We start from the raw sequence: 72,089 nt of genomic DNA, 5'->3' as shown, positions 1-72,089 counted from the left end.
TGAAGAAACTTTGCCATCAACTATTATCCTCTGTCTTCTTCCATCCAGCCAATTCCTAATCCAAACCTCCAACTCACCCTCAATGCCATATCTCCGTATTTTCTGTAGTAGCCTACCATGGGGAACCTTATCAAACGCCTTACTAAAATCCATATATACCACATCTACCGCTTTCCTCTCATCAACCTCCTTCGTCACCTTTTCAAAGAATTCAATAAGGTTTGTGAGACACGACTTGCCCTTCACAAAACCATGCTGACTATCCTTGATCACATTATTCCTATCCAGATGTGCATAAATCCTATCCCTTACAATTCTCTCTAAGACTTTGCCCACAACAGAAGTGAGACTCACCGGCCTATAGTTACTAGGGTTATCCCTACTCCCCTTTTTGAACAAGGGAACCACATTTGCTATCCTCCAGTCTTCTGGCACTACTCCTGTAGACAAAGAGGACATAAAAATCAAGGCCAATGGCTCTGCAATCTCCTCCCTTGCTTCCCAGAGAATCCTAGGATAAATGCCATCAGGCCCAGGGGGACTTATCTATTTTCACCTTTTCCAGGATTTCCAACACCTCTTCTCTACATACCTCAAAGCCATCCATTCTACTTATTTGTGACTCAGTATTCTCATCGACAACAATGCCCTGTTCCTGAGTAAATACTGAAGAAAAGTATTCATTCAGTGTCTCCCCAATCTCTTCCGCCTCCACACGCAACTTCCCACTACTATCCTTGACTGGACCTATTCCTACCCTAGTCATTCTTTTATTCCTAACATACCTATAGAAAGCCTTAGGGTTTTCCCTAATCCTATCGACTAAGGACCTTTCATGTCCCCTCCTTGCTGCTCTTAGCAATCTCTTCAGGTCCTTCCTGGCTACCCTATAACTCTCAATCGCCCCAATTGAACCTTCACGTCTCATCTTGAGATAGGCCGCCCTCTTCCATTTAACAAGGGATTCCAATTCCTTATTAAACCACGGCTCCCTCGCACGACCGTTTCCTTCCTGCCTGACAGGTACATAATTATCAAGGACACTCAATAGTTGCCCCTTGAACAAGTTCCACATATCATTTACACTCTTGCCTTGGAGTCTACTTTTCCAAGCCACACATCCTAAGTCATGCCTCACCGCATCATAATTTCCCTTACCCCAGCTATAACTCTTGCCCTGTAGTACACACTTTTCCCTCTCCATCACGAGTGTAAAAATCACCGAATTATGGTCACTATCCCCAAAGTGCTCACCTACCTCTAATTCTAACACCTGGCCTGGTTCGTTACCCAGAACCAAATCCAGTATGGCCTCACCTCTTGTTGGCCTGTCTACATATTGTGTCAGGAAACTCTCCTGCACACATTGAACAAACACTGACCCATCTAACGAACTTGAGCTATAGCTTTCCCAATCAATATCAGGAAAGTTAAAGTCCCCCATAACAACCACCCTATTACTGTCACTCATCTCCTGAATCACCTTCCCAATCCTTTCTTCAATGATTCTAGGACTATTAGGAGGCCTGTAAAAGACTCCTAACAGGGTGACCTCACCTTTCCTATTCCTAACCTCAGCCCAAACTACCTCAGATGGCAAGTCCTCATCCATCGTCCTTTCCACCGCTGTAATACTATCTTTGACAAGCAATGCCACACCTCCCCCTCTTTTACCCCCACCTCTGACCCTACTAAAACATTTAAATCCCGGAACCTGCAACAGCCAATCCTGTCCCTGTTCTAGCCATGTCTCCGTAATAGCCACAACATCGAAGTCCCAGGTACCAACCCACGCTGCAAGTTCACCTACCTTATTTCGTATACTTCTTGCATTGAAGTATACACACTTCAAGCCACTTCCCTGTTTACAGGCACCCTCCTTGGAAATTGATGCCATGTTCCTAACCTCCCTACACTCCAGACCCTGCACCCTGAAGCTACAATCTGGGTTCCCATGCCCCTGCAGAGTTAGTTTAACCCCCCCCCCAAGAGCACTAGCAAACCTCCCCCCAAGGATACTGGTTCCCCTCAGGTTCCAGTTACCCTTACACGAATTCTCTCATTTTTTGATGCCCTATACCAAATTTCCCATTTTGGGGTTCCCTAATTTAATTCTCTCAACACGAATTCTCTAATTTAGATGCACGCTACACCAATTCTTCTATGACTTATGTCTCTACAATCATTCCCCCATATAGTGGTCCACTGCTGGATTTCTCCAATTTTGGTGTTTTCTGCAGCAAATCTGCAAACCTGGACAAATGCTCCTTCTCGTCATGAACGAAACAAACTTGCACATTGGGTGTTGTCGTTCCCCAGCTCTCCCATTTGGTTGTTTCCTGGTATATATCTTCCACATAACGGTAGCCTGCCAAAATTATTTTCATATAGTGGTGCCCTGTAACGAATCTCCACTTTCCGGCTCTTTCCAACATTCTCCTACATACTGATTCTCTGCCCGAGTTCTCTCGTTCACATATGGTCTGTTGTAGTTCTCTATGTTATTTGCACCCCACACTAATTCTCTCTCCGTAAACCAATTCTCATATTCACTAATGCCCCAATCCAATTCTCATCGTGAGGGGTGCACTGCTCAAACACGGTGTGTCATAATACATCAGAACAGATTGATTAAAATTAAACCTGGACGGTCAGTTGTTCCCTTTATTGAATCTCCATCATTACTCCTTTGTAACATTTGTCCTATGCCCAGATTCACATACCATGTACTCCAATGTCCTCTAATTCACGAAGATAAAGTCCCAATTCTTTCATTTTATGATGCCCTGTGCCTGTTCTCCAGTTCAGGGTACTGCAATACAAATTCTCCCATTTACTGACTTCTGTAAGAGGTTCTCCAATCAGTGACTCCCAGTACCAATTCTCAGATTTACTGGTGCACAAGCTAAATCTCCAATTCAGTGTTGTCCTTCCCCAATTCTCCCACTCAGATTTGTACTTCCCTTGTTTTCCCATTTGGAGCGACACTGGCCCAACTCTCCCATTTTCTGCTACACTGCCCCAGTTCTCCCGTTTAGTGCTACACTGCCTTTTTGACATTGTCAAATGTCGTCTGACGGTGTGGCACTGCCTCAGGGTTACACTGTGACGATGAGACACGGTCTCAGTCTGACTCTCTGACAAAGAGGCACTGCCTCTGGCTGACACTTTAACGGTGAGGCCTGTAGTCAGCCTTAAGCTGACTCTCTGACGGTGAGGCAGTGCATCAGAATGAGGTTCTGGTGGTGAGTCATTGACTCAGGACTGAAATTGCCGTCCTTCAACAGGAGAATCCTTATCCTCGAGCTGCAATACCCACAGTGCTGAACTCTCATCGTGAGGATCTCCTTTAATTCTCTAGCGGCAATCATATAACAAGGAATGGGGCACTTCTTTGGTTTTGGCCATCTGGCAGGAGTGTGCTTAACATTCGTTGCTGGCCATCTAATAAGGTTTTGGAAGACCTCCTTTCTCACCCTGCTGTAGTGTGGCAGCCCTCCGTTTTTGCCTCACTGCACTGAGGCACTAGGGGACTGTATTACGAACACAGCGCCAATATTCAGCCTGTGACACTTTGTACTGAAGGTTGGGGGGACCAGTGCTGTGGTATTACAACACTGTTGCAGTGTTGGTACGGGGAAGGGCTCCCTTTTTGGGACGGTCAGAGTTGGGGAAATGTCTTATTGCCTGAGATTCAGTCCTGAGGGATTGACTTTTCACGGAGACATTGATGTTGCATTGTCTGAGAACTGATGGAGTGCGCTCGCTCCATTCTCGCATTTCGAATGCCCTGTTCTAATTCTCCCATCCAGTATTTTCCTACCTAGTTTACTGCTAAACTTCACCAAATCTCCCATTTTCTGCTACAGGACACCAATCCCCTCATTATCTGATGTCCTGTTCCAAATTCTCTCAGTGAGATAAACCCTTGCACAATTCTTCCATTTAGTAATCCCTTGCAGTGATTCTCCTGTTGCTTGGTGCGCTGTTAAATTCTTAAATTTTAAGCATTGACAAGTTTGATTTGTAATTTGGGGCACGTCTCTATGATTCTATTTCGTGTTTCACTGCTCTGCACCAATTCTCCCAATTATCAATCATGCATAAATCATGGAACTGCACCAACTCTCCTATTAAAGATCGTCCTGATCCAGTTCTTCCATTTAGCATTTAATAGCACCTGCCTGAATTCCCTAACTATTGATATCGTGCATCAATTCATTCTATTTAGTTGTACCCTGATACAACTCTTCCACATGCCCTTCTCATTTATTTTTTATTTCGTGGTGCATTGATCCGATTGTCTATTTTACTGATGCTTGCAGGGTTTCTATTTTTCACTGATTCCCTGTCCCGAGTTTGCATTTTGATGTGCTCTGTTCCATTTCTCTCATGTATTGGCACTCCCACCAATTTTCTAATCTCCCTATTTACTGATGCCCACCAATTCATCCATTTATCATATCCCTACACTCATCATCCCACTTCCTCACACCCCGATTCTATGTCTCTCACGTCCTCAAACTGCCAATAATAATTCTCCCATTTTCTCATATCCCGATACAAATAATCTAATTTCCTGTTGCCCTCGTCCAGATATCCCACTAAAGGGTTTCCTACGCTCATGTTTGCATTTAAATGTGCCTATCACGAATTTTCTGCTTTAGTTCCACTCTGCACCATTTCTTCCATTAACTATTTCTCTGCAATGATTTTCTCATGTGGTGGTCCACTGCCAGAGTTCTCCAATTTTGTTTTTTTTCTGCATAAAATCGCGAAATTGGCAAACTCGAACAAATCTTGACTTTAATAATGAACTGCACAAACTCTCCCATTGAGTATTATCTTGTTCGAAGTCTCCCGTTTGGTTACTTCCTTATATACATCTTCCACATAATCGTGCCATGCTCAAATTCTATTCATTTAGTGTTGCCAGAATCGAATCTCCACTTTCCTGCTCTTTATAACATATCTCTGACCTACTCATTCCCTGCCCGTGTTCTCCCATTACACATGCTCTGTTCCCATTCTCTATGCTGTGAGTACCCCACACCAATTCTCCCATTCAATGTTATCCGAAACAATTATCATATGTATTGATAATCAAACGAAATTCTCCTAGCGAGGGGTGCCGTACTGTGACTCGCTGAGTTAGTGGTGCCATACTCCAATTCGCTGTAATCCTTCCACTGCACAGTTTTTTCCATTCTCGTGGTTTGTACAACAATTTTCCCAAATACAGCTTCACTTCCGTGCACCATTGTACCAATCCTGCAGAAATCTTCTTTCAGTCAGCAACTGCACTCCAGCTGCATTGAGTATGATCCAGCACCATTTCTCCCACTTCCTGCAAAAATTCTGTAATATTGTCTAGCTATCACCATTGTTAACAGCTAACCCGAGAATGCAAATTAAAAAAAGGGTTTTGTGATTTACACATGAAAGAATTGAAATTATCACTGTATTCCAACAGATGAAAGGCTTAACAGACAATCAATTCTTCAATATATAATTTCAGTTACATCACACTGCAAATTATTGCTTTAAATTCTGTGTTACGATCGAGCCCTCCACAATCACCTGATGAAGGAGCGTCGCTCCGAAAACTAGTGTGCTTCCAAGTAAACCTGTTGGACTATAACCTGGTGTTGTGTGATTTTAAACTTATTAAAATTGAATCCAGACGTTCCGTTTTTTCCTTTAGTTAATCTCCATCATAACCCTTAGCATTTATCCGATTTCTTGATTCGGTGCCTCTGTTCATCAATTTGCTGCAAGTCTTGAAGATATTACTGTCTTGCACCAATTCGGTCATTTACTGATGCCCTGCATTAATTCTCCAGTTCAGTGTTGTACAATACCATTTCTCCCATTTCCTGATATCTGGAAGAGGTTGTCCACTCAATATTGCCCTATACAATTTTCACATTTACTGGTGCCCCAGTCCAATTCTCTTATTCAACATTCTCTGTCCCATTTCTCCCTATTTGGTTTCGTGCTCGCCGTGTTTTCCCATTTCGAGTGACAGTTCCCCAATTCTCCCGTTCAGAGCTACACTGCCCACATTCTCCCATTTAGTGCTGCACTGCCCAAGTCTCCCATTCAGTGCTGCACTGCACCAATGTTCCTGTTTAATGCTACACTGCCCCTTTGACATTGAGGCACTTCATCTGACGTTGAGGCCCTCTCAGACCCACCCTCTGACAAAGAGGCACTGCCTCATGCTGACCATCTGACCGTGTGGCACTGCCTTACGCTGACCCTCTGGCGGTGCTGCGTTGTCTCAGGCCGATCTTTGATCGTGAGACACTGCCACAGGCTGACATTCTGATGATGAGGCATTCTCCCAGGCTGCAACTCTAACGGCGAGACACCGCCTCAGGAGTGAAATTGCAGTCCTCCTTCAGGAGTGCCCTCATTATCGATCTGCAGTAACCGCAGTGCTGATCCTCTCATTTGACTGACTCCTTTCACAGTAAAGTGTCAGACAGAATCTCCAGGAATAGTGCACTTCCTCAGTTCTGGCCATCTGAAAGTGCGGGCTTACTCACACGATACTGGCCGTTTGACGGCGCTTTTGTACTGCCTCTGATCTCACACTCTAATAGTATGAAATCCCTAGTTTCTGGTCTTGTTGCACTTTGCAACTGCGGAACTGAACTATTAACAAAGAGTTAAGACACAGCCAGTGGCTCTTTTCACTGCAGTTCGTGGGGAGCAGTACTGAAGTATTCTGAGATGCTTGGAGGTTTGGAGCGGGGTAATGCTTCGTTTTAGGAGGGTCAGTGATGAGACGTGCCTTATTGTCTGTGATTGAGTCCTGAGCGAGTGACTTGTCAAACATTCAGAGCTATGTTAAAAATCGCGACGCTCCGAAAGCTACTGTGCTTCCAATTAAACCTATTGGACTATAACCTGGTGTTGTGTGATTTTTAACTTTGTTCACCCCAGTCCAACAGTGGCATCTCCAAATCATTGAGAGCGGTGATATTGTCTGAGAACCGGTGGAGTGCCCTAGTTGCATTCTCCCATTTATGGGTTCCCTCCTTTAATCCTCCAATACAGTATGTCCTGCTCCATTTACTGCTGCACTGCACCAAATCTCCGATTTACTCCTGCCCTGAAACAAATCTCCCATTCGCTGCTGTACCTAACCGTTTTCCCCATTATCTGACCCCCAGTTCCAAATGTTCTTACTGAGATAAACGCTTGTCTACGGTTCCATTTCGTCATTCCTTGCAATTATTGTCCCATTCGTTGGTGCACTGTTAAATTCATAAATATTAGGGATGCACAAGTTGAACAGAGTGTCTGTTTCTCTGCAGCGATTCTCCATCTTTATATTCAGTGTTTCACTACGCTGCACACGTTTTCCCATTTATCAATCCTGCACAAATTCTGGAAAAGCATCAATTCTTCCATTTAATATTATCCAGCCCCAGTTCTCCCAGTTCGAATTTAATAGCACTTGCGTGAATTCTACAAATTTTGATGCCCTGTATCAATTCATTCCCTTCGGTTATTCCCTGTACACCTCTTGCACGTATGGGTGCCCTGCTCAGTTTTTATTTTCATTTCGTGGTGCTCTGACCCGAATACCTATTTTGCTGCTGCTTCCAACATTTCTCCTTTACACTGATTCCCTTCCCCGATTCACGTATTTAGACGTGGTCTGCTCTAATTCTCTGATATTTTTAGCACTCCCACCAATTTTGTCATCTCGCACTTACGGATTATCCCATTTACCATACCCCTATACTTATTCTCCCATTTCTTCATACTCCGACAGTAAATTCACCTGCTTTTTCTTATAATGATACTAATTCTGCCATTTCATCATATCCCAGTAAGATTCTCTCATTTTCTGATGCCCAAGTTCAAATCTCGCTTTTAAGAGAGCCCTAATCTAATTCTACGTTTTCATGGTGACTTGCATCAAATATCTAATTTAGGTCCACTCCGCACCACTTCTTCCATTAACTATGTAGCTGCAATGATTCTCCCATGTCGTGGTCCCCTACTGTAATTCTCCAATTTTGGCGTTTACTGCATCAAATTCTCAAATTGCCAATCCTGCACTAATCCACCCTTTCGTCATGATCTGAAGAAACTCTCCCACTGAGTATTGCCTTGCCCCAACTCTCCTGCTTTGCTGTTTCCTGACATACATCTTCCACATAATGGTTTACTGCTCAAAGCTTTTTCATTATTGTCGCCCTGCATCGAATGGCCACTTTCCTGCACTTTACAACGTTTCTCCGACTTACTGATTCCTGCCCGTGTTCTCCCATTTAAATATGCTCTGTTCCAAGTCTGCATGCTTTAAGCACCCCACACCAATTCTCGAATTCAATATTGCCCTGAAACAATTCTCATGTCCATTGATACCCAAACCAACTTCTCCCAGTGTGGGGAACGCAACTCTGTCTCTCTGAGATAGTGCTGTCCTACCCTAATTCGCTGTTAAAGTTCCACTGTCCAATTTTTCTATTTTATGGTTCATGCAACAATTGTCCCAAATACAGCTTCACTTCCGTGCGCCATTCTACCATTTTCGAATCCTGCGCGAATCTTATTTTCATCAGCTTCTGCACCTCCACCACATTTAATATTATTCAGCACCAGTTCTCCCACGTCTTCGACCAATTCTCTACTTTCGTGACATCAGCACCAACTCTCCTATTGATGCCCTGCGTCAATTGTCCCATTGTGTTGTTTCCTGATACACTTCCTCCACGTATTGATTCCCTGCTCCAAAGTTTTTTTTTCATTTCTTGGAGGGCGGACTCGATACTCGACTTTACTGCTGCTTGCAAAATTTTCCTTCTCAATGATTCCCTGCCCCTATTCTTCCAATCAGAGGTGTTCTGCTCAAATTCTTTAATGAATAGAGAATTTGTACTAATTTTCCAATGTAATGGCACAGTGCAACAATTCTCCCATTTAGTGATACCCAACAATTCTCCCACTGCCTGACACCCTGACACCCTGACGCCTGTCATGGAAATTTAATCGACTCGAATCAACTGCTAGGAAGAGCAAAGGAAAGGCTTTATTTTTCAACCTCTGCATGCAGGGCGGCTAATATACTTGGCAAAAGTGTCTTATGTAATGGCTGTGAACAAAATTCACATATTCTTTTTATACTATTCTTATCACATGCTGAAGGACAAGTGTTGGGAAACATACGAGCTCATATTTTCTCATTCCCATGCCTTGGACATAATTGTCTTTATGTTTTCCGAAGCTTTTTTATGAACTCGGCTGCTCGCAAGGCCAGGTGAAATGTTTGCAAAGTTCCACAAGGACAAGCTGACTCCTCGACGCAGAATTCAGCAAAGTATTTGCATATTGCAGCAAAGTATTAAATTTTGCAAAACATTCTCTGACAGATTTCACAGTAATGGTTAATTTTGTCAATTTTGCATTACATTTTCCAAATTCTTGTCATTTTACAAGGACAACAACCAAAAAAAAGCCAGATAGCTATGCATCAAAAATAATTTATGAACTCGTATTTCCTCATACACCCCCACCTAACTCTAACAAAGCTTTGTGGTGTTTTTTCCACTTCCCTGGTTTGTCCGATACACAGCCCATCTTCACACGTCACATTCGTCAACGTCGCTGTAGGGTGCGGACAAGCAATCGGTTCTTCCTTCTTTGGGGCCACGGATAGTTTAACATTTCGTATCCTACTGCATTCATAAGCAAGTGTGTAGGCAGGTACACAACTAGGGGCTTAGTGAAAGCAGTATGAGTAAGACCAGTCCTACAACTAGTAGAACGATAGAGGCCAATACCCCCATCCTCCATCAGGGACGTGAGCCTTCGGGAGCAGGATTCATCTGCTTTGGAGGCCGGCAGATAGCTGCCTTCATATCATTCATTAAACCAGTAATATTTTGGGAGTCGTCAGGAATATTAATACAGTATGAGGTACCTAACGTTTTGCAGACACCCCCTCTCTCGGCCGTCAGGATGTCTAGTACTAATCGATTTTGTGTCACTGCTTCCTAACCGCCATTAACTCAGTGTTAATAAGTGCTAGGCCTTCCTCCGTCTCATGTGCGAATACACCATATGCAAGGATGTTCTGCGAGCGTGTACCCAGTTCAATGCAGAGGGATGCCCCTTCGAGTTCGGCAATTGCTACCTTTTAGGGCGAATGCTGTTGTGTTGGTGGACAGTATCGCGGTGTAGCAGCACCCCTTTCTCCCCGGGGCAGTGGTGGGATCCTTTTCCGCCATCTGCCCATATTATATCTGCCATCCTGATTAGATTAGATTAGATTACTTACAGTGTGGAAACAGGTTTTTAGGCCCAACGAGTCCACACACACCAGCCGAAGCGCAACCCACCCATACATTTACCTAACACCTAACACTAAGGGCAATTTAGCATGGCCCATTCACCCGGCCTGCTCATCTTGGTGACTGTGGGAGGAAACTCACGCAGACACAGGGAGACTGTGCAAACTGCACACTGTCAGTCGCCTGAAACGGGAATTTAACCGGGTTGTCCGGCGCTGTTAGGCAGTAATGCCAACTACTGTGCCACCGTGCCGCTCATGGTCTGACCATTGATAAAGGAACAAGCAATATTTATGGTCGTATCATTTGCGCATGTTGCTGTACAAGAGTCATTGTTCAAGTACACTGGGAGATACCCAAAATTAGTCTCCCCCGATTGGTGCAAATACACGTTTCTCCCCTGCAATCCACTATCTGGAATGCTGTGGTTGGTAGCGTGTCAGGCTTGGGGCTGTAGTTAGCCTGGAGTTCGGGTGGTGACACGAGATTTGCCCAAACTGCACCCCACTATCAGGGTCAGGCTAGTCGCCTCCCGTGGAAGCAGACAGCTGGCATTTCTCGCCAGGCTCTCAGTAATTTGCTGGGCAGTCTACCTTTGGGCTGTGTGCAAACATATCCAACAAGTGTAGCCAACGTCTAATCTCTCGTTTTGTCTTATGACCAAAGCACATGCTCTGTTCCCTTCACATCTAGCAATGGCCCTTCGCAGCTCCCAACCTACTGGCGTCGCATTTACGCCATTTAGTTCCAGCAGGCAAATTTCCATCCTGCTTCGCGTTCGTGTGTGTCATTAATGACCTTTGCCCGGCTTGGGATTAGGTCCATGATCTGGTTTGATTGATTGCCATGCTCCAGTGCTCCTATCGTCTGTAGTGCATTCTGCACTGCATCTCGCAGGGCGGAGGTGGGGCGACTGCACCACTATATTCACCTGTCTGCAGTAGTCGGAGAAGGATATATCTATTCCACACCACGAGACTCCCTCATTGGTCTTCTGAGTCTTACTTGGATCATAGAATATCTATTTCCCATGTCAGGTGCTCCTTTTGCCGTGGTGGCTACTACTAAGTGCCAGTCACCTCCGCGGCATGGATCCCTGCATAAATCTTAATGATCGAATTTATAGTCGTCCTTGTTACTGAACGGCTATGGGTCGCATGTAAAGATCCACTTCGTCGTTTCAGTTAAGATTACCGTCAGCTGCTGCATCCCAGACGCCCCTGCCTTTATGAATAGTCCTACCAGGGCGCTTGCCAACAGTGTGAACTGGGGCAGCCCCACATTTGCTTAAGTCTTCCAATAAATACTTGCTCTAAATTGGTTTTGGTGTTGTGCGATGTTTCCTCAGTCCCAGCTGCAAGTTTGTAATGGCTGGCGTGTATCCACGTGGCTATTCCGGCGATCGTAACAGCGATCTGTGCTGTAAGGTGTACTTGAACCGGTCCCAGCCAGCTCTTCGCCTTCCTGTTTTCCCTCCTGAAGTCTTTTGCCACTATTCAGGCTCCAGGTTATAGATCGTACATGTTCCCTTCTGCTGATTGGGGAGGTGCTGTCTTCACTTGATTCTGTATTTGGGACAGAAGTGTCGAGAGTTTCATGCAGTAACACATAATCTCATCCTCACAGTGGCCTGTTTTCTGGCTTCCCTTACGTCTCGGGACAATTACTGTGTTTGGCGGCGTACCAAACAAAATCTCAAACGGGCTAAGATTAGCTCTCCCTATCCTCCTAGATCTCATTCACATTAGCACAATTGGAAGTGCCTTTGTCCATGTCATCCCCAGTTCCTCACAGCATTTTGTCAATTTATTTTTTAATGTAGAAGTTTCTATTTCCGCTGCCCTACCGCTCGTTTGGTAGTAGGCACAGTGTTATCTTATGTTTATTCCCGAATACTCACTAATTGAATGTAGGGCATTATGGACAAATGGTGTCCTACTGTCACGACGAAGCCGAGATTGTAGGTTTGCTCGCTGAGCTGTAGGTTTGATATCCAGACGTTTCATTACCTGGCATATGGAAAATAGTATGCTAGTGTAGGTTAGGTGGGGTTGGATCGGCGCAACATCGAGGGCCAAAGGTCCTGTGCTGCGCTGTATTTTTTCTGTGTTCTTTGTTCTTGGTAACATCATCAGTGACGAACTCCAAGTGAAGAGAAGCTGTTGTCTCCTGCTTTCTAGTTATATGTTTGTCCAGGATGGGGTTTCTGGGGTTTGTGGTGATGCCATTTCCTGTTCGTTTTCTGAGGGGTTGATAGATGCTATCGCGATAAATGTCTTTTTATGGCATTGTGGTTGGAGAGCTAGGTCTCAAAGAATTCTCTGGCATGTCTTTGCTTAGCCTGTCCCAGGATAGATGTGTTGTCCCAGACGAAATGGTGCTTTTCTTTCATCCGTGTGAAGAGCTACGAGGGAGAGAGGGTCGTGTCTTTTTGTGGCTCGCTGGTGTTCTGTATCCTAGTGGCTAACTTTCTTCCTGTTTGTCCTATGTAGTGTTTGTGGCAGTCCTTGCATGAAATTTGTATATGATGTTGGTTTTGTCCATGGGTTGCACTGGGTCTTTTAAATTTGTTAGTTTTGTTTGAGAGTGTTGGTGGGATTCCGAGGAGTCTTCGTAGTCTGACTGCCACTTCTGAGACTTCATTGATGTACGGAAAGGTCGATAGGGTTTCAGGCTGTGTTAGGTCTACTTGTCGTGGTTTGTTCCTGAGGAATCTGTGGACTGGATTTTTTAAGTATCCGTTCTTCTTGAATACGTTGTATAGGTGGTTCTCCTCTGTTTTCCGAAGTTCGTCTGTGCTGAAATGTGTGATGGTTCATTGGAATTGTGTTCTGATACAGCTTCCTTTTTGCGTGTTGGGATGGTTGCTGGTGTAGTTAAGTATTTGGTCAGTATTTGTCGGTTTGCTGTATATGCAGACACACCAGAGAATTCCGAAAGGCCTCGCACTCCAAACACAACGCCATAAACAAACACATAGATCTATTTACCATCTGTCAACCCCTCTGAAAACGAATAGGAAATGACATCACCACGAACCCCAGGAACCCCATCCAGGACAAACAAATAATAGAAAGCAGGAGACAACAGCTTTGCTTCACTTGGAGGTCGCCACTGATGATGTTACCTAGCCAGGGAATGAAACGTCTGGATAAAAAACGTACAGCTCAGTGATCAAACCTAAACCCTAAACCTCAACCGGAGCTATAAACCTTCACAAACCTTGGAACTACTAAGCCTCTCAGGGATGCTCCATCTCGGAATTATTTCAGTTAGGAAAGCTTTGGTTACGGCACTGGCATTCTGTTTTGCCGTGGGGTATGCTTGCACCCATTTGGAAATCATATCAACTGTTACCAGACAATACATTTTTCCTTCTCAGTGTGTTAGTTTCGTAAAATCCAGCTGTAAATGTTCAAATTGTTTTTGGGGTTTCGGAAGTGCTACATGACTCATCTGTATTCCCCTCCCCACATTATTGTGGCACAGATAACACATCGTTCACAATATTTCTGGAAGTAATGAGTAAATCCCTCAGTGTACCACTGTGCTGAAATGCTGTCATATCTCCCCACTTTTGACGCATGTTCCTTACCGTGTGGCAGTTTGGCATAGACTGGAAATAGTGATCGTGGTAGAAAAGGTTTAACATTGGGGCCACACCATACCCCTTACCTCAAACTGCACTCTGCTTTTTCCCACTCAAACGTGTCTTCAAGCCTGGACTTCGACTGTGACTCCCGCACGTCTGCTGTTTGGGTAAGGATTTTCGTCATTCCCATGTCAAACTGATTATTTACCGGCTGCTGGGCTGCCGTCCTTGCCGCTGAGTCTGCCCTTGCATTTCCTTGAGAAACGGAATCGTTATTTTTCGTGTGGGCATCATATTTACACACAGCGATTGATTAAGGCAATACGGCTGCTTCCAAGAGGTCAGAAATCTGATCACGGTGTGTGATGGGCTTTCCGGTGAAGGTCAAGAAGTTCCTGTACTTCCACAGGGTTCCAACATCATGTGGAACTCCGAATGCGTATCTGCTATCGGTTAAATATTCGCTGTGTTTCCCTTAGCCAATTTACATGTCTCAGTCAAGGCAATCAGCTCCGCTGCTTGCGCTGACAGTTGAGAAGCGAGTGATCCCGCTTTGAATACCTCATGGGTAGTTACTACAGCATGCCCAATAAAATTCTGGCCTATCTCCTTGCTCCTGAATGCTGACCCATCCATAAAAGAAAAACGCCATATTTGGATTCTGAATTGGTGAATTCTGCAAGTCTTGTCTAGGCAGCATTTTTCATTAATTACAGCGATACAATCGTGTGGGTTTCCGTCTCCTTCTCTAGTGAGAGGAATAACACCATTAAGGACGTTACATCGTTTTATTGCAATGTTAGACTTCTCCAATAACACAGTTTTGTATCTGAGTCAACGCGCTGCCGACGTATGTGCTGTCTTTTGCTCGGAAAGCAGAAAGGATACTGCATGTGCGATCAGTTTGGTTAAGTCGCCATAGCCGATTATATCCCTGGACACGGCAACCACAGCTCACAGGCATTTACACAATCTTGCCGCGACGAGGTCTAGCTTAGCCGAAAAATAAGCTGCCAGCCTGAATTTTCCCCCATGATCCTGCAATAACACAGATGTCATGCAGCCATGTTTCTCATCTACCATTTAACAGAAGGCTTGTTTGGATTCGGAATCCCCAGTGTAGGTGTACTTTGAAACGTCTTTTTCAATTCAACTCGGCTGCTGGGATCCATTGCAACGGACCTTGGTTCTGCAACCCTTTTCCATGGGCCATGTCACTTCAGGGCGCCTCAAGATTTGTGTAAAGTGGGATAAACGTTCTTCAGTAGGAGCGTATGCCCAAAAAGGATAGCAATTGCTGAATTACTTGCACTCTGTCTTGACCAATGGCCTTCCCTTGTTCAGATATTAAGTGACTGAAGAACTGCACCTGTTGTTGCATAAATCGAAGCTTTGCGAGACTGGCTTTGTGCCCTTCCCTCGTGCAATGCAAGGGAATCCTTCTCACATTGTTCCTCTGTCGGTGCTGCTATTAAGCAATCGTCTACAGATTGCAGGAGCTCAGACACAGGGGTTAAAACCAGAATCTCCACACTCCTGCGTAGAGCCTCATTATATATGTTGGGTGACTCGCAGTAATATTGACAAAGTCGTGTGAACTCATAAGATTTCCCTTTGAATGAAAAGGCGAACCTGAATTGACTCTCTGGATGCATCGTTACACTGAAAAATGTATTTGCTAAACCCCCAGCAGGGAACCATTTACTGTCCGGTCTAAGTTGAACTAATACAGTATAGGGTTTGGGAACATTTGATGCGCGCGGGACAACACTGTTATGACTGCCTGTAGGTCTTGAACAAACCTGCATTCCTCCGGTTCACTTGGAATGTTTGCCTTTTTGATCAGAAAAATAGGAGTTCTCACCGGTGAGTTTACATAGGGGATTATCTCTCTAGCCTTTGGGAAGGATTAAAAGACTGGAGTAACTCCGTGCATGGCCTCGGGTTTTAACGGGTATTGTGCCCTGCAAAGACGATATTCCGATTGTGTAGTTACTCGTATTGGTTCACAACCTCGTATAAGCCCCACATCATGTTTGCCTTTTACCCACAATTCAGTAGGGACAGTTATTAATCTTGGGTCTGAGAAGTTTATCTTCGGGAAACGCTAGGCCAGCCTTCTGGGCTCTTTGGGGCTAGTGCGGGTTACCTCGACTGTTCTATTGCCTGAGTTGGACAAATTAATTTCTTCCTATTTGTCTGCACATCTGCATTAAACCACATACCCACATCGTCCCAGAACACCCAAAATTTCGTTCTTTTTGCCTTTAGTACCCATGGCCCCAAATCCTGCCACCAGTCACTGGACACCTTCGCCAGTGACACGCGAGGAACGTAGCCTTCAAAAATATAGAGTTTACTTGCCTTCACAGGAACTTGACATAAGTTCACACTGACTGCATATCTGCCATCACTTCAATAAAACTGGCCTGGTTTAACCAATCTCCTGAATCAATACTTCTCTTAGGGGCCATCGTGGTGTATGAGTGCTGTGCAGTGCAGCATATTCCCGCAAAGAAAAATCTGTGTTAATAGGATTAACATGGTTACCTGCTTCCAGGGCTAGTGAATTGCTCAATGAACTCATTGTTCTCTGGCTTAATCGCCACTCATAGACATACACCAGGGGTCGTGGGTCTTACTTTGCAGTTTTCACTTGTGAATCTTCCCTTTGAATTACCTGCAAGCCCATCGGAGTACTGAGCAAATACAACCCCAGTCTCACTATGAGATCCCGAGCCATCAAATGTAAAGGACAGAATTCCACTAACAAAATTGAGAATTAGAATGTATACACATTACTGATTTCACACAATATGTTTGCGGTAAAACTCTCTCATATCACGACGTCTGATGCCTCCATTGAGTTCAAGAACATTCCACTCGTCTTTATTTGCGTCAAATCTCTGAACTGTCTTGATTTGAGGAGTGAATGTGCTGACCATGTATCTACCAAAAAGGTAACTGTTGTACCTTCCACATATAACATAGAGGTAGGCATCGACATATACACATCATTGTTATATTGAACATATTGTCCACACTTCGCAATCTCAATGTTCAATATAGAGTTGGGACACATCTCAGTGCCCGTTAGGTTAGTAGAAGAGATTAGCATCAGGGATTCTTCGGTGCCAAGTATAAAGGAAAGAGGTTTACCTGTACCTTGTGGCTTGCCCACCTCAACCTCAGTCGTCCACTGTCAGTCACCAAGCTGTCAAACCTCCAGGATCGATTGAGACTGTCTGTGCGGGCACTGTCTCGACCAGTGGTCCATTGCTCGCAAACAAAGCACCAGCCAGATCTATCTCTGCAAGTGCACTTCCGCGATCCCTTCTTCTTTTGCGAACTCCACCTGTGCCTCTCTCTTTTCCCGCCGTTCCTCCCTCCAACGGCTGAACGACCATTTGCATCATAATAAGCTAATGTTTATGTGATTGCTGTTCCATCTTTAATTTCCGGTTATGGTTCTCTTGAGCCAGCAATTTTTCAGCATGTACCACGTATTGTTCTATCTAATTCAGCTTTCCCGTGTCCCAGGTAATACACGTATATTGTTACCTATTTTGTTGTTTCGTACTTCATTCCATTCATGAAGCTGCTCCTTAGGTGTGCCTCATACGGTGTGATTTCTGCCGTTGTTTTGTCCTTGGGTGGTATCAGTCCACAATAGACGTTATCGACTTTCGTGAGGTGCTTAAGGTACTGGGACATTGCCTCGACTTCTTTAGGGATTCTTGCTTCAATTGATTGTGGGTACGATATGCTATTGGTGATTCAGCAGAACCTGAGGCGGCGACCGTTGACTCTGAATCTACGCGAAGTGGATCTCATAGGGGGGCTGTAGCTCTTCGAGGGCACCCATTAAGGTCAGGATTTATTCAGTCTTAACACACTATACAGCTTCATTAGGTTGTTTTCCGTGTGTGTGTGCATGTGCGCTGGTGTTCATACGTGTACTTGATCTATCTTTTATTCGAGATTTTATTTCCCTGATATCAGGCTCAGCCTTCAACATGTTATAATCTCTCCAATTCACAGGTTCTATTTTACCCTTCCGTTTCTCCTTCTCTCTCTCCTCCAACGGTGACCTCAGCATTTGCAACTGCATGTTACTAAAACTTCCTTCCTCCAGAAAAACACGTTCCTTGATTTCCATTTTTAACTGCTTTACAGAAACTGGGCCATAATTATTTAGCATATATTGTATTTTTTTTTGCCAATTCCGAGTTCTCTGTCGACCCTCTTTTTGTTCGCTCTTGCTGGAGCCGATTTTCATGGATATTGGAAAAGTGTTCATCTGTCTCTGTCTGTCTCTCTGCCTGTATCTCTCTCTCTCTCTGTATCTCTCTCTCTCTCTCTTTGCCAATATAATTTGCTTTTACCTCCGGAGGTCCCCTCTCATTGGGCGTGACCGCCTCATTGCCTTGGTTTTCACAAACTAAGAACCCATGTAACCGGTACAGCTTTGGCGACTCCAACGCTGCCCATGGTGGCTCCAAGTCTCAAACCACCGTTAATCTTGCTGTCTCTGAAACTCTCGAGAGACGGCAAACCTTTCCCTTGAGTTTTACTCGAATACCGCGTGAGAGTTCATTGGTCCCTCTTCCTGGTTCATTTATTCTTTTCGAACGAGTCTCTATAGAACATAGAACATAGAACAATACAGCACAGAACAGGCCCTTCGGCCCACGATGTTGTGCCGAACATTTTTCCTAGCTTAAGCTCCCATCCATGTACCTATCCAAATGTCGCTTAAAGGTCACCAAAGATTCTGACCACTCCCACAGGCAGCGCATTCCATGCCCCCACCACTCTCTGGGTAAAGAACCCACCCCTGACATCTCCCCTATACCTTCCACACTTCACCTTACATTTATGTCCCCTTGTAACACTCTATGGCGGATTACTTTAGCCACAACGCTTACCCCGACCCTATTCGATTCGGAACGTGACTCTGGGGCGATCCACTTATCCCCAGTCCTCTCACACCAATTCAGCGCTCGAGATGAAGTGAACGACCTTAAAGGCAGTGGCGGGTACACTTCCTGGGAATCTTCAAAATCTTACCAAGTCGCAGGGTCCCAGGCGAGCCCCCTAGTTTCCTGCCGTGGAATTTCAATCGACTCAACGCAAATGCTACCAAGAGCAAAGAAAAAGTTTATTTTTGAAATTTGCAGAGTTTACCCGACAAATTTACAAGACGCCTCATAAAATGGACGCCTGACGGTTTTCACATATTCCCTTTATATTATATAACGCCTTGCCTTATCACATCTCAAGCCAGAAACCTGGATCAGTCGAGTTCCTTTCCACACATGGAGTTTCTTTTTCTAATTCATTGACTGCTGATATAATACATTATTGGCCTTGAGAGTCAGCTGTAAAATAGGTCGAACTTTACATTTTTTCTGTCTTTTTGCAAAGTTAGGTCCATACTTCTTTGTTTCAAACATGCTTTCACAGATTTCATAATAAACGATCGTTTTCCATTACAGGGGATCAGGCTGACAGTGAGGATGATAGTCACACAATGAGGGTGAGGTGTCAGCGTGGTAGTAACGCAAATGTGTGAGTGGATCAGGCCGATAGTTGCGCAGTGAGGGGGTCAGAGTGATAGTGATGCAGTAAGTCTGTGGGAACAGACCGATAGTGATGCAGTAAGTGTGAGGTGGTCAGGGTGATAGTGAAGCACTTTGTGTGAGGGGTCAGTGTGACAGTGACGCAGTAAGAGTGAGTTGTCAGGCTGATAGTGACGCAGTAATTGGAAGGAGATCAGGCTGATAGTCATGCAGTAAGTATTACTGTGTCAGCCTAATACCGAAACATAAAGTGGGAGGGGACAGGATGATAGTGACGCAGTAAGTATGATGGGGTCAGGCGGAGACTGACGCAGTGTGTGAGACAGTCGGGGTGGTAGTGAGGGAGTAAGTGTGTGCGTTCAGGCTGGTAGTGACACAATAAGTTGAGAGCGTCAGGCTGATAGTGGCCAATTAAAGTGAGGTGTTAGGGGAATAGTGACGCAGTAAGTGTGAGGTGTCAGGCTGTTAGGGATGCGGTAAGTGTGAGCGGTCAGTCTGATAGTGAAGTCGTAGGTGTGAGGGGGTCATGCAGATAGAGACGCAGCAAGTGTGGTGGGGTCAGGCTGATAGTGTCACAGTATGTGTCCGTGAGTCAGAGTGATCCTAATGCAGGAAGTGAGAGGGGACAGGGTGATAGTGACGCAGTGAGTGTGAGGGGGTCAGCGTGATGGTGACGGAGTAAGTGTGAGTATTTAGGCTGATATTGATGCAGTAAGTTGAGGGCGTCAGGCTTATAATGGCCAGTAAGTGTTAAGTAACAGGATGATAGTGATGCAGGAAATGTGAGGAGTCAGACTGATAGACACGGTGAAATTGTGAGGGGTCAGGCTGATAGTGATGCGGGAAGTGTGCGAGTGTCAGGCTGATAGTGACGCAGTAAGTGTGTTGGGAGCAGAGTGATAGGAAAGCAATAAGTGTGAGCGGCTCTGGATGATAGTGACAGGTCAGTATAAGGGGGAGGATGGTAGTGATCCAGTGAGTGTGAGGTGTCAGGATGACAGTGAAGCAGACTGTGTGAATGTGTCATTGCGATGGTGACATGGCAAGTGTGATGGGGTCAGGGTGACAGTGACGCAGATGCTTTCAGGGGGTCAGGTTGTAGTGATGCAGTAATTGTGAGGGGTCAGGGTGATAGTGACGCAGTGAGTGTGAGATGTTCGTGTGATAGTGACGCAGAACATTTCAGGGGCAGGCTTATAGTGACGCAGTATGGGCAAGGGGTCTGGGTGACAGTGATGTCGATGCACTCACAGTGCCACGTTGTAGGAAAGCTGTAAGTATGAGTGTCTCAGGCTGATAGTGGTGAAGTAAATGCGAGGGGCAAAGGCAGATAGGGATGTAGTAAGTGTGCAGGAGTAGTGCTAGAAGTGACGCACTAAATGTGAGTGTTGAAGCTGATAGTGACGCATTAAGTTTGAGGGGATCATGCTGATCTTGACGCAGTAAGTGTGACGTTGTCAGGATGATAGTTACGCTGTAAGTGTATGGGAGCACAATGATCTTGACGCAGTAAGAGTTGGGAGTCAGGGTGATAGTGACGCAGTAAGCATGAGTGGGTAAGTCTGATAGTGACGCAGTATATGTGAGGGAGTCAGCCGGGTAGTGGCGCAGTATGTGTGAGATGGTCAGGCTGCTATTGATGCAGTTAGTGTGTTGGTGTCAAAGTGATAGTGACGCAATAGGTGTAAGCGGCTCAGGATGACAGTGACACAGTGGGTGTGAGATACCAGTGTGATAGTGACGCAGTAAGTGTAAGGGGTCAGGATGACAGTGAAACTAAGTGTAAGGCCCTCAGTGTGATAGTGCTGCAGCAAGTGTGGGATATTAGGGTGTAAATGACGTCGTAAGTGAAAGAGGAGCATTGCGATAGTGAAGCAGTAAGTGTGAGGGGGTCAGACTGATAGTGACACAGTCAATTTGACGGGGCATTGTTTTAGTGACAAGATAAGTGTGTGGCATCAGTCTGATACTGGCACAATAAATGTGATGGAGTCAGGCTGATAGAGACACAGTAAGTGTGAGGGGTCAGGCTGATAGTGATGCGGGAAGTGTGCGAGTGTCAGGCTGATAGTGACGCAGTAATTGTGTTGGGAGCAGGGTGATAGGAACGCAATACGTGTGAGCGGCTCTGGATGATAGTGACAGGTCAGTATAAGGGGGAGGATGGTAGTGATCCAGTGAGTGTGAGGTGTCAGGATGACAGTGAAGCAGACTGTGTGAATGTGCCATTGTGATGGTGACATGGCAAGTGTGATGGGGTCAGGGTGACAGTGACGCAGATGCTTTCAGGGGGTCAGGTTGTAGTGATGCAGTAATTGTGAGGGGTCAGGGTGATAGTGACGCAGTGAGTGTGAGATATTCGTGTGATAGTGACGCAGAACATTTCAGGGGCAGGCTTATAGTGACGCAGTATGGGTAAGGGGTCTGGGTGACAGTGATGTCTATGCGCTCACAGTGCCACGTTGTAGGAAAGCTGTAAGTATGAGTATCTCTGGCTGATAGTGATGAAGTAAATGCGAGGGGCTAAGGCAGATAGGGATGTAGTAAGTGTGCAGGAGTAGTGCTAGAAGTGACGCACTAAATGTGAGTGTTGAAGCTGATATTGACGCATTAAGTTTGAGGGGATCATGCTGATCTCGACGCAGTAAGTGTAACGTTGTCAGGATGATAGTTACGCTGTAAGTGTATGGGAGCACAATGATCTTGACGCAGTAAGAGTTGGGAGTCATGGTGATAGTGACGCAGTAAGCATGAGTGGGTAAGTCTGATAGTGACGTAGTATATGTGAGGGAGTCAGCCGGGTAGTGGCGCAGTATGTGTGAGATGGTCAGGCTGCTATTGATGCAGTTAGTGTGTTGGTGTCAAAGTGATAGTGACGCAATAGGTGTAAGCGGCTCAGGATGACAGTGACACAGTGGGTGTGAGATACCAGTGTGATAGTGACGCAGTAAGTGTAAGGGGTCAGGATGACAGTGACACTAAGTGTAAGGCCCTCAGTGTGATAGTGCCGCAGCAAGTGTGGGATGTTAGGGTGTAAATGACGTCGTAAGTGAAAGAGGAGCATTGCGATAGTGAAGCAGTAAGTGTGAGGGGGTCAGACTGACAGTGACACAGTCAATTTGACGGGGCATTGTTTTAGTGACAAGATAAGTGTGTGGCATCAGTCTGATACTGGCACAATAAATGTGATGGAGTCAGGCTGATAGAGACACAGTAAGTGTGAGGGGTCAGACTGATAGTGACACAATAAGTGTAAGGATTCAGGGTGATAGTATCTTGGGAAGTGAGAGGCCGTGACTGAAAGTGACGCAATAAGTGTGTGGCAGTTAGGCTGATGGTGAGGCAGTAAAAATAAAGCCGGCAAGGTTAAAATGGCAAAGACTGTGTGAGTGGGTCAGGGTGATAGTGATGCAGTAAATGTGAGGAGGTCAGGGTGATAGTGATGCAGTAAATGAAAGAGGATCAGAGTGAGAGTGAAGCAGTAAGTCTGAGGGGTCAGACTGATATTGGCGCAGTAAGTATGAAGGGGTCAGACAGATAGTGACACAGTCAGTGTGACGGGGGAGAGTTTTAGTTACACACTAAGTGCGAGACGTCAGACTGAAACTGATACAAAAAGTGTGAGTGGCTCAGGGTGATAGTGACGCAGTACGTCTGAGGGGTCAGGCTGATAGTGACGCAGTCAGTGTGATGGGGCAGAGTTTTAATAACATGGCAAGCGTGAGGCGTCAGTCTGATACTGACACAAAATGTGTGATGGAGCCAGGCTGATAGTGACGCAGTAGGTTTCAGGAGTGAGGGTAATATTAACATAGGAAGTGCGAGGCCGTCACTGATAGTGATGCAATATGTATGTGGCTGTCAGGCTGATGGCGACGCAGTAAAAATGAGGATATCGAGGTGAAACTGGTGCAGGAAGTATGAGGATGGCAGATGGACAGTAATGCAGTAAGTGTGAGGGGTTCCCGCTGATACTGAGGCATGCAAGTGTGAGGGGCCAGGTTGTTAGTGACGCTGTGTGCCGGCGGGCCGGCTGATAACGACGCAGAAAATGTGAGTGTCTCAGTGTGACAGTGATGCATTACGTGTGAGAGGGTCAGGGTGATAATGACAGAGAAAGTGTGAGGGAGTCAGGTTGATAGTGATGCTGTAATTGTGAGCTTGGTCAGCGTGATAGTGAAGGGATCAGGCTGATAGCGACATAGCAATTGTGAGGGGGTCAGGGTAGTAATGACGCAATACGTGTGAGCGGGTCAGGGTAATAGTGATGTAGTACGTGTGAGCTGTCAGGCCGATAGTGACGCAGTAAAGGTGAGAGTGTTGGTGTGCTAGTGACGCAGTAAGTGTGAGCCGCTCAGGATGATAGTGACGCAATATGTATGTGGCTGTCAGGCTGATGGCGACGCAGTAAAAATGAGGATTTCGAGGTGAAACTGTTGCAGTAAGTATGAGGATGGCAGATGGACAGTAATGTAGTAAGTGTGAGGGGTTCCCGCTGATACTGAGGCATGCAAGTGTGAGGGGCCAGGTTGTTAGTGACGCTGTGTGCCGGCGGGCCGGCTGATAACGACGCAGAAAATGTGAGTGTCTCAGTGTGACAGTGACGCATTACGTGTGAGAGGGTCAGGGTGATAATGACAGAGAAAGTGTGAGGGAGTCAGGTTGATAGTGATGCTGTAATTGTGAGCTTGGTCAGCGTGATAGTGAGGGGATCAGGCTGATAGCGACATAGCAATTGTGAGGGGGTCAGGGTAGTAGTGACGCAATACGTGTGAGCGGGTCAGGCTAATAGTGATGCAGTACGTGTGAGGTGTCAGGCCGATAGTGACGCAGTAAAGGTGAGAGTGTTGGTGTGCTAGTGACGCAGTAAGTGTGAGCCGCTCAGGATGATAGTGACACAGTACATTTGAAGCGATCAGGCTGGTCGTGATGCAGTAAGCGTCAGGGGGTTAGGCTGATATTGATGCACGAAGTGAGAGAGTGTCAAGGTGTGAGCAGGTTAGAGAGAGAGTGACGCCGTTAGTGAGTGGGGTTTCGCTGATAGGGATGCAGTAGGTGCGCATGTGTCAGGTGTGAGTGATGCTGGAAGTATGAGGGTGCCAGAGGGATAGTGACGCATTAAGTATGATGGCATCAGAGTGGTTGTGACATAGTAATTATGAGGGAATCAGAGAGATACCAACGCAGTAAGCATGAGGGTGTCAGTTTGTTAGTGACACTGTCAGTGTGAGTGCCTCAGCCTAATAATGATGAAATAAATTTGAGAGTAATGCTGATTGACAAGTGATAAGTGTGAGTGAGTCAGGCAGGTAGTGACGCTGTAAGTGTGAGCGTTGAAGCTAATAGTGAAGCAGTAGGTGTGAGGTGGTCAGTGTGATTGTGGCGCAGTAAATGTGAGAGGGTCAAGGAGATAGTGACATAGTAAGTTTGAGGAGGCAGTGTTATAGTGACACAGTAAGTGTGAGGCGTCAGTCTGATACTTACATAATAAATGTGATGGAGTCAGGCTGATAGTGACACAGGAAGTGTAAGGAGTCAGGGTGATAGTAACATAGGAAGTGTAAGAGCGTGACTGATCGTGACAAAGTAAGTGTTTGGCAGTCAGGCAGATAGTGACGCAGTCAAAATGAAGGTCTCGAAGTGAAAGAGGCGCAACAAATGTGAGGGCGGCAGTTGGATAGTGATGCAGTAAGTTTGAAGGGTGCACGCTGATATTAAGGCAGGAAGTGTGAAGGGTCAGGTCTATAGTGATGCAGTAAGTGTCGGCGGGTCAGGCTGATAGTGATGCATTCAAAGACCAAATATCCAAGGCTCACTGTAGTGCTGAACAGCGAGAAATCTCAAGGCGAAGACAAAAATCAATAGTTCTCATACTGGTCATAAATCACAATGCTTCATTTTAAAATTGTCCTCTCCTGCTTCTAGATTTACCAATGAGGGAACAAAATTTAATTGCACCACCCTGTTTATCTCTTCAAATATTTTGCAACTCTCAATGAGATTCCCTCTCTTGTTTTGAAACTGTAAAGAAAAGGCGGGATTTGCCCAATTTCAATTCAGAGGACTAACGTTCATCCATGATATCAAGGCTAATCACCATTTGTAGTCTTCCTCATATGGCATTAGTATCTTTCCTAAATTGAGGATTATAATTCCTCATACTGTAGTCCAAGTGCGGTCGAACTGAGTCACCATACATTGGAAATAATGCTTCGTTCTCGTGCCCTGAAATCCTTCTGCAGCTTTCACAACAGACTTTTACAACTGCTACTAGACTTCAATGACTTATTAAAAACTTCTCCAAGATGCATTTCTAAAAATCTGTACATCAGACTTTCTACTTCAAAACTTCGACAAATAATCTCTACCCATGTCCCTCCTGACAAGTATGATAAAGTCAAATCGTTACTATTTATTAGATCATGAGGGACATGAATAGGTTGACTCGTCAAGGTATTTTCCGGCTGGTGAGGAAGTCAAAATTTAGAAAACGTCGGTTTAAAATTAGTGGGTAAGGATGTAAAAAGGACCTCAGGGGCAACTTTTTCAGACGTTTCCAAAATGAGCTGCCAGAGAAATTGGTGGAGACTGGTACAACTGTAACATTGAATGGCATCTGGATGGATATATGAGTAATAAGGTTTAGAGGGATGTGGCCAAATGTTGGCAAATGACACCTATTAATTTAGGATATCTGTCCACCGTGGTCAAGTTGGAAAGAAGGGACACTTTCCGTGTTGTATTGTTCAACAACTTGATAACTCTAGAACCACCGCAAAAACTTTGCAAATAATTCCGTCAAGATGATTTCAAGTTCCAAATCTTCAGTTAATCTTCTTCTCTTGTGCTCACAAGTTCATTACCTGATGTCAGAACTTACGGATTACTAGCTGGATCCATTCCTGTAAATTGGTTCTGCATTCTTTCTAATTCCGATTTTTTTTTTACGAATGTAGCTAGTGTTTATGGACTTAGCATCAATTTTTCTAATACCATATTTCGATGAATATTAAAACACAACAGCATATCTAATTTGGCACCAGATGATGAGCAATTGAGTCAAAGTCGATCGGATGCTGTGAGACAATGATCCTCGCTTCGTGTGGTGTACATCCGTGACTCTATAATTCGACGAAGAATCATTCCCACAACTTCAGCTGTGTCAGAATCTAGTTTGCGGTGAAAGCCTGTCAATCTGCTGAGGTAACGTTCGTCTGGGTCTCTGCAAAGGATTTGGCGATACCTTTGGGTCTTGACAATTTGTTCTTCCAACAAATGAATTCAATTATTTTACTATGAAAATTGACAACCATGGCGCAGCTGTGATGGCCGCGAGGTTAAGGCATTGGGGTTGAAATCCAATGGGGTCTCTGCTATGCAGGTTCGAATCCTGTTCAAAGCGTTGAATCTTTTAAAAGTCATTAATTCCTTTGCAGAATTTGTATTTCGTGGAGCTTGAGCTTTGCATTCAATCGAAAGTAAATTTTCAACTGTGAAGAATCCGAAGTAATTTCAAGACTGACCCAGTCATCTAATTGAATAAATTATATGACGAGAGATAAAAAGCCACCAACTTCCAACACGAATCAGTTTCAACACATTTGTCGAACTATCGTGAAATTTGGATGTACGGGGGGTGGAATTCAGCAAAACAAGAAGCAATGCAATACATTTACCTGCAGGTGATGATTTTTTTTAGGATCAGTTGAAAGTCAAGCTGAGAAAGTTCAACCTAATTTACAGCTGACTCTCAAGGCCAATAATCTATTATATCAGCAGTCAATGAATTAGTAAAAAGCAACTCCATGTGTGGAAAGGAACTCGACTGTAACAGGTTCCTGGCTTGCGATGTGAAAAGGCAAGACGATATCAGCGGAGTAGAATTTTCTTGAAATATTAGAATTGGAATGTTAACGGTTTTCTGCTGTCCACATTCGCAAGAAACTGTGCATTAAGAACTGAAATTGAAAATTAACGATGAAAATCAGACATAGCCCTCTGCTTGTGGTGTAGCAGTGTTCAGAACAATTGGTTGTTGTTGAGGCTAAAATTGACCAAAATAATCGATGGGGAACTTAACCACGGCCTTCGTTGGAGCAGTTGGTGTGGAGAGCTCAGCTTGAAGAAACAAATGCCAATTATTCATCCTGGCTGTCTGAATTGCTTAGTTAAACATACTCCCAGTTTAATGAAAAAACCTTTGCTATCAGAGTTAGATGTTTTCATGTCAGCATGTTCCGATATGAGAAGACACTCCATGGAGTAGATGTGACTTAAATTTTGACTCTAACGTCAGAGATTTTGACACATTTCTGCACCAAAACAGCACTACCATTGGTATCAAATCAAACTGAACAAACAACGAGTCACGTAGACATTTCCTGTCTGCAGACTCTGCCAATGGACCGTTCAGGCCCGATATAGGAATAGGGCGTGGTGACATCTGTTCGCAAGTGGATCACTTCATTTTTGCTCACAATCCATAAACCGTAATTCATTTTGAACTTCTTAGCCATCAGCATGATAAGTGGTACATAATGTACAGGTTTCCTTTTCGAAAGACAGAGCGAAATCTTATTCAATGCAGACGCAAATTCAAGATGCCCCTGGTCGATCAGAAGACAGATGTCGCGAAACAAAGTGAATCAATGTTTTCTGGGAGTCAAAAAGATGTACTGGAAGAACGGAAACATATACTTGGAACTAAAGTCACATACCACTTCCACAGACTAAACGTTCTTGAACCATTACCTTAATTTGACCTTCATGTCCACCATTGCTGCAAACATTATCTTAACAATTCAGAACATTGTGTTATTTGATATTCCTTCCTTCATGTTTCTCTTGTTTTTGAAACTAAAACCGAGCAATAGTTATGCCCCTGTTTCACTTGCAAAGATCAGAAGAAGATCAATTTATAAGAGAACAGAAATAAAGCTACGTCTGTCTTTCGAAAGAAAACACAGTTACCATTTCGACTTCAAAAGTCTTCTTCAGAAGTCTGCACTATGAACTCGAAATAGTAGACCGAACATGAAAAAAGAAGCCAAAATGCCGCGAATACACCACCCGCAAGTGCATCAGGTCCTACTCGAATATGCCGTATTACTACCATCAACATCAGTGGAGAACGGAACAAAGCTCATTCTGCAGTTCTCAACCTATTATGACGGAGTTTGTAAAGTCAGAAATATGATGAGTTAAAAGTGCGATGAAAGCGGGATATCAGAAGTCTGAAAAAAGCTAGTGCGTGCTTTGCTTTGAAGAAGGTTGGCAGTGATGAAAATGGAAATTTACTACAGTAAGGGGGGCTTAATTAATACTCAGAATCGTTGCAACACACTGGGACGCAATTCTTTTTGCTAGGTTTCTGTTTTGCCATTTTATAATCACGACTGCTGCCGGGTTTGGTTTCCATTCCAGGCTTAGATGACTGCCTGATGGAAGTTTGCACATTTGCCCAATTTCTATGTGGTTGCTCTGGTTTGCTGCCGCATTCGAAACATTTGCAGGTTATTTGGAATCGTCATTGAACGCACACGGTTACAGAGACAGTGATGTGGAGAGTGTCTGGATAGGACGTAAGTCAGATGATTTTTGTGAACTTAAATCGACAGAGTGGGGTGAGTCTGTTGTTTCCTGGGTGAGCTACATGGACAGAGAGGGGTCAGGGTCTTCTTCCCTGAGGGAGATACATTGACAGAGTTTGGTTAGTTGTTCTTACCCGTGTCAGTCACGCAGATACGGTAGGGTCAGTCTGCCCTTCCCTGGGCGAATTTCTTTCACAGAGTGTTGACAGTCTGCTCTTCCCTGCCTGAGTGAAACAGAAAGAGCGGGTTCAGTATTCTCTTCCCTAGATAATTTATGTTGACAGTCTGGCTTCCGTCTGCTCTTCCCTGGCGAGTTACATTGGTAGAGTGGAGTTAGTATTCATTCATTGGGTGAGTGCCATAGACAGAATGGGATCAGTCTGCTCTTCCCTGAGTGAATTACATTTATAGAGTGGGGTCAGACTGCTCTTCAATGAATGACTTATATTGACCGTGTGGGATCAGTCTGCTGAGTTACACTGAGAGTGTGGGGTCAATCTGCCTTTCCCTGCGTGAGTAACATTGACTGAGTTGCGTCAGTTTTCTCTTCCCTCAGTGAGTTACATTGACAGAGTGGCGTCAGTCTACTCTTTCCTGTGCGAGTTACATTGGCAGAGTGGCATCAGTCTGCTTTTCACGGAGTGAGTTATTTGGACAGTGTGGGATCAGTCTGCTCTTCCCTGAGTGAGTTGCATTGACAGATTGGCGTCAGTATGCTCTTTCCTGGGTGAGTTGCATTGACAGAATGCGGTCAGTCTGCAATTTCCAAGTTGTGTTAAAGTGATGGCGTGACGTCAGAGTGCTCTTCCCTGATTGAGTCACATTGACAGATTGGGCTTCATCTGCTCTTCCCTGGGATAGTCATATTAACAGAATGGGGTCAGTCTGCTCCTTTCTGAGTGAGTAATCTCACAGAGTGCACTCAGTCTGTTCTTCCCTGGGTGAGCTACGTTAAGAAAGTGGTGTCAGTCTGCTCTTCCACGGGCGTGTTACTTCCTCAGAGTCGTGACAGTCTGCTCTTCTCTGTCTGAGTTTAAAAGCAAGTGTGGTTTCATTACTGTCTCCGCTGAATGATTCACATAGACAGAATGGAATAAGTCTCCTTTTCTCTGAGTGAGCTACTTTGACAGAGTGGGGTCAGGCTCGTCTCCCTGCTTGTGTTTCATTGACAGAATCAGATCAGCCTGCTCTTTCCTGGATGAGTGACAGAGACAGAATGGGTACAGCCTGCACTTCTCTGAGTGATTTACGTTGACAGAGTGGCATCAGTCTGCTCTTTCTTGGGTAAATTATACTGACTGAGTGGTGTCAGTCTGCCATTTGCTGGGTGAGTTACATATAAAGTGTTGGGTCAGTCTGCTATTCGCTGGATGACTAACATTGACAGAGTGGCGTGAGTCTACTCTTCCCTGGGTGAGTTACTTTAACAGAGTGCGGTCAGGCCATAATTTCCTCGTTGAGTTACATTGACCGTGTGATGTCAGACTTCTGTCCCCTGGTTGAGTTACATTGACAGAGTGGGGTCCATCTGCTCTTCCCTGTGTGAGTTATGTAAGCAGTTTGGGGTCGGTCTGCTTTCCGCAATCCAGGTACTCCATCTCTAGCGGTTTCTTGTCACTACCTCCATACTAAGGATTTGAGGAGTTAACAAAAGTAACTCACCCCTCTCTCTTTGATAATTAGGGATGGGCAGCGAATCTTATCTCATTGAAAGACAATTGTGTCCCAGAAATGCATTTCTAATAATTGCATGTTTTAATTCGACACTGCAAGCGGTTGGGAATAACTTGAGGAGAGGTACAGGTAGAATAATTAAAGTCAAATGCACTGATGCCTAGGAAACATGACACAAGATGTGAGTGTGGAGCTGATGGTGCAAGGCTCAGTGTCAGTGCTATTTATTTCTTACTGTTCGCAATGACTCACACACCACTACTGTCAATTCACAACAATGAGCCTGTTCATCTTGGTTTGAAAATCCCTACGTCTGTATTAACGTGGTTAATGGGACGCGAGAGGAGGTGAGCACATCCTCTTTATTCTGTCAGTTTAAACAGATGAAAATATCTGTTGGTTGCCAATGCAAGAGGATACTTCCTTTTTCTGTGCGTTTTCAGTGGGGCATGCTCAGCATTGAAATGTCTGTTTTTGCATAAGCAGAGTTTGATTGCCATTCATAATGAGCAACGCTAATACAGAAAACGCGTTTTCGAATTCCTGTGATCAAGTGGTTCAGGCATTGCACACATGGACGACAAATCTGGCTTTTAACGTGGCGCCGTGGCTTAGCTGGTGAAAGCACCTCCCATCACACTGGTGCCTGCTCATTGTATTGAAAGCTCGTTATTTCTCGCAAGTATTGTGTTGCTGATCGAAAAACTCAGTGTCCTGTTTGAATTGCTGTATATTCTGATTTCACGTTCCGGCTTCATTTTCCTGGTTTAAATCCAATAGTGTATGTTGCTCTATTTAACTACTATTTTAACCTGGAGATTCTTCCCGCAGTTCCACAAGCACTTCTGCTTCTCATCCTCTTATTCTCATTCCTTCATTCCCAGTTTTGTGGAAATTATGTGGTGAGGCAGGAGACACTGCAGCATTCCCGGGGAATGTTGTGGTAATGGCACTGACACCACGGCATGATCACCCTCATTCTCTGCAGTCACCATTCATTTGTTGTACACCAAAAGTAAATGCATCCTTGTTCTTCTTCAGCTGTCATGTAATTATTTTCTTTTTCTGTTGGATGAGGAATTCAACTTTAACTTCAAAAGGGTCTTTAGATTTTGAGGAAGAAATGTCTCCTTGCCTCAGGTCGAAGTGACAGACGCATTACCAGAGAATGTGAGACTACTTCGACCGACTGCAGCCAGGCGTCAGAAAACCTCTCAGCCGTTCGAATCTCAAACTGTCTCGGAATGTCAGGCTTTTGAAGAGCAGAAATGGGAAATGAGGGATATGGACAGCTAGAGTGTCGGAGAATGTGAAAAATGCCTAGGAGGATACAGAGAGAAATTTGGAAAAACAGAGACACATATTGAGGTAGACACTGAAGGAAACAATTCTCCATTCGAAGTGACAGCTCGATAACAGAAAGCAAAAGGAAATGTAGCCATTAAAGCATAGCCTTCCACCAGCTCATGAAAATGAAAGTAGCATGACAACTGATTACGTTCTTTTAAGATTGTAAATTCGACGTTTGTAAGCTCAAGTTTGATTTTGATAAATGTCCTGGTACGACAGGTAAGATTATCATTTTCCCAACAGTATAATTTGGAAACCAATAACTAACCTGCTTCTGTCTCTCTAAAATGATCTGTTTCTCTCTGCAGCTGTTGCCAGGTGCAGCGGGTTTCTCTTTCAATTCTCGTTTTTAGTTCAGATTTCCAAAACCTGCATCTTTTTGATTTTTGATAACCTGGCACAAAACCAAGCATCACCAGGATCGGACCAGTGGTCAGAAATACTGGTACCGCGATATATTTGCACAATAAAACATTCATTCCCTTCCGAAAATAGAACTAATGTCATAGCAGTTCTAGTTCCAAATCCTAACTACGACATTACACTGAATGAAGACAGACGCTCTTGCACTTTTTCTCAATGAAATGACTTTTCCCTTTCATTCCTGATCAGTTTCACTGCAGATTGTTTTCTACTCGTCTTCACGTTTTGCAGAATGGAAAAGCCCATTTGGCCCATGGTGCAGTCTGGTTTAAAGACATTCATCTATTCTATTCCCAGTTTCCAGCTTTGGTCCATAACCTTATGTGTTCTGATGGTTCCAGTGCAAATGGCAATGAGGCTCTCACTTTGATCTTAGATGACACAACAATGGGATTGAAGTTTGACATCGTCACATTGTGTTATTACCCACGTCATGTCTTCCCCAGAAAGAGACACTCAAGGGTGGCAGAGTTCTCAGAATTTGACCAGCTCCTTGTGCTTCACTTCAGCTGTCCGCTCCAACATGCAAGTTCAACTGCTGAAAGGCAGATTTTGGTTAAACCAAAGCCCGTTCGACAGACATTGAGAGACGTTGCTCTGAGCTAGAAATGAAAGTGGATGAAAGAACTGTACATTCGAAAACCCAACCCCTTCCGTTCATGACAGACAACAGGAATGGACTAACACGCTGCATCCTCGCGATTTTAAATGCGAACCGACAATCCCCTAACTCGGCATAAGGCGTGTTAGCAATTCTGTCACTGACGCAAAAACCAGGTTTGGCTGTGACAGTTTCTCTATAGGTAATGTAAACGTCCACATCATAGAAACAGCAATCACAAGGTGAAAAATCAGCAAATATAATCACCAACACTGTTTCACTTGGAATTCCACATTCTTTGAACCGTTACATTTCGCTGTACTTTCATATTTGAAGATTTTTACATTCCAGACCATGAACTAATTCAGCAAGAAACCACTGGTCATTTCGAGCTCGTCATCCGGAATGAGGCGTGTTGAACGATGCCTTTCTTGCTGCCAACACATCAGCACAGCTCAAAACGAGCTCGTGTTTGCATCAGTCTTTACTTAACTTGCTGCAGTATATCTGCTGAACAACATCAGATTATCACAGCATTGCCTTCTTCACATTGAAACCAAGGGTGATAATATGAACAAACTTGGAAACTTGGAGAGAGAAACGCTGCTGAGAAGACGATTATGACGTGAAGAGCAGGCACAGGCGTTTGTACAGGTCAGGTCCCAAATAGTACTGCAGTATCAATGGATATCCCTGCATTCCGAATGAAAACTAAATCCTGGCTGCACCCAGAACACACACACGGATCCTGCCAGAACAATTCAGTGATCGATCAGCATCTGTCTGGAAGAACAATGGCAGCAAATACAAGCGAAAGCTATCACCGCAATTACTCCTCCAAGGATCTCGCGTTTCCCAGTTGAAAATATCTCGCTGTTCCTTGAATGTCACTAGGTCGAAATCCTTGCCTCGCGTCATCATACCTGTACCTCGCTACTGAGGACATCCAGGGTTCTGCGGAGTAACTCAAAATCTCAATCTCTCGGGTAATTAGGGATTGACGGTGCATCACATCCCATTGAGTAAAGACTTTATCCCAATAATACGTTTACTAAAGCTGCAGTTTCTAAGGGAACACTTGCAAGCAGTCGGGAATAAGTTGTGAAGTGGAACGGACGACGGGAAATTGTGAAAGGCAATCGTGACTGGGAGGCATGAGACAGCAAGTGAGTGAGGAGCTGGCGTTGCAACGTTCAATGTCAGTGTCAGTATTTACTGACCACTATTCACTCTAACTCACACAGTACGCCTTAACAATTCACCACAATGAGCTCATTCCTCTAAGTGTGAGTTTCCCTTTGCGGATATTAACGCGGTTAAAGGTGCCCAAGAGGATGGACAGATCTTCGTTATCCTGTCAGTTTAAACAGGCTAAGTTATCAGTTTAAAACAAATACAAAAAGAGATTGCCTCTTCCGGTGTATTTTCAGTGGAGAATATCCAGCTTTCAAATCTTCTGCATAACTGGAGGTTGTTTTAAATTTTCTCCGAGTATCTGTGAAACAAACAAAACTGAGTCCGATTTCCTGTGTTGAATAGTCAAGTAAATGCACGCATAGTTTTGAATCGTTGAGCTTGGCAGTCCCTCTGCCTTAGTTAATGAAAGTTCCCGTCAAAAAAAAAGCCGAATATGGGATTAAATCCTGACATCTCAATGTTTATAGGGCTTTCATAAAAAACAGAGTACCCTACTTCCCCTGTGGTTCTGGTCGTGGTGGGAATTCAAATCAATGACTGGATCGAGGTTATAGTTTAAAGACAGCTCCTTCGATACCTCTGCAATGCTGCCACACAAACCCCCGCAACCACGTTTTTCAGGATGAGTGTTACAGCATCGCCTCACTTCAGGCACTTTAACACACGCACTTTCACTGGCGAACTTGGCGCAAGTTCGATAATACGTATGAGGATGTTGTAAGGCTTACAGTGTTTGGATCGTAGCTTAAAGTTGAGTAGGATGTGAAAATTTTCCCTGGAGCTTGAGTGCTGAGGGATGCACTTACTGAGGTTTATATAAATATGAGGTAGACGGGAGTGTAAATGGTCAATGAATATTTCTTCCCAAGACAGGCAAGTTCAAAACAAGGGAAACACAGGTTTAAGGGGAGAGTGGTAAAATTTAAAAGGGATCTGAAGGATATTTTTTGTTCACAGAAAGTTTTGCATGTTTGGAATGAATTGACTGATTTAGTGGTGGAGTCTGGTACACTCTCAACATTTCAAAGACATATGGATCTTTATACTGACAGGAAAGTTGAAAAAGAATAAACGTGAAATTTGGCAAATAGAGCGGTTGTTTACGGGATCAGCCCCTCTGAGATGCTGCAGTGGCGATCATCAGTTTGAATAGGCACTCATCACTTGGTCAGTGCGTTGGGCTAGTTTTCTGGAAGATGGTTAGATTAGATTCCCTACAGTATGGAAACAGGCCCTTCCGCGCAACTAGTCCACACCGACCCGACAAAGAGTAACCCACCCAAACCAATTTCCCTCGAAATAATTCACCGATCATAATGGGCAAATTAGCATGTGACATTCACCTGCCCTGCACATCTTTGCAGTCTGGGAAAAAACCTACGCAGACGCAGGGAGAATGTGCAAACTGACGCACAGGAATCAAACGTGGAACACTTGTGCTATGAGGCAGCAGTGCTAACCACTGAGCGACGGTGCCGCCCTAAAAGGGGGTGGAGAACGCAGCTAACAACCCGCAATCTCTCGCATGCAAAGAGAGTACTCTCCCATTTGATATAACTCCCACTGGCTGCTTCGGTTAATACCAGCAACGATTCAATTTTTTTCTGGTCTTAGGCTTCCAGTGACCATTCTTCTTGACACATTCCGAACTTGTCAGTGGGAGATTCTGGCTGTGGAACATAGCTCACAAATCATGTTGCCCGCGCGGCTCTTCAGCGAAACCAAAAACTAACAAACCAGAAACAGAAGCAGAACTGACAAAGAGAGCCTATTTTCAGACACACGGACTCATGAATGCTGTCTGTGAGGCAGAGCGAGTCGTTTGGGTCATGCGCTGCTCACACAAATTGCAGAGAGGCAATTCCAAATGGTGCTTTCAACGTACTGGCGCCTTAGTGCATTAATACTTCCAGAAAAGTTCTCAAGTTACATGAATCAGAACTGACTAACAATGAACCATGAAAAGTGAAGATTACCAATTACAGTCTCGATTAGATGAGGTTAACAATTGGGCTGATGTCTCCACCGGATCGAGAGGACCAATCACCAGCCTCTCTCATCAGGACAGAAATTAAGGAAATTAGGAAAAGTAATCAAGTTTCATATCGCAATTTCCCTCCTTTTCGCAACAACAGCAGAAAACTGCAAGCAGATTCAATGTAGAACCTAATTTCACATAAACAGGGAAATAAATATCTCCATTCACTTTCAGAGAAACAGTGAAAAATGCAAATTGTCTGGAATTTGAAAGATTGGCGCAGCCTGTTTTTGAGTCGCATATTATGCTGGTGGCCTTTCGAGCTGGAGGGGAACGTGACAACTACAGCACAAGGGGGAAACATGGGCACTGACATGATGGTTGTTTTCTGCTGTGCCACATCACAGCCGGGTTAGAAGAAATGACTGCTTTTTTTTCTGTTCAACTTTAACAAAACTCATTCCTGCAAAACGTTGCCAGCTTAGTCCATTAGCACACGTGGCCCCGCAGAGATGCAAACACAAGCCTTCTTAAGAAGTGGAATCTGAAATCAGAGTCTCAGGTTGCTCAGCCACGCGAACACACAGGCCAAAACCGGAAACCCAAGAGCATGTAAATGGTGATACCCTGCAGCATACTCACAGTAACAGCACCGGTTCTGCAGAATAAGCGGTGGGAAGGAATTGCTCTATCTGAGCGGTCGTGCTTGTTGTTCTCATCAGCAAATCTGGCTTTGAATTTGCTAGCCCATATCTGCCACCATGCGGAAACGGAATGCAATTCCGATTAGTCACTGTGTGAAACTTTGTTCATTTTCTCTCCTCAGATAAAGTGATCACTGGAGATGATGAATTCTGCTCCTGCCAGAAACGCCAACTCTCCTGCTGCTCGGATGAACTGAAAAACTGGTTTAGCACTGGAATCCGAGAATGGCAGAACACGTAGCAAGATTATTCGAAACCCAGAGCCAATAAGAGTTCCAACTTTCCTTTTCTTTCTCCATAATAGTGCCTTATCCAGCAGAGCCATGAGCAACTGCCACCTGGCTGCAAACCGAGATGGAAACCTATGTGGAATCAAGGACATGCGACTCACTTATTGTCGGTAAATCAAACAGTTCTAACTTTCAGGTGTACGAAAAATAGATTCTATACATATTCAGGGAAGGTCAAAGGCGATCTGAGATGTCTAGGAGGTGGTCACTCTTCGTGATTGCTCTTTGTTCGAGTTGTGAGAAAGTTTCCCGCTTTAGTCGCATTTACGTTTCTTGTTGATGACTGAATCAGACAGAAGGAGTTTCACCAGAGCTGCACTTGACTTACATTCCTCTCCCTCGCTGTCATAATTTCCTGGAACTCTGTGAGAACAAGAAAACAAAATACATACTGCGTCATTCGGCAGCCTGTCTGTGATTTCCTCATTTTCAGTTACAACATGGCTTAGACTTCAGGCCACACGGTAATATTAGTAACAGTATGAAAACAAGAGTCGACAGTTCATCTGTGCCTGTAAATCTTTTCATTCCTGTTGTTGACTGAATGAACTGTATCCGTGTCTGCTGCTTCGAAACTCGAATATGTGAACTGCTCCAAACTATGATTGAGGATTTCTGGTTTTGGTTGACACACGTTGAGAAACGCCAGACAGCGTTCAAATGAAGCGTTCAGAGCACATTTTCGGATGCATTTTACAGAGACTAACATCATGAATCCAGTGTTCGCTGTGACAGACGGTAAGTAATGCTCTCCTTGTTACTGATCCAGGCCAACTTCGCGTGTAAAGCAAATGCGGTACTGTTGTTACAGAAAGGATCAGTGTCGGTAACTGTGTCCTTAAAGTGGACATGATTGAAAAAATAAAGAATAACATGTTCAAATATCAAGGAAATATTGGCTGAAAAGCTGCAGACAATTTTCCCTGCAGCGCCAAGACAGAGGAACATATGTAATGGCACTCTTAAACAGGATGGCCAGCAGTGATATAGACATCACCACACATGAAGGACCACTGCGAATAAAAATTTGAAAATGAAATTCACGCAGCAGGTATTCGGAATTATATTATTTTCACCGCTACAGTAGTATTGGGCGAGTAAATTCAAAACAAGGTTTGCTGAGAATGCATTAAAATCCCATCGATCATGATATGAAAGACTGTCGCCCGGAAAGAGGGAACAACAATGTATCTTCTAAGCTTTTTACTGGGCCACTTTCGCACAAAGTGATATTGCTACTCTCCTGAAAAGATCAGGGCCCGCAGCATGCACTCTTAGAAATGATGACCATCAGTGCTGGAAACTCCCTGCATATTCAGAACAAGGAAGAATACATATCGAATAATAGCGTAGATGGCAATAAATTGCACTTCTATTCCCTTTCATCACAACAGCTGGAATGTGTGGGGATATACAGAGTAAGGTTTACTGACCAGGTCAGAAAGCAATTAACTCCACATATCTTGACACACAAGCCTATCTTTCTTTCTGTCCGATTTTGTTGAAGCGTCGATCCTTCGCGTAGGAGATGAAGATGATTACTGTTCCCCCGCAGGATCACAGTGTGGCTAGAGACCTGATCGAGCTGCTCACAACAGTTCGTGTTTGCCGAGAATCACTGAAATTGAGATTGATGACACATTGACACGGTATAACAGCTGCCAACACATGTGGAGGGTTTTGCGACCGATTAGGACCCACTCTGCGAAAAAGACTGGATCCTAAGACTGGGGAGTAAGTGTTCAGGGAGAGGACTGGAGAATGGGGTTAAGAATGATATAAGGCAGAATCGAATGGCGGAGCAGACTAGATATTCTGAAAGCGCTAACCGTCCTCCTATGTCTTCCAATCTCTGGCCATCTGGTATCTAAGGAAATAGAAACAGAGTTATTTGTTCAGTTGGAAGTCCTGGGAAAAGTGAGAGATAGAACAAGCATGATACAATTTCAGAGACTGGTAAAATGTTTGGAGAGGAAGCAATAAAAGAGAAGCTGAATATAAAGTTTGAAGTCAGGACATATTCAGTAAAAAGGAAGTTTGTAGAAAGGCAGAGGGAGATGGAGATGGAAGAAGAAGTGTCACCAGTCCCGAAATCTCATTCGGTTTTCATTTTCATGATGCGACCGGACCTGCAGAGATTTTCCAGCAATTTCATTTGTTGATTCTGGAACAGAAGATGGGAGTGATCCTGAACCAATCAGCTCTCTCATGTTTTGGGAATATTTGACTTACCCGTTCGATTAGATCACGTCTGTCCCACACCGAAACCTCAGAATCCTTCCCCACCCCCACCCACGTTACTGGAAATAAACTGTTCATTATATAAACTTATATGAGCACACAACAAGAACATTTGCAAAATGTACAGGGAGATCTCCGTTCCGTTCCATCAGCACATTCTGAATCAATTAATTTTTATTCAGGACCAATGAGACATTGAGCCGTCTCTGTCAGACCACTAACAAATGGCCATTCGCGTCCTGTGTCTTTGAACACTTTTGTTGGTGCACGGATGAAGTGGAATCTCATGTTTTGAAATGGACATCATTCATAGTATTTTCAGCTGCACTGATAAAGTTGTATCTGGCGCTTCCAGTAAAGTGCACACAGTTTTCACTCAGTAACCGACATGTGATCAAAGCAGGAGGACATATTTGTCAGCTTGCAATTCTGCATGTGGAACGACGAGCTGGAACTCTATCAAACAGTGAAAACTACTATTATGGGGCTTGGACGCATGACTCTCTGATTAAACAACTCACATTGCAACGAACTGAGATATCCACGCTTGGGACACGATAAATTAGTTTGCTATTTCATTCTGAGCATAATTCACCTGGCACAGCAATTTGCAAAGATCCAGCTCATTCCTCCCAATCACAAATAACATAATTCACATCTTTCACTTTTGTTATTTCTTCAAAACATTACAATCTATTTAACACTTGTCCCGGCTTTTAAGATTCAACCCGAATATTTTCATATGAACTGATTTCCAGTCACTCTGGCAGAGAGTAAATCAGTCGGAAAATTACCTTAGGAAACCCAATCATTTATGTTTACAGTATAGGGAATTTCCCATCTGCTGACGAGACAGAGTTCTCACAATCAACATTTTCTTTGTTCTTCCTGCCTAAAACGTTTACCACTTCTTACTTTCAAGACAGGACTTTTGTTTATAACATGTTCCAAGAACAGGAACAACCTTCCAATCTCCTGATGCCGTTTCCAATTTAAAATGGAAATTTTATTCCTTTCCAACGGGAAGAGTAGTTAATGAGAAAGGAGTTTCCACGAGCTGTATTCCAGGGTTTGGTAGGAAGCCCTGATTGCAGCTGAAGTGGCAGCTTTCAGTCGGCATCGGGGGATTGGAGAACATGGTGTCGTACTCTGCTGCGTGTAAACGTCTTGCTCCCTGTCGACTCGGGGTGAATCATGGGTGAGTTTTCGGAACAACACTGCCTTCCAGTCTCTGGCCATCTGCTATCTAAGGAAATAGAAACAGAGTTATTTGTTCAGTTCGAAGTCCTGGGCAATGTGAAAGATGGAACAGTTCTAATACAAAATTGGAGACTTGGAAACTGGTTGGAGAGGAAGTAATAAAAGAGAAGCTGAATATAAAGTTGGAAGTCAGGAGACATTCAATAAAAAAGAAGAGTGTGCAAAAGTAGGTGGAGATGGACATGGAAAAGAAGTGTCACTAGTCCCAAAGTCTTAAATCGATTTTTATTTCCAAGATGCCACGAGACCTGCTGAGATTTTCCAGTAATTTCATTTGTTGGTTTAGAAACAGAAGATGGTAGTGATCCTGGACCAAACAGTTCTCCCGTGCGCTGGGGATATTTGACTTACTGTGTCTATGTCCCACACTGAAACCTCACGGTCCTGCCGCACCTCCACTCTCGTTACTGACAATATACTATTCATTACGTTAAACGCAAGAAGAACAATTGCGAAACGTTGAGGGAGAGTTGTCTTCTGTTTTCATCAGAACAATCTGAATCACTGAAAATTGGTTCAAGACATGTGACATTGATCCGTCTCTGTCAGACCCCTAGCAAGTGGCCATTCGCTTTCCGTGCTTTTGAACACTTTGGGTGGTGCACGGTTGGTTTGGAACCTCACGTTTTGAAATGGACATCATTCATTGTATTTTCGGCTGCACTGATAAAGTTGTCTCTGGCGCCTCCAGTAAAATGGAAACAGTGTTCACTCAGAAACCGACGTGTGATCAAAAGCAGGCGGACAGATGTGTCAATGAAAGCAGCAAGAACATACCCCTGTGAAGTGTTGCAATACTGCACTTGGAACGAAGAGCCGGAATTGTAATAAGCGGTGAAAGCGCCCATTGTGAGGCTTGCACACACCACCCTCAGATTAAGCATCTCACACTGCACCGACTGAGCTAACCTAGCACGGTGCACTGTGGATTAGTTTGCTATTATATTGCGAGCATAATTCATCTGCAATTTGTTAGGATCCAGTTCATTCCTCCTAATCACAAAAATATCATTCACACCTTTCACTTCAGTTATTCCTTCAAAGCATTACAACCGATTTAACACTTGTCCCGGGATTTAAGGTTCAACCGTAATAATTTTACCCGTAATATGTTTATCCTCACCATTATATCGCTGATGTGATTTCCAATCACTCTGACAGACAGTAAATCCGTCGGGAAATTACATAAGGAAACCCAATCATTTCCGTTTACAGTGTTGGGCATTTCCCATCTGCTGACGAGACAGAGTCGTCTCAATCAACACTTTCTTTGTCCTTTCTACCTAAAACCTTGACCACTTCTTATTGTCAAGTCAGGATTTTTATTTATAACACGTTCCAAGAACTGGATCAACATTCCAATGCCCTGAAGCCCTTTCCAATTTAAAGTGAAAGTTTTGCTCCTTTCACACGGAAAGAGCTGTTACTAAGGAAGGAGTTTCCACGAGTTGTTTCCCATGGCTTGGCAGAAAGTCGCTGATTGAAGCTGCAGTGGCCGCTTTCTGTTGGCATCGGGAGCTTGGAGAAAGTGATGTCGTATTCTGCTGCGTGTAAACGTCTCACTCCCTGCGGACTTGGGGTGAATCATGGATGAGTTTTATCGGTTACAATGTCAATATATGGTCGGGGTAAATGGTTGTGCTGAAATATTTGAGGCTTATTCCCTGGGTGGGCTCGAACCACCAACATTTCACCCAACTGCGCTGACCATTTGAGATACAGAAACTGGCAACGCAGATATCCTAAAGCAAAGTTATCGACGGGATATGAGGATACGTCGGACAGCAGGAATTTGCGTTGTTTTCAGAGACGGCCGCTGATTTTATCACCGAGAGGGTAAGCATACTGAGGAGCTGCAAATACTCAAACTAAAAAGAATCCACAAATGCGCAGTTCTCTCACATACATCTCCACATAGTAGCGCACTTACGATTTTGGTATTTGAAGCCACGATTCGATAGAAACTGAAGCTTCAAAATCCAGCATATTAGACCGCTCGACCACGCTACCACACAAAATCCAACACTCAGATTTGTTATGACTAGTGTTTCAGCATCGATTCACTTCAGACACATAGAACTCGCAAATTTTGTAACGACATTGGCGTAATTTAAGAAGGAAGACGAATGAAAATGCACAGACAAGGAACAGGCCCTTCATCCATTCAAGCCTGAGCTGATCCAAATCTACTGTTTAAACCTGTCACCCAATTCTAAGCATCTGTATCCCTCTGCTCCCCACCTACTCATGCATCTATCCAGACGGATCTTAAATGCATCTACCGTGATTACCTCTCCCGTCTCTGCTGGGAACGCATTCCAGACACTCACCACGCGCTGTGCCAAGTAGTTGCCGCGTGTATCCCTCTTAAACATTTCACCTCTCACCTTGAAAGCGTGACCTCTCGGTAGTTAATCCTTCAACCTGGGAAATAAAACTTTTCTCTATCGACGCTGTTTGTACCCTTCATGATTTTGTAAACCTCAAAACGGTCCGCCTCAAACTCCTTTTTTCGAATGAAAACAAACCTAACCTACGCAACCTCTCTTCCTAGATTGCACCTTACATACGAGGCAACATCCGCTTAAACCTTTTACGTGCCCTCTCCTAAGCGTCCACATCCTTTTGGTAATGTGGCGGCAGAAATTTACACAGTATTCTAAGTGTGGCCAGACCAATGTATTGTTCAATTTCAACATGACTTTCCAGCCATTCTATTCAATACCCCATCCAATGAAGCCAAACATACTATATGACTGCTTGACCACTCTATCCACCTGTGCAGCAAGCTTCAGTGTATAATGGACCTGTACTCACAGATCTCTCTGTCCATCAATATTTTTCCACAAAGCTCTTCCGTTCATTGTATAACCCCATCTAGAATTAGACTAACCGAAATATCTCACCTCACATTTGTCTGTTTTGAACTCCAGCTGCCACTTTTACGCCCAATTTTCAGTATATCAATATCCTCCTGTACTCTTTAACGGTCACTTATACTTTCTGCTAGTCCAGAAATCTTCGTGTCATCTGCAAACTTTCTGATCATTCCAACAGTGCTGTCTTCCAGATCATTTATGTATATCACAATCAAAAGTGGCCTCAACACTGACCCCTGTGGAGCACTACTGCTCATCTTTCTCCATTTCCCGAAACTCATTCAACTGCCACTCCCTGTCTCCTATTGCACAACTAATTAATTATCCACTTGTCTAGAACACGCTGCACACCATGTTACTTTACGTTCTGTATTTGGTTACCTTATCTAACTCCTTACTATAGTGCATGTATGTGACATCAACAACCTTTGCTTCATCTATCAACTTGGGCACTTCCCTGAAAAACTCTATGCCTCTCACTGATATGCACATTATTTTGTAAATATGAATAATCCTATCCCTCAGTACCTTCTGCAGCAACTTTCCCAACACTGATGTTAGGCCCATTGTTCTGTAGTTATCCAGAATATCCCTATATACTTCTTGTACAGGGGACAATATGAGCAACGTTCCAGGCAGCCAGAACCTCACCTGTGCTGAAGCATGCCACGAAGATATCTGCCAGTGCCCCAACTATTTCCTCTCTGACCTCAATCAGGAACCAGGGATAGATCCCATCCGTTCCTGGGGATTTGTCCACATTAATTACCACTAGCCTGCCCAACACAGCTTCCCTTCTTATGTCACCATGATCCAGACTAATCAAATGTCTAACTCTAGACTCAACATTCACCATGTTCCTCTCCTCAGTGACCACTGATGCAAAATAAACATTCAGAATCATACCCAATCTCTCAGATTCGACATACAGCCTTCGTTCATTTTCCGTTAGTGGAACAATCCTTTCTCTGGTTACCCGTTTACTTCTTATATATGAATAATAGACTTTAGGATTCTCCTCAATTGTGCTAGCGTGAAGTTGTTTCATGACCCCTTTTAACCCCCTTCATTCCTCGTTTCAGACTTGTCCTACTCTTCTCATGTTCCTCCAGGGACCATTATGTTCTTGGCTGCCGAGGCGTTATGCATGCTTGCCTTTTCCTCTTGGCGAGTCGTGCAATTGTCCTGTCATCAACAGTTCACGAATATTGCCTTTCGAATCATTTGCCTTCAACGGGACATGCCTACCCTGCACTATATTTAACCTATCTTTGAAAGCCTGCCACGTATGAAATGTGGACCTTCCTACAAAAAGCTGTTTCCAATTCACATTTCCGACCTCCTGCATAATTTTGATATAATTAGCTTTGTCCCAGGATAGTACTCTTTCCTCATGACCACTCTGATCTTTGTCAATGAGTATTCTAACACTTACAGAATATTGGACACCTCCCAAAGAAATCACTCACCGCAACTGTTATCACCAGCCCTGGCTTATTCCCCAATATCAGATCCAATATGGCCTATTCCCTCGTCGGACTATTGATATACCACTCCAGAAAACTCACCTGGAGGCTTCCTACAAATGGTATCCCATCCAGACCTCTGACGCTAAGAGTATCCCGGACAATGTTGGGAAAACAGAAATCTTCAATCAACACTAAATAATTGCCTCTACGTCTTTCCATGATCTGTTTAACTTTGTTTTTCTTACACCTCACGCTCACTGTAATACAGCCCCAAAAATCTAACCTCACCCTTCTTATTTCACTGCTCCATCCATAGTGTCTCACGACCCAAGCCTTACATGGTGTCCTCCTTTCGCACAGCCATGATATCATCTCTGACCAGCAATGCAACTCCTTCTCCTTTTTCTTCCCTCCCTGTCTCATCTGAAGCATCTATACCCTAGAACATTTGGTTGCCAACCATGCCCTTCCTTCAACTAAATCTCTGTGATCGCAATAACGTCATATTCCCCGGCATCAACCTAAACCCTAAATTCATCTGTCTATACTCCATGCATTAATTTGGTGCATTTCAGGCCACCAGTTCTTTTGCATTCATCTGCTCTCTGCCTAATCTTCCCATTATTAATGTTATCTTCCTGATTCTTAGCGTTTCCAGTTTCCACCGCACTGCCGATTTGTTTAATCTTGTGGTTCCCAGCCCCCTGCCACAACAGTATAAAACCTCCCCAACAGCAGTCGCAAAAACTCCCGAAAGGACATTCGTTCCCGTCTGGTTCAGATGTAGATCGTCAAATTTCTTATAGTCCCACGTTGTCCAGAACTGGTCCAACAAATCTGAAACCCACCCTGCAGCACCATTCTTCAAGTCACGTGTTCATCGTGCCTTTTTTTATTCATTTCTCCACTGGCAGTCACACGGCACCGGCATTAATCGCGAGATTACTACCTTTGAGGTCCTCCTTTTTAATTTCTCTCCTGGCTCCCTGAATTCTCCCTGCAGGTCCTCATCTCATGCCTGTATGCACATTGACAACTGGCTGTTCACGATCCCCTTTTCGAATGCTCTCCAGCCGATGAGCGACATCCCTGGCCTGAGCACCTGGGAGGTAACATAATTCTCCAGAATTGCTGATGCTCAACAGTGAGTGCACCCGCAGCTCCAGAGTGACCACGCGGTCAAGCAAGTGCTGCAGCTGGACACACTTCTTTCAAGTGCACGTTTAGAAAACCTTTACAAGGATTTGCACGGTTTGCACTGCTTGGACATGAGAACGAAACTGAATAGGCTTCGTCAGATTCCCAGGAGCTTCAGGGCTTAGATATGGCCTCTCAGAAGCTTATAAAATCATGAGGAAGACAGACAAAGTAAATAGTCAGGGAGCACTTTTTCACAAGACACGCGAGTTCAAATCTACATTGCAAACATTTAATGTGAGAGAGGAAAAATTTAAAAGGGATGTGAGGGACACATGTTTTTCACACAGAACTTTTCTGTGTGTGGAATGAATTGCCACATTTAGTGGCAGAGTCTGGTGCACTCAGAACATTTCAAAGGCATCTGAATGGGTGTATAGACAGGAAGACCCCGGAGAGATAAGGCACAAATATTGTGAGATATGTATGGATTACTTTCGGTTATGTGTTTAGCAAGGGCAAGTTGGCTCGCGGGATTTGTTTCCATGCTCGACAACTCTGAGATGCTCCAGCCATCGGCAACGGTTTGAATACACCATTTGCAAAAAAAACGCCTGATGTTTGTTACTCAGTCAGCGAGTTTGTCTATTTTGTTCGGAGGGTGGATGGGCCCAATCGATCCAGAGATGAAGGTTTTCCGGATATTTGCTGCCAATGACCATTCTTCTTGACACTTTCCCAAGTTCGCCATCAAAGATTTTGGCTAAAGAAAAATACCTCACATATCGCATTACCCATTTTCCTCTCCAGCGAATCCAAAACCTGACAGCTCTTAACGTGGAACAGAATCAGAACTGAAAAGGCAGTACCATGATCAGACACACCGAAGCTTACGTGCTGTCTGTGATGCACTGTGAGTCGTCTCTGACATGAACCGCTCGCACAAGTAACAGCGAGGCAATTCCAAACCTACTGGAGATTTAGTTTATTGCCAAGTCCCAGAAAGTGCTCAAGTATCATAAAACAAAACAGAACAACAACGAACCAATAAGAGTGAACATTTCCAATTGTATCCATGATTAAATTAGGCCATCAATGCCCCGGTGATCACCTTTCTCCATCACCAGGACAGTAATGAAGGAAATGAAAGTATAGCAACGTTTCACATCGCGATTGCCCACCTTTTCACCACAGAATCAAATAACGTCGAACAGATTCAATGCAGGATCTTCTTTCGAAATAACGGTGAGATAACTATGTCTATTCACTTTCAGAATAAACGGGGAACAACACAAGTTGTCTGGAATATGAATAACCAACATAGACTACTTGGGTTACAGATTCTACTGATGCACAGACTTTCATATGAAAAGGCACCTTGGGTGATTGCCCTGCACCCAGAAATCTTCTGACTGCCTTCTGTTTGCCCTGTCACATTAACCTTGTGCTGCTCTAATCGAATTTGTAGTTCTTGCCATTTGTCCGTATTGCTACTAGGGATAGCTGGTCGTGGCAACTCGTGACTGCCACACAAATTCTTTGCCAAAGTAGGATTGTCCCGCAACGTGATTCGCAGTGCACGAACTTCGCAACGAGGATATGCCACGCGGCAAGTTACAAAGCACGCTTCCATTTATTAAAGTCAGTTTCTGGGAACTGACAACCAGTTTCCTCCTTACACTCGGAATTATGACAACACATAAACCAACAGCCTCTCTCAGAGACAAGCGACCAATGCCCATCTTGTGCCGGACAAACGTAGTTGACAAGATTGCACGCAGGGACTGCACAGAAAACTACAGAGGAGAAGCAGACAGACGACCATCGAGCTGCATTCATGCAGTTCAGTTACCCGATAAACCCCATGCACAGCTGTTCCTTGTAGGTACACACAGGGCACTGAGTCTCTCTGACTCCGGGACTTGGGACCCGGATTATATGACCGTCTGCAGCACTGGTTACTTCCTTGTGTGAGGTAACTCCCGATGGAACATATGTAAAACACGATAGCTCATTGAGAAAATAGTACCCAAGAGACGTATTTCTGTTGTGTTTCTGGTCCTGTTCCTGACATGACATCCAACATTGTACTTATTGTGTGCTTCCTGACGATTCGGTGGATGCTTCCGTGATTGCATTGTGTGCAGTAATCTGCGTTTTAGCTGCAATTAGGTGCGTTTGAAACCCAGGATCACCTACCTCTATGCTGTTTTCTTCTTCACATGCGCAATTGCAACACAGTAAACGATCGATTAATATTGGAAAATGACATATACAGGCGTGTGAAAAGCCCACTTTCCGTGGCAATTATGCAATGGTTAGAGATTACATTGATTCAGGAGATAAGGATGGAAAATGTGTTTGGGTAGAGATGAGGAACATTGAGGAAAGAGGAAACCAGCCGGTGTAGCTTACAAGAACAATAGCAGTAACCACAGTGTGAAAAAAAAATACAGGAAAAATACCGCCTGTGAATGCTAAAAGAAGGCAAGAATTATGGGAGACATTCATTTCCCTTCTTCCACTCCCGTTTCAATTGTAAAGAAACTTTGAAGAAAAACAATCGAAAAGTCATATATGCAACATCGAACAACGTGCGTCATACCTTGGCCATTGATTACCGTAGATTAGAATACTTACAATATGGAAACAGGTCCTTCTGCCCAGCAACTCCACACCGACCCGCCCCAGCCCAAATGCATTCCTCTCCATTCACCACGTCAATTTAGCACGGCCATTTCACCTAACCGGTACATTTTTGGGCTATGGGAGAAAACCAGAGCAAGTGCACGCAGCCACGGGGAGAATGTGCAAACTCCACACATTCAGTTGCATGAGGCAGGAATTGACCCTGACTCTGTGGTATTGTGTAACAGCAGCGCTCACGATGGTGTCAGCGTTAGATGGGACTTATTTGCCGTCTTTTATTGGGAAAAATCTATTTCATTGTGAGCATCTGGAAAGACCAGCTCCTTCGCCAGAAAAAGAAATGAATATGTCTCTAACCTTGGATTGTTTCATGCCCAAGAAGACTCAGATCAATACCTCTCTTGATCAGCTCTGCTGATCATGTTTGCAAAGAGATCTAGCAAATTGCCAAAGTGGGATTGTCCTTTCAATCAATAATTTTGACTCAGTTTGGCTGCAAATATCTTTTCCTAAATTTGTGTGTTTCTTCCTTTACATTGGTGTCTCGCACCTGACAATTGACAGCAGAGGTGCGAGAGGAGAACGGAAGCATTGATCTCATCAAGTCAACGGCAGCTTACAATGATTTGGTCAATGCTCAAGCCACCCACGCTGTCAGTAGTCATGGCCGAGTGGTAAAGGCGATGGACTAGAAATTCATTGGGGTTTCCCCACGTAGGTTCGAATCCTGCTGACTACGGAATGAATGATTTCCTGCTGGTACAATTTTCGCTTAAAGTTCGGAAAAACTATTTTGTGAACCAGGCCGGTAATTTGATTGGACTTGGGAAACTCGAGTTCTTCATCAGAAATGTTCCATAGATAAAACATTATCTCTTTCTCTTTCCAGATACACTGCTCGACACATCGGGTTTCTGCAGCTGTTATTGAACGTCCTGAGCAGAAGTGCTACTTTTCATTCGATTCCTTTAATCCCTGTCCACTGTTCTCTGACTCGGGTCACTGGCAACACTTCCTCCTGCTCGTCAAAGTGCTCATTCCCCACCGCTCCCTCTCCATCATTAGAAACAACCGCAGGAAATCGCCACTTAACCATCTTTGTTCCAAAGTGAAATTCATCAGCCTCGGGATTCTCTCCACCAAACGGGACTTCTCATCCCTGGACATGGTGCAAGCCAGAGGATTGTGAAGAGATACTGTGAAAATATTTTCAGCTGGCAGTTGAAAAAATATTTAGGAAGCAAACCATATAACTTAGGCTCCAGCTTTGTAAATCTTGAGAAATTCTTTGGGAAATGGAATCAGAGGAGAATGAAAAAGTGTGAACTGTCGGATGGAGTAGAGGACGGGACATTGACTCTGATGTTCTCGGGACAGGAACTGATCTGAGACATTGAAATCATTCTCGCTCACGTACGTGAGGAATGCGAACTTCATCTAGACTCTGGGACAATGAAAAACTCTGGAACACTCAAGACAATATCCAAATATTTCCTGGGATCACTACAGTACGAGTGCTATAGATGAGTCATTTTTGGCCCAGTGTGTGCAGGAGGGCTTCCTGACACAGTACGTACATATGCCTTCAAGTGACGAAGCCACTTACGATTTAGTACTGGGTAACGAGCCTGGCCAGGTTTTAGATTCGGAAGTAGGTGAGCACTTTGGAGACATCGATCACAATTCTCTGAGGTTTACTTTCGTGATTGAAGGGGATAGGTGCATCCACGGAGCAAGTGTTTCAGCTGGTGGAAGGGAATTTACGATGCAATGAGGTAAGATTTAGGAAGCGTAGAATGGGGTAGGAAACTGCAGGGGGTGAGCACATTAAAATGTGGAGCTTATTCAAGGAAAGCTGAAACTTTATTGCTGGAACAGCACAGCAGGTCAGGCAGCATCTAGGGAACAGGAGATTCGACGTTTCGGGCACATGCCCTTCTTCTCCTGAAGAAGGGCATGTGCCCGAAACGTCGAATCTCCTGTTCCCTAGATGCTGCCTGACCTGCTGTGCTGTTCCAGCAATAAAGTTTCAGCTTTGATCTCCAGCGTCTGCAGACCTCACTTTATCCTTTTCAAGGAAAAGCTCCTGTGTGTCCTAGATAAGTATGTACCTATCAGGCAGGGAGGAAGATCTAGAACGCGTGAGCCGTGGTTTACTAAGGAAGTGGAATCCCTGGTCAAGAAGAACAAGACGTCTTATGTTAGGATAAAATGTGAAAACTCAGTTAGAGCGCTCGAGGGTTCCAATGATATCAGGAGAGACCTAAAAAGAGAGCTGAGAAGAGCCAGGAGGAGACATGAGAAGTTGTTGGCAGATAGGATCAGGGTTAACCCTAAGGCTTTCCATAGGTATGTCAGGAATAAAAGAATGACGAGAGTTAAATTTGGGACAATCAAGAATAATAGTGGGAAGTTGTGTGTGAAGTCAGAGAAGATAGGGGAAGTACTAAATAAATATTTTTCGACAGTGTTCGCTATAGAAAATGAAAATATTGGCGAGGAAGATGCAGAGTTCCTTGCGTCTAGACGAGAAGAGATTGAGGTTCACAAGGAAGAGATATTTGAAATACTGCAGAGTGTGAAAAAAGATAAGTCAGCTGGGCCGGATGGGAGCGATCTGATTTTGTTTAGCAAATGCACTGCAGGAAGGTACAAATCAGGCTGATGTTTACAACGGCTCGTTTTGAGCCGCTAATTTCAGTGAAGTGGCGGCGCCAAAGAAGGTGTCACGCATCTCGTCTAATTCCACATCCTGAGCTCGAAATGACCAGAGGTTTCTCGCCGAGTTTCTGCAGGGTCTTGTTTGGACGACACCATGACACGTTTTCACTGGAGTGGATCATGAAATCGCGTCGTGACTGTTTTTAAAACGATGGAAACTTCCAGCAGAGAAGGACGCGACCCTGAAGCAGGCAGCTGAGGACAAATGTTTCTCCTTTGCCAGTGAAAGGCACTGCTTCACAAATTCGAAACTTCGAAGTGAAGGAATGTTGGTGAGTATCTTCGGTGCTTGTTCACCTTTTTAATTCTGATTCCGTGAAAGTCCATGGCATTACATATCGACATTCTGCCAATCGCTAGCCTTTCACTTGGGCCAGTGGCATAATGGAGAACGCGTCTGACTTCGGATCAGAAGATTGTAGTTTCGAGTCCTACCTGGCTTGAGGGGGAGTGTTTTGCTTTAACCGTGGTATACTTTGACGCTCCCCTGTCAAGTTTTCTCGGGACATCGCCACTGTGCTTCCGCATGAAAAGCCTGCATTTGTCCTATTGTCCATTTCAAATTCCAGCTCTCCACAACGGACACTTCCGTCTGTTTGGCGGTATCTTCTGGTGTGTCTCCCTCTGTGGGTGAAAATGAGCATGAGTTCCTCAAAAGAGTTACAATTCGTTATACTTCTGTCCCATTATTGTGACATGTAAGAACATAGGATAACCTCATTGACATTTGACCTGGAAACATTAGAACACGTGAGACTTTGGGCCAAAGTTCGAAACTGCGACTAGAATAGATGGCTCTCTGATTAGCCGCAATGCACACGGGCGGAATGGCCTTTTCCCACTTTGTAAATCTTCGAAGACAATATGAAAAAAATCTGCAACGAAAATGTTCAGACAGGGTGTTTTATTTACACCATGTACGATAGTATCTATCGCCTTCTCTTGTTATTTACTTGTGAGGATTCGGTATTCTCAGCACCGTGGCCCGGATCGTATTCCCGCTCATGGAATGGTTGTATTATTCAGCAAACATATCGGTGTTCCAGTACGTCTGCCGATTTTCCGATGCTGGCAGGTCGTTGGTTTTGTCCAAAACATTATGAAGGTAAACATAAAACAAATAGCTGCAGATGCAGGAAATCTGAGCCAAAAACGAAAATTGTTTGTGCAGCGGAGCATGACTGGCAACAGAAACGTTGACTCTCCTGCTCCTCGGATGCAGCCTGACCTGCTGTCCTTTTCCAGCATCACTCTGATCTAAAGTCAGGTTTCCAGCATCTACAGTCCTCACTTTAGCCTAGTTTCTTCAGTGTCTCTGGTTCCCAATTCAAGAACTCCATCTCTAGCGGTTTCATGTTTGTACCTCCGTGCTGAGGAGTTGAAGAGTGAGAAAAGTAACTCACCTCCTCCATCTCTGGGGTAATTAGGGACTGAAAATGAATCGTGTCCCATTGAAATATATCTACATGCGAATTAATCTCTGTCTCTTATTGGGAACCATCTCTTTCATTGTAACCATCAGGAAAGATCATTTAGTTCGCCAGAAAAAGAAATGAATATGTCACTAAATTTTGTTTGCTTCAGGTCCGAGAATACTGAGATCAATAGCTCCTTTGCTTACTTCTGCTGGTCATGTTCGCAAAGAGATATGGCAAATTGCCAAGTGTGATTTTCCTTTCAATAAAAAATTTTGACTCAGTTTGCCTGCAAACATCTTTTACTACCTTTGTGCTTTTCTTCTTTTACATTGGTGTCTCGCACCTTCCAAATGACAGCAAAGGTATGAAAGGAGATGGAAGCATTTCGCTCATCAAGTCAGCGAGAGCTTTCAATGAGATTACGGCTGATTTGGTCTATGCTCAACCCGCCTGAGCTATCTGTAGTCATGGCCGAGTGGTTAAGGCGATGGATTAGAAATCCATTGGGGTTTCCCCACGTAGGTTCGAATCCTGCTGACTACGTTATGAATGCATTCCTGCTGGTACAATTATCGCTCAAAATTCAGCAAAACTATTTTGTGAACCAGGCCGGTAATTTGATTAGACTTGGGAAACTCGAGTTCTTCATCAGAAATGTTCCATATTTAAAACATTAACTCTGTTTCTCTTTCCAGATACACTGCTCGACACATCGGGTTTCTGCAGCTGTTATTGAACGTCCTGAGCAGAAGTGCTGCTTTTCATTAGATTCCTTTAATCCCTGTCCACTGTTCTCTGACTCGGGTCAGTGGCAACACTTCCTCCTGCTCGTCAAAGTGCTCATTCCCCACCGCTCCCTCTCCATCATTAGAAACAACCGCAGGAAATCGCCACTTAACCATTTTTGTTCCAAAGTGAAACTCATCAGCCTCGGGAATCTCTCCACCAAACGGGACTTCTCATCCCTGGACATGGTGCAAGCCAGAGGATTGTGAAGAGACACTGTGAAAATATTGTCAGTTGGCAGTTGAAAAAATGTTTAGGAAGCAAACCATATAATTTAGGCTCCAGCTTTGTAAATCTTGAGAAACTCTTTGGGAAATGGAATCAGAGGAGAATGAAGAAGTGTGAACTGTCGGACCGAGTAGAGGACGGGACATTGACTCTGATGTTCTCGGGACAGGAACTAATCTGAGACATTGAAGTCATTCTCGCTCACGTACGTGAGGAATGCAAACTTCATCTGGACTCTGGGACAATGAAAAACTCTGGAACACTCAAGACAATGATGTGTTTCTGTTCGCGGAGCTGGAAGTTTTTGTTGGAAACGTTTCGTCCCCTGTCTAGGTGGCATCCTCAGTGCTTGGGAACCTCCTGTGAAGCGCTTCTGTGGTGTTTCGTGCGGCATTTATGGTGGCCTGTCCTTGCCGCTTCCTGTTGTCAGTTTCAGCTCTCCGCTGCAGTGGCTGGTATATTGGGTCCAAGTCGATGTGTTTGTTGATGGAGTTTGTGGATGAGTGCCATGCTTCTGGGAATTCCCTGGCTGTTCTTTGTTTGGCTTGCCCTATAATAGTAGTGTTGTCCCACTCGAATTCATGTTGCTTGTCGTTTGTGTGTGTGGCGACTATGCATAGTTGGTCGCTTCGTTTCATGGTTAGTTGATGTTCCTGGATGCGGTTCGTTAGCTGTCTTCCTGTTTGTCCGGTATAGTGTTTTGTGCAGTCATTGCATGGGATTTTGTATACTACATTAGTTTTGCTCATGTTGGATATCGTGTCCTTAGTTCTGGTAAGCTGTTGTCTGAGTGTGGCTGTTAGTTTGTGTGCTGTTAAGAGTCCTAGTGGTCGCAGTAGTCTGGCTGTCAGTTTGGAGATGTTCTTGATGTGTGGTAGTGTGGCTAGTCCTTTGGGTTGTGGCATGTCCTCTTTCCGTGGTCTATCCCTTACGCATCTGTTGATAAAATTGCGAGGATATCCGTTTTCGGCGAATACCTTGTATAGGTGTTCCTCTTCCACTTTTTGCAGTTCTGGTGTGCTGCATTGTGTTGTGCCCCTTTTGAATAGTGTCTTGATGCAACTTCGTTTGTGTATGTTGGGGTGGTTGTTCTCATAATTCAGGACTTGGTCTGTGTGTGTGGCTTTCCTGTGTACCTTTGTGGTGAATTCTCCGTTAGGTGTTCTCTGTACCATCACGTCTAGGAATGGGAGTTGGTTGCCCTTTTCTTCCTCTCTGGTGAATCGGATTCCTGTGAGTGTGGAGTTGATGATCCTGTGTGTTTTCTCTATTTCCGTGTTTTTAATGATTACAATGGTGTCATCCACGTATCTGAAACAGTGTTTGGGTTGAATTTGCGGAAAGACAGCTCTAATCTTTGCATTACGGCTTCTGCCATGAGTCCCGAGATCGGTGAGCCCAAGGGTGTTCCGTTGATTTGTTCGTATATCTGGTTGTTGAATGTGAAGTGTGTTGTGAGGCACAAGTCCCAAGATTTAGGAAGATTAGGTAAGATTTAGGAAGCGTAGAATGTGGTAGGAAACTGCAGGGGGTGAGCACATTAAAATGTGGAGCTTATTCAAGGAAAAGCTCCTGTGTGTCCTAGATAAGTATGTACCTGTCAGGCAGGGAGGAAGATATAGAACCCGTGAGCCGTGGTTTACTAAGGAAGTGGAATCCCTGGTCAGAAGAACAAGAAGTCTTATGTTAGGACAAAATGTGAAAACTCAGTTAGAGCGCTCGAGGGTTCCAACGATATCAGGAAAGATCTAAACAGAGAGCTGAGAAGAGCCAGGAGGAGACATGTGAAGTTGTTGGCAGAGAGGATCAGGGTTAACCCTAAGGTTTTCCATAGGTATGTCAGGATTAAAAGAATGACGAGAGTTAAATTTGGGACAAACAAGGATAATAATGGGAAGTTGTGTGTGGAGTCAGAGGAGATAGGGGAAGCGCTAAATAAATATTTTTCGACAGTGTTCGCTATAGAAAATGAAAATGTTGGCGAGGAAGATACTGAGATACTTGCGTCCAGAGTACTCGAGATTGAGGTTCACAAGGATTAGGTGATAAAAATACTGCAGAGTGTGATAACAGACAAGTCCCCTGGGCTGGATGGGATCTGTCCTAGTATCCTCTGGGAAGCAAGGGAAGAGATTGATGAGCCTTTGGCATCGATCGTCAAATCATCGTTTTCTACAGGAATAGTGCCTGTGGAATGGAGCATAGCATACGTTGTTCCCGTGTTCAAAAAGTGTCGCAGAGACAACCTTGATAATTACAGACCAGTGAGTCTCACTGCAGTTGTTGGTAACGTGTTGGAAAAGGTTATTATGGATAGGATTTATGACCATCTGGAAAAGAATAATCTGATCAGGGACAGTCAGCACGGTTTTGTGATGGGTCGGCCTTGCCTAACGAATTTATTGACTTTTTTGACAAAGTGACCAAACAGGGAGATTACAGTAAACCGATTGATGTGGTGTATATGGGTTTCAGAACGTTGTTCGATAAGGTTCCCCACAATAGGCTATTATACAAAATGCGGTGGAATGGAATTGTGGGAGAGATTGCAGCTTTGATCAGTAATTGGCTTGCCAATAGAAAACAGTGTTGTAGTTAATGGAACATGTTCTTCTTGGTATCCATGTACTGGCGGCGTACCACAAGGGTCGGTGTTAGGTCCACTGCTGTTACATGAGATCTAACCTTGCCAATCAGTCTCCCATGGGGAACATTGTTGAACGCCTTACTGAAGTCCATATAGATCACATTTACTGCTCTGCCCTAATCAATCTTCTTTGTTACTTCTTCAAAAAACTCAAATCAAGGTTGTGAGACACGATTTCCCACGCACAAAGCCATGTTAACTATCCCGAATCAGTCGTTGCCTTTCCAAATACATGTACATTCTGTTCCTCAGGATTCCCTCCAGCAATTGGAGTATTCTTGGCAGATGCAGTTTCATGTCGGGAATGCGACGTCATATACTTTGTTTGGAAGAATCAAAAGACACACTACTATTACAATAGATAGAAACGCAAAAGATGTGCAGTGCAGAGGAGTCTCAGTGTCCTTATACATGAAACGAACAAAGGTTAATCACATATTTATTTCTTGCTGGCAAATAAAAAGCCTTTTTATGATGCTCACAATTAAAGAGATGGTTTCCAAGAAAATAGCAAAATTAAGTCATCAGGAGAGTAATGAATTACCAAGATATCCTTCGTGATTTTTTATGGGACATGTGGGATGTTTTTGATTATGGTTCTCCAAACGTTTTTACAATGGAACCGAGAGTGTTAATGGGAAGTTAAGACCACGCATGACTATTGCCATTTTTGTCACTCACACACAATTGTTTTTCCTTGTATGATTTATTTCGCTTTGTGGTTACTGCGAGTGGGCTTGTAAACTACACATGCTTGTGAGTTCATTCCTCACTGTTTCTCAACTCCAGCCAAACAGAGTTTACATCCTTATTTCCTGAATCAAGGTAATCGCTAACCATTGCATAAATGTCATTAAAACTTCGGTATTTCACACGCCTCTGTATATTCCCTTACAATACGAATTGATCGTTTACTGCATTGCAGTTGTGCATAAGAAGAGAAAAATAGAATAGAGAATGGTGGACCTCCGCTTCACACCCCCGTTATTGAAGCGAAAATGCACATTACTGCCCATAATACGATCGTGGAAGCATGTTCTGAAACGTCAGGAAAAACAAAATAAGTGCAGTGCCACAGGGCATGTCAGGGACAGCACCAGAAAGACAACAGAAATGCTGCTATGAGCTCCTATTTTGGATATATTTCTCAATGAGCAATAGTGTTACATGTGTTCCATCAGGAGTTACCTCACACAAGGAAGTAACCAGTGTTGCAGACGGTCATATCATCCGAGTTCCAAGCCCTGGAATCAGAGACATTCAATATTCTGTGCATAACTGCAAGGAACAGCTGTCCGAGGCGTTAACAGTCCTGGTGAAATTATGAATGCAGCTCTCTAGTTGTCAGCCTCTTTCTCCTATGTCGTGTTTCGTGCAGTACCTGCGTGGAATCTCGTCAACCACGTTTGACCTGCACATGATACGTATTGGGTCTTGTTTTCTCGTGAGTAGTTGTCTGTGTGAGGCTCTCGGTTTCTGTGCTGTCATCAGTCCGAGTGTTCGGAGGAGTCTGGATATCGTTTTCCAGAATTTGTTTTTAATACAGGGAAGCATGATTTAAAAATTACCTCAAAGCATATCCTCGTTGCGAACTTTGTGTGCCATGCATCTGCGAATGAAGGTGTGTGGATATTGGTTCTTGGCAAAGAATTTGCGTGGGCGTCAGTCCAGCAGTCCCTAGTAGCAATACGTACAAACGGCAAGGGCCACACATTCGACTAGAATAGCACAACAATAATAGGACAGGGCAAACAGAAGACTGCCAGACAATTCCGAGAAGCAGGGCACTCATCCACGGACTCCATCCGTTGGACCCAATCTGCAATCCCAACAAACGGAAGCAGCGGGAATTTAACCAAATGAATTCGTACCAAAACATGAGAGCAGCGCTTCACAGGAACCTCTGCAGCGCTGATAATGTCACCTAGACAGGCGAGGAAAAGTCTGCAAACCATCTTCCTCGCGTCACCGAACTTTTCAACAAGAACTCCAGAAGCATCCGAACTTCACATCTTTCTGCTCCAAAACACTCCGCTTTTCCACAACAGAGAATTGCACACTCAACTACCGCGTGTAAGATGAGAATACCAGCCCCTACACTACCAAGGCGGCAGTAAGAGCGAGGGGAAACAGCTGCCACTATCATTCCACAGCTACAAACGCTCTCTTTGAAAGGTACATTTTCGTATGAATGTCGGGGCAGCAGTAGAATATGGGAACTAAACAGCCTGCGCTGTGTATTCATATTCTGGACAATGTGAGTAGTTCACAGCTTTCCCTGAAAGTGAGTGGACGTCGTTATCTCACCGCTGTTGTGAAGCCAGATCCTGCACTGAATCTGCTCCCTCGTTTTTTGTTGTTGTGGCGAAAAGGTGGGCAATCACAACGTAAAACCTTGTTATATTTCTCTCATTTCCTTAGTTACTGTTCTAGTGAGGGAGGCTGGAGATTGGCTCGCTCAAGCAGATGGAGGCACCAGCACATTTTTGACCTAATTTAATCGAGAATATAATTGGTAATATTCACTTTGCATGGTACATATTTCTGTTATGTTTTATGTTACTTGAGCACTTTCTGTTACTTGGCAATGCACTAAATCTCCAGAATGACGGGAAGCTCCGTTTGGGATTGCTTCGATGGTATTTGTGTGAGCGGTTCTTGACATACATGTCTTTCACTGACTCACAGACAGAAGTAATGAGTTTGTGTGTCTGATAATTACTCTGCACCTGGTCCACGTTAAGAGCTGTAAGTTTTTGGATTCACTCGAGAGTTGAGGGGACAACACGATTTGTGTGGTTTTTTTTTAGTCAACGAAATTATTTGATGGACAACTTGGGAATGTATCAAGGAGAATGGTCATTGTCTGTAAATGTCTGGAAAACATTCCTCTCTGTATCAGTTCAAATCATTACGCCTCAAGAAAAAATAAAATTCAAACACGCTGACTTAGTATCAAACAGCATGCGTTTTTGCAAGTGGTCTATTCAAACTGTTGTCAGGTACTGGAGTGTCACAGAATTGCCGAGCACGGAAGCAAACCTTCCTATCCAACTTGCACCTGCTGAATAGATGACCGTAACTAATCTAAACATATTTGCCAATATTTGTCACTTATCTCTAGGAACACATCCTGTCTGTATACCCATTTAGATGCCTTTCGAGTGTTGTGAGTGCACCAAACTCTGCCACTAAATGTGGCAATTTATTCCACACGCACAAAAATGTCTGTATTAAAAAAAAATATCGCTCACATCCTTTTCAAATTGTACTGCTCTCATATTAAACCCATGCTATCTCACTTTAAACTCACCTGACTTCTGAAAAAGTTTAGATTGACTATGTTCTCTGCTCGTCTACCTCATGATTTTGTAAACTTTTCCAAGGACATCCCTCAGGCCTGAAGCTCCAGGGAAAACTGTCGAAGAATATTCAACTTCTCACTAATGTCCACACCGTGCAAACCTTTCAAATCGTTGTAAATATTATGTTTTAATTATGCGAATGTGTTCATAAAAAGTGTCAGGGGAAATGGCCTGAAGTGAAGCGATGCTGAAACATTAGTCTTGACAGGTTTGGCGCTTAGTTATCGTCAGGGAGCGTCGCTGAGTGGTTTACTGTAGGTAAAAACAATGAATGCAGATGCTGGAGACCAGATTCAGGATTAGTGGTGCTGAAGAGCGCAGCAGTTTAGGCAGCATCCGAGGTGCAGTAAAATCGACGTTTCGGGCGAAACCCTGTATTCCTGATGAAGGGCTTTTGCCTGAAACGTCGATTTTACTACTCCTCGGATGCTGCCTGAACTGCTGTGCTCTTCCAGCACCACTAATCCAGAGAGGTTTCATGTGCTGGGTTTAGGGTCCAGTCTCTATTGTGTCGTGGGTTTGAAACCCAACTTTGCAATAGAACAACTGCAGGCAGTTTTTTTATGACAGAACTACATAGGTCCTGATGTTGTTTTAACGGTGTGTTTGTTACTCCTCGGGTCTCTCACCCTCTCTGCGATAAACACGGGTACATGAGCAACTGATTCTTAAAACAATGAGAACTACTTCTGTCCACATCTTCTCGAGCACTGTGCGTTTGGAAGTGTACACGCACAATTTTGCTGCCAGTTGCTGTGTCTCAAATGGTCAGAGCATTTGGTTGAAATGTTGGTTCTCCTAACCCAAAAAGAGCACAGAGCTGTACATCTCTATGACTCTATGACTCTAAGTATTGAGACCGACCATCTTCTGACAATATAACCACGAGAACTCATCCATGATTGACCCTGAGTCCGCAGTGAGTAAAACGGTCACGTGCAGCAGAATGTGACCCCATTCTCTACAAGCCCCCCAACAGAAAGGGGCCACTGCCGTTTCAAATAGCGGCTTCCTGCACAGACCTGGGACTCAACTCATGGAAAGTCCTTCCTCAGGAACGGCTGTTACCGTGTGAAAGGGTAAAAAAATTCTAATTCAAATTGGAAATGGCTTCAGAAGATTGTTCCTGTTTTTAAAACATTTTATAATCAGGATTCCTGTCTCGAATATGAGAAGTGGTAAACTTTGTAGGCAGATAGAACAAAGAAAGTGTTGATGGTGAGGACTGTATCTCTTCAGCAGATGTACACTCTAATCAGAAATGATTTGGTTTCCTGAGGTATTTTCCCGATTGATTTGCAGTCTGCCAGATTGTCCGGGAATCACTTCGGCGACCTAAGGATCAGGGTCAAAATATGAAAATATTAACAGAGAATCGTAAATCCCTGGGCAAGGCCTAAATGGATTGTAATGGTCTGAAGGAATAAATCTGAGAGTTGAAAGATTTAGATTAGATTACAGTGTGGAAACAGGCCCTTCGGCCCAACAAGTCCACACCGACCCGCAACCCACCCATACCCCTAACCTAACACTATGGGCAATTTAGTATGGCCAATTCACCTGACCCTGCACATCTTTGGACTGTGGGAGGAAACCGGAGCACCCGGAGGAAACCCACGTGTGCAAACTCCACACAGTCAGTCGCCTGAGGTAGAGAATTGAACCCAGGTCCCTGCTTCAGGTGAGGCAGTAGTGCTAACCACCGTGCTAGCGTGCCGCCACTTGGGTGATGTTATTTGCAATGGAGAGGAATGAACAAGATTTTTGAAAATTGCCGTGTCAGCTGAATTAAACTCAGTATGAAATGATAAATTAACCAACACCAATCCTGTCCTGGCTCGCTCAGTCGGTAGAGCTTGAGACCTTTACTCTCAATGGTGTGGTGTCGAGACCCACGCAGGGCGCTGTTGTTTGTTAATAGGTATGCCGCTCCCCATTAATGTTGCAAGAGCGAATTCCCTCGCTGAGGCAGATTTTGTTGACACATTTTTTCCTCCGATTTTGATCATCTCTTGGTTTCTGAGTGGAAACTGTCTCCACTGTATTGCAGGTGCAAGAGAAAAGGTTATCAGTTCAGCCGAATATGCTTTAAACAATGTCCCTTCCAAAACGTGAGGTACCATTCCAAACGTGCCCCAACCAAAATGTCCAGAGACGTCGAAAGCGAATGGCCACATGACAGTGACAGCTGCATGTCAAATGGTGCTGCAATAGAATTAACTGAATGTGAATGTTCTGATGGAAAGCGAATGGAACTCTCCCTGCAATTTTCCCATAAACTCGGTAAATGATGCTGTTGTGTACCCATATGGGTTTACGTCATGAACAGCTTATTGTCAGTAACACGAGTGGGGGTGATGCAGGATAATGAGGTTTCCGTGTGGGTCAGAAGTGATTTGTTCGAACAGGGAATTCAAACGTCCACAGAGCAGACATAGCTGATTGGTCCAGGATCACACTTCTCCCTTCTGTTTCAGTATCAACAAATGAAATTGCGGGAAAATCTCAGCAGGTCTGGTAGAATCTTGGAATTGAAAATCGAGTTAAGTCTTCAAGACCAGTGACATTTATTTCTCCATGCCCATCTCCGTCTACCTTTTTATTGAATATCTCCTGACTCTCAACTTTATACTCAGTTTCTCTTTTATTACTCCGTCCCCAAACATTCTCCCAGTCTCAAAATTTAATAGCAGAACTGTTTCATCTCTCACCTCGGCGAGTTATGAGAGGAGGACTTCGAAATGCACGATTAACTCTGTTTCTATTTCCTTAGATAATGAATGGCAAGAAACCAGAAGGCATCGGAGGACAGTTAGAGCTTTCAGCCCATCTGGTCTGCCGCCATTCGGTCATGACTCATATCGTTCCCAAACTAATTTTCAGCCTTCTATCTGTGATACTTTTCGCCCCCCTGAATTTAGGATCCAGTCTTTTTCCCAGAGTGCGAATGAAACCGTTCCAACCATCTCCACATGGCAGCTGTTACACCGTATCTGTGTGTGATCGAGCTCAGTTTCCGTCCCACACAGCAAACACGTCTGTTCTGAGCAATGCAATCCCCGCTGCATGACAGATCGATCGCGTCTCTGACCCCACGGATTTTCTGCGAGGCTGTAGTTAGCTCCTTCACCACCAACGGCAAGGACCGGTGCTTCAAAATGTGGGGACAAAGAACGATAGGCACAAGAGTTTGTACAGGTTCGATCGAAAGGGTTATTGTCAACTTCAGTGGATTCCCTGCTTCAGAGTCTGGGTTTGAATCGCCCAGGCCTGGATAAAATTCCAAGTCAGGAAATGAAGATTTATTGCTCCTCTTCTTGTGGCTAATCTGAATGAAAACCATTTTCTGCTTCCACAGAGAGCACAGAGCCGGTTCTGCCAGAAGGAATCCACTGATTGATTGCATCCAACTGGAATCATCGAGACATAGAAATGTACTGCAGGGAAACAGACCCTTCGTTCAAATCTGTTCATGCTGACAGGAAATCCCAACCCAATTTGGTCCCTCTTGCCAACACATGGTCCATATCCCTCCTAACCCAATTGGTACTTACATACCATTTCAAATGCCTCTTGAATGTTGAAATTGTACGAGCCTCCACTACATCCTCTGGCAGCCATGGCAGCACATACACGAATAAATTGTCACTGCAAATCCCCTCTAAGGATCTCACCTTTCTGAGCTGAAACTATCTCGCTATTCATTTAATGTCGCTATGTCTAATTCTTGGAACTCCCTCCCTATCGACATCATGGCGGTATCACTGTGTTGAGCACTTCGAGGACGAAGTAAAGTAACTTATCATCTCAATCTCTTGAGTAATTATGGTTGGGCAGTGAAGCCTATCCCAAAGAGTGACGTGCATTCTCCAGAATTTCGTTTCGAAAAGCTGCAGTTTCCAAGTGGACACCCGAAAGTGGTCCAGAACAAGTGTAAAGATTCGAAGGGAAAGTAGGATAAACTGAAAGTCAATGATGACTGGGATGAATGAGGCAGAAAGTGAGTGAGGGGCTGTTGGTACAAGGATCAATGTCAGTGCCAATGATTTAGCCCTTACTGGCCACTGTTAACACCGGCTCACACACCACTCCTGGTAAATTCACCACAATTACGGTCTCTTAGCATGAGTTTCCCTCTGTGCATATTCACGCGGTAAATCGGCCCCGAGAGGATGAACGCATATTGTTTATCCTGTCAGGTTAAAGAGGTGAAGGCATCAGTTTGAAATCAAAGCAAGAAGAGATTGCCTCTTCCTGTACATTTTCAGTGGAGAGTCGCCAGCTGTGAACTTCATTCCTGCACAAGAGGACGTTGATAAAAATTCTCATCGAGCAGCTTTATTACAGAAAGGTGGTCTGGATAACTGTGAGCAAATACTTCATTAAATGCCCTTATTGATTTGAAGAACAGTATCTGTGGTTTCGTCAGTTTAAGCATATGGTACTAACCAGGTGTTAATGGTGTCAAATGCTGTCAAATGTTCTGTACATTGAAAGGTAATTGTTTAAACTTTTTGTAAAAGCCGTATTGTTTATCCAACATCGCGAAAGTGACGGATCAGCATGCTTCTTGTGTTTGAGCTCAGACCGTTGTTATTTCGTGCTACCAGGCCCTACCGCCTGATGTAGACCCATTAATCTTTGTTCTATCCTGCTAATTCAACGCAGAGTTCTTTTTACTCTGTTCGACAAGGATTTGTCTATCTCTTCTACTATTATTCTCCGTCCGTCTTTTCAAGTTTTTTGGGAATAATGAAGAGACGCAGGAGACACTGCAGACTTGCAGGACAATGTTGTAATAATAACGCATCCAATGAGATAATGGCTCTCATTGTCTGCTGTCACCATTCATTGATTTTAGGCAAACGGCAATGGCATCATAGAAATCCTATAATTGGAGTGAAACTGCTTTTTTTCTGGTCTATTATGAATACTATTTAGAATTGTAAAAGCTCATAACGTTTTGAGAGAACAAATGTCACCTGATCTCAGACCTAAGTAACACAGACATTACTTGGAGACTATGAGCCCAGTTCTACACACTCTGGCCGGGGGAGAGGTGGGGGGGGGGGGGGGGGGGGGGGGGGGCGGAGAAAGCCACGGAACAGTCTCCAATTTTAACACTTTTCCAAGAGTAGAAATGAAAAATGATGGATATTGACGGAAAGAGAGTGGGAGAATGTAGAAGAGAGTGAGATGGTACAGAGAGACAAATGGACACAAACAGAAATTCTCCATTCACCATGGCTGCTCATCGACATAAAGGCGAAGAAAAGGGTAATGAAGGCCAGCCTTTCACCAACTCAGGGCAACAGCAACAGCATTACAGCCGATAAAGGAATTTTGCATTTTTACAGATGACGTCTGTCAGCTCATGAGAGATTCTGGTAAGTATGCTGTTTTGCGAAGTGAAATTGACAATTAACAAGGCAATAAAATAATAAAAAGCATAAGTAGCCTGAATCTGTCGTTTGCAACATTAAATCTCTGTGTCTCCACAGATCCTGTCAGGTCTGCAGAGTTTCTCTGTCAATTCCTGTTGTTGATTCAGATATCCAGGATTCGCACTTCTTTGTTTTATGCTCGTCTGAATCCTGTTTGTGACAATGCTCGATTAATGGCCAGTTCCATACAATATTCCTTGCTTTGGGAAGGTTGTCAACAACATAAACGGTCAGGGGATATCCCCCATTGCTACAGCAGTGAGAGCACTGCGTCCTTAACAATAGACGTCCACGGAAAGTGAAATATGGCGCTGTACGTTTTCTCAATGAATCCACTTTTACTTCATACATTTGTGATCATTTTAGCTGCACAACAGTTTCTTTCTTTCTTCCATTTCTGTCAGCGTGGAAAAGGCCTTTCCGCCCATCTGCAGTGCGGTTCATTGGACATTCATCTTTTCGAGTCGAGGAGCGACTATTTCTTCGAGGACCTTCTGCACTGCATCTCGGGTGGGGTGGGTGCGAGGCTGTACCACTATATTCACCTGTCTATAGATACCGGAGAAGGGTCTATCTGTTTCACTCCACCAGGCTTCCTCATCGCTCTTCTGAATCTTGGTTATTATTACCGTTCCATGGCACCTCCTTCTTTGATATCCCATGTCAGGTGTAACTGTAACTGTGGTGGATACTACTCAGTGCCAGTAACAGGGTATTGAAGGATCTCTGCGCAAATATTTATTGCCTTATTTATAGTCGTCCTGGTTACGAAACGGGCATGGGTGGCATGTAAAAGTCAACTTAACATCCTTGGTTCAGATTACCGTCTGCGGTTGTATCCCGGACACCCCTGCCTTCACGACTCGTCCTGCCATGCAGCCCCATATTTCTATGAGTCTTATAATCACTACTTACACTTATTTGGATCCGGTGTTGTCCGATGTCTCCTCAAGGTTAGCCACACGTTTGCAATGGCTGGCGGGTTTCAACGTGGCTCTTTCGGCGATCTTAACAGCTGTCTGTGTTGTAGGGAGCCCTTGGAACGGTCCCAGCCAGCTCTTCGCCTTCATGCTTTTGCTCCTGAAGTCTTTCACCACTATCCAGTCTTCAGGTTCTGGATTGTGCATCTTCCCTTCTGCTGATTGGGGTATTGCTGCCCTTCTTTTGATTCTGTATTTGAGACAGAAGTGTGGAGAGTTTTATGCCGTAACATAATATCTCGTCCTCACAGTGGTCTGTTATCTGTCTTACAATCGGTCTTGGGCCAATTCCTGTATTGGGCACCTCCCAAACAAAATCACAAACGTCCTAAGATTTACTCGTCCTCTCCTTCATATACATTAGCACAATTGGAAATGCCTTTGTCCATGTCACCTCCAGTTCCTCACAACATTTTGCCAATTTATTTATAACTGTAGTTTTATCTCTTTCCACTGCCCCACCATTCGCTGGGTGGTAGGCACAATGTTGCCTCACCTTTATTCCCAAGTAATCACTGATCTGCTGTAGGGCAATATTTATAAATGGCTTTCCATTGTCGCTGCTTAGCCTTTCAGGGATGCCCCATCTCGGAGTTATTTCAGTTAGCAAAGCCTTGGCTACCGCACTGGCATCCTGTTGAGACGTGGGAGCACTTCCACCTCGTGGGAAAACATCAACTATTACCAGACAATGCCTTTTCCCTTCGCTGTGTGTTAGTTCAATAAAGTCCATCTGTAAATGTTCAAAGGGTCTTTGGGGTTGGGGGTGTTCTGCCTGATTCATTTGTATTCCCCTCCCCACATTATTAGTGGCACAGATAACACATTATTCACATTATTTTATTGAGTAATGAGTAAATCCCTTTCTGTACCAGCGTGCTGAAATATTGTCATACATCCCCACTTTTGACACATGGTCTTTACCGTATGTTACTTTGGCATAGAAAGGGAATAAAGATCGTGGTAGACAGGGTTTACCATTGGGGCCACACCACACCCATTCCCTCATTCTGCACCCTGCCCTTGTCCATTCACGCTTCTCCTTCGATGTGGCCTGCGACTGTAACTCCCATAAGTCAGCTTTGGATTACAAATATTTGACATACACATGTCAAACTCATCAGTTGGCGGCTCATTGGCCGCCGTCCTTGCCACTCAGTCTACATTTTCATAAATTTTCCTGTGGGCTTCACATGTACATACAGTGATTAATTTAGGCAATCGGACTGCTTTGAGGAGGTCAGAGATCAGGCCATGTTATGTGATTGGCTTTCCAGTGGAGGTCAAGAAGCCCTTGTTTTTCCACAGGGATTCAAAATTATGTGCAACCCCAAATGCATATCTGCTGTCGATGTAAATATTCACAGTTCTTCCTTCGGCCAATTTACATGCCTCAATCAAGGCAATCAGCTCTGCTGCTTGCGCTGACAGATGAGAAGGAAGTGATCCCGCTTTGACAATATCGTGGGTAGTTGCTACAACATACCAAACACTGGCCTATCTCTTTGCTTCTGAATGCTGACCTATCCACAATAAAACGCCGTATCCAGATTCTAAATTTGTGAATCCTACACGTCTGGTCTCGGGCTTCAAATGTCATTAATTACAGCGACACAGTCATGTGGGTCTCAGTCTCCTTCTGTGGGGAGAAGACAAGCAGCATTAAGGACGTTACATCGCTTTATTGACATGTTAGGCTTCTCCAATAGCATAACATTGTATGTGAAACAACGTGCTGCCGACATGTGTGCTGTGTTTTGCTCAGAAAGCATTAAGGATACTGCATGTGGGACCAGTCGGTTTAATTCAACAAAGCGGACTATGTCCTTGGAAGTTACAACAGCCTTTTCAAATGCAGGCACGACACGGAGGCATTTATGAAATCCTGCCATGACGGGATCTAAGTTGAGATGAAAAATAAGCTACTGGCCTCAATTTTCCACACATAATTCTGCATCAGCACAGATGTCATGCAGGCAAGCTTCTCATCCACTGTTTGTACAAAAGGCTTGTTTGGATTTGGAATCCCAGTGTCGGTGTAGTTTGGAGTGCCATTTAAATTCAACAAAGGCACTCTAGGCCTCAGGGATCACTGTAACGGACTCTAGCTCTGCAAACCTGAACCATGAGCTATGTCACTATTGGGCGCCTGAAGGGTTGTGCAATCCGGGTTAAACATTCTCAGTAAGATCGCATGACCAAAAAGGATAGCAATTGTTTCTTCATGTGAGGCTTTGTACTTTGCTGGTTTGCTTGAACTCTGTCTTGCCCAATGGCCTTTCCTTGTTCAGATATTAAGTGTCCCAAGAACTTCAACAATTGTTCCACAAGTTGTAGTTTTGCGAGGCTAGATGGCAGAGCATCGCAAGCCTACCTTTCTCACATTGTTTCTCTGTTGATGTAAGCATTCCCTTACATACTGCAGAAGCGATTACCCCCCCCCCCCCCCCCCCCGCCCTTCCCCCCCCCCCCACCCCGGTTAAAACAAGAGTCTCCAGACTCCTGTGTAGAGCCTCTTGACTTATTGTGGGGACTCACAGTAATCTTGAAAATGTCACGTAAAAGTATACTATTGGCCTTTGAATGGAAAAGTGAACCGGAATTGACTGTCGGCGTGTCAGGGTACACAAAACAAGGTATTTGCTAAATCCACAATGGAGAGCCATTTACATCCGGTGGAATTTGTGCCAATATAATATAGGGGTTGGGAACATTTGGGGTGTGCGGAACAACAGCGTTCTTGATAAACTTCAGGTCATGAACAAACCTCCATTCCCCTGATTCACCTGGAATGTTTGCCTTTTTGAACGATAAAAAATGAGTGTTCTCACCAGTGATTATTCACGGGGGATTATCACTACAGCCTATAAGAGAGATTCAAAGACTGAGTTAATTCCTTGCACAGCCTCGGGTTTTAACGGCTCTTTTGCTTTGCAAGGACGATACTCAGATTTCGGGGTTCTTCTTACGGGTTCGTATGAGCCCCACGTCGTGTTTTCCTTTTGCCCTGAAATCAGATGGGACCCTTCTTAATCTTGGATCCGAGACATCTACCAACGCCAGACGACACTCCTGGTGGGGATTATCTGGACTGCCCTATCTGCCTGAGTTAGCAGATTTAGTATCTTCCTATATGTCCTTATAACTGCATTGAAGCAGATAACCACACCGACACTGAAGATACAATCTTTCGTTTTTTGTGCCTGTCGTACCCATGGTCCCAAATTCTGACACCTGTCGCTGGATGCCTTCGCCAATGATCCGTGAGGTAAAAAACCTTCCACATCAAAAAAACAGGGTCTACCTACCGTCACAGATACTTAAAAATGTTTAAAGTGACAGCACATCTGTGATCATTCCAATAAAATTCGCACAATAACAACTGATCTGGTTTAACCAATCTCCTGAACCAATCCTTCTCTTATGATTTGTCAGGACTATCTCGGTGTATGTGTGGTGTGCTGTGCAGTGCAGCATATCTCCAGCAAGAAAATCGGTGATAATGGGATTAACATGGCTACTTGCTTCCTGGGTGAGTGAATTGCTCACGGGACCTATCGCTCTCTGACATGCATCAGGGGTCGTGATTCGTATTTTCCAGCCTGCACTGTTAAATCTTCTTTTTGTATTACCTGCAAGCCCGTTGGGGAACTGCGCAAATCCGACCCCAGCCTCACTATGAGATCCCGAGACATCAGATTGAAAGAACAGAATTCCGATAACCAATTTGCGTCGACTCTCTGAACTGCCTTGATTTATGACCTGAATTTGTTGCCCTTGTATCTTCCAATAAAGTAAGAGGTGCACCTTCCACATATAACATAGATGTAAGCATTGACTTATATGCATCATCGTTGTACTGAAAATATAGTTCACGCTTCGCAAACTCAGTGCTCAGTGTAGAGGTGGGACATGTTTCAGTGCCCATAAGGTTAGTAGTAGAGATGAGCATAAGCGTTTATTCGTTGCCAAGCATAAAGCAAAGAGGTTTACCTGTAACTTTGGGGCTGCCCACCTCCAGCTCAAACTTCCTCCATTAGTCACCCTGCTGCTTAGTCTCCAGGGACGATTGAGGCTGCCTGGGCGTTCACTGCCTCACTCAGTGGTCCATTGCTCGGCAAACAAAGCACCTGCCGGATTTACCTCTGCCTGCCCTTCTTTTCACGCAGCACCTCCTTCCAACGGCTGGGCGACCATTTGCATCATAGTCAGCTGAGCATTATGTGTTTGCTGTTCCATCTTTAATTTCCGTTTTTCCTTCTCTTGGGCCAGAAAATTTTCAGCATGTAGCGCGTGGAGTTCCATCAAATTCAGGTTTCCCGTGTCCCAGGTAATACATTGGCAAGACGCCTCATGTAATGGGCGCCTGATAGCTTTCACATATTCCCTTAAAAGTACAATTCGCTTCTTCTTATCAACACTTCAATGTCAGGGGCCTGAAACATTCGAGTTCCTTTCCAGATAAGGAGTTGTTTTTTTTCTAATTCCTTGGCTGTTGATATGGTAGTTTGCTGGCCTTGTAAGTCTGCTATTAGTTCGGTTTACATATGCATAGAATTTCTTTCTGCCTGCAACACTTGCCCTCTGCAAAGTCAGGCCCTTATTTTTTGTTTGTTTCCCTGTGCTTTTATTGGTTTCAAAAGAAATGTTAATTTTCCATTGCAATGGACATCACATTATTTTCACAGGTCGGTGCAACATCGAGGACCGAAGTGCTTGTACTGCACTGTAACGTTTTATGTTGTAAGATACATTTCCTACTGGTATCCGATGTCTCTCCTCACTGTGGAAACTTCCAGACACATCTTCCAGTTATTTGTCTGCACTTTATACAATCCAGAAAACTGTAGTTCCTGCTGAGAATGTGATCTCTCTACAATGGAGAGAGGAAAACAGAGCCGGTGACAAAGCTGAGATCACTTAAGTTCTGTCCAGAATCAACAAAAATTACCACGGTCTTCCAGTGTCCAGTCACTTTAACATTGCATTGTGTACCCAATCCATAATACCAGTCTCTGGTCTGCTTCAATTCTTCTTCAAGGCAAAGCACTAGCTGGAAGATCGGCAACTCATTTTCTACTGAACGACCATGCAGATTTCAGGACCCAACATCGAATTCAATCATGTTGGATCCTGTCCGCCCTCTTCCACATTTTTCACCCACCTACACATCCCATCAGTTCCGAACACGAATCATTGGACTCGAAGCGTTAACTGTCCTTTCTCATCATAGAGGGACAAGAGCTGCTGATTCTGTTCAGACATTTTGGCATTTCTTCAAAGAACATTTCTTTTTCCGTTGTAATTGCAAGACTGCAGGAACCGTCTGATTGCAGGAGAAGTTCACAGGAGATGTAAATAATGCCAAGGGTTGGACCATTCCCATTGTGAAGGTAGATGAGCTAAGCTGGGGCTGTGTAACTAAGCACAGAGAAGGCTGAGTGAGAAACTGATTAACATACGCATATTAAGAAGAGGATAGATATGTATGACAAGGATGAGGCTTTTCGGGAAGGAATAATAACCAGTGACATAGATGAAAAGCAGGAGAAAAGCGGTTTAGAGAAGATT

The 72,089-nt window shown here is 44.2% G+C and overlaps 2 non-coding genes across 2 annotated transcripts; both read left to right on the top strand.

Moving 5' to 3' along the window:
- Positions 1-49,586: 49,586 nt before the first annotated feature.
- Positions 49,587-49,668, top strand: trnas-aga (transfer RNA serine (anticodon AGA)). The gene has a single exon. It is a non-coding gene; the product is annotated as a tRNA-Ser (tRNA).
- Positions 49,669-53,529: 3,861 nt separating this feature from the next.
- trnas-aga (transfer RNA serine (anticodon AGA)) lies at positions 53,530-53,611 on the top strand. The gene has a single exon. It is a non-coding gene; the product is annotated as a tRNA-Ser (tRNA).
- The last annotated feature ends 18,478 nt before the right edge of the window (positions 53,612-72,089 follow it).

This window comes from Chiloscyllium plagiosum, unplaced genomic scaffold, assembly GCF_037043375.1.
Source record: "Chiloscyllium plagiosum isolate Xiang-an unplaced genomic scaffold, Cpla_swu_hap1 HiC_scaffold_47, whole genome shotgun sequence".
Taxonomy (NCBI): Eukaryota; Metazoa; Chordata; class Chondrichthyes; order Orectolobiformes; family Hemiscylliidae; genus Chiloscyllium; species Chiloscyllium plagiosum.
The sequence above is the reverse complement of the archived record's forward strand: the minus strand, read 5'-3'. Positions and strand labels throughout refer to the sequence as shown.